Raw genomic sequence first — 72089 nt, 5'->3', positions numbered from 1 at the left:
GCAGCCCTTTATTGTTTCATATTATGATTAATGATATTTTCTCTAAGATAGGTACCGGGGTGGGTGAATCACTTTTTGCAAATAATGGAGCTTTATGGATGAGGAAAAAATTTCAATTTAACTGTATATAAGATGGAATTAGCAATTAATAAGGTTGAACAGTGAACAAATAGATGCAGTTTCAAGCTTTCAGTAGCTAAAACACGTTTTATTTTTTACCAAGAGGATCAATAGACCGGCACTTAATTTGAAATCATATAGTCTGTCATGTACCCCGTGATGGGAATAAAGAACCAGCAGAGATGGAAAACACTTTGGAGTCCAGTATTGCTATTAACTAATAATATTTATTAGTAACTATGCAATACAGTAACATAAATGTAGGTAAATCAAACAAGTTAGCAATGATTATATATATAAGTAAGTATATCAGTAAGTGTGGAAATATATGTATGAAAAAACCAAGCTTCTTTAAGTCTAGGGGTAAAAAGATACAGTCTTATGATGATGAGTGAAGTTCAGTTCAGTTCGTGGTATTGAGTTGAGTAGTGATGGGGAGAGAGAGAGGGAGAAATTTGAGTCTTCAGGTGAGCTGACACCGTTGATCTTCTGGTTGTCCTTCAAAATCCTTTAAAAATCACCGACTGTGACCTTAACAAAGGGGACCGGTTTTCTGTGGTGGAGCTATCACTCAGGCGAGGGTGAATACATGGACAACTCCCCACCAGTCAACCCCTTTCCTTTTCACTGCAAGAGCGACTGATCAATCCACTTGATTGATCCTCCCAAACCCATTTTTTCTGCGGGCACAACAATGCTCATTCAGTGTCCAAAACATGTGTCTGAGGTCTGTATCACCTGACCTCCTATTTTATCTTCCCGTGCTGAGCACCAACTGTCACTCACGTAACTCCTCCTTCCTCTCTCTGTGTAAGAAATGCAAGCTGGCAAAAGTCCTTGAGAAGTATCAACACGCTGCCGAAAAATCATAACATTGAGTGTCCATCAAATAACATCGCTTTCGGTCATCATAGCAACTTACGAGCTGCTCGGTGCCATCTCTCTCTCCAACTCAGCAGAAATCCAAAAGTTAGCCAGTTCTTCCTCGTGCCTTAAGGTGACAGTCCAACAGTTAGTCTTCGTCTCTCTCTCACTCTTCAAAACAAGATATCGATGTTAAATAACTCTTTCTCTCTTTTCAAAAGCACAGTTAATAGGAGTAAACGAGCACAGTTCATAGGGGTTATTCAAGATCCCGTCACGTCAAACTCTTAAAGTATCAGTGGTAAGAGTTCTTGGCATGTAGCTGGATAATAAGCTGACATGGAATCAGTGAGATAACTGACAAATGTAAAGGGGCATTAAATATCCTTGGCTGTCTCTGTGGGTACTCTAGGGCTGCTACACAAAAATCTCTGACTATATATATTTATGTAATTAGATCGGTGTGTAGCTTATACATCAGCTTCATCCTCAAATTTAAAATGTTTGGGTGTGATACAAACTCAGGCTTTAAGACTGTGCTGTGGTGCAGAAACGTCATCTCCTGCTTCAGATTTACTGGTTGAAATGGGACAATTATCCTTATAGTTGCAGAGGATGACGTTGTTAACATACTGGGTTAACTTGAGAGGACAGAGGAATGATCACCCTGTTAAAAATATGTTAGAAAACCGTTGGGAATATCACAAGAGTGCTTTTAGTTTTAAGTGGCTGGGTTCTCATCACACTAGGAATATGGATTTGCTGGTTTATGTAATTTGTCCCACTGTAGCTCTTTCAGTAACCCCACTATTGTTTTTTCCAATGGCTTTGGTTGATTTTAGGTTGCATAATTCAATGAAATCCAAGAATCCTAATACAATAGACAATAGACAATAGGTGCAGGAGTAGGCCATTCGGCCCTTTGAGCCAGCACTGCCATTCACTGTGATCATGGCTGATCATCCACAATCAGTACCCTGTTCCTGCCTTCTCCCCATATCCTTTGACTCCGCTATTATTAAGAGCTCTATCTCTTTCTTGAAAGCACCCAGAGAATTGGCCTCCACTGCCTTTTAAGGCAGGGCATTCCACAGATCCACAACTCTAGGGGTGAAAAAGTTTTTCCTCAACTCTGTTCTAAATGGCCTACCCCTTATTCTCAAATTGTGGCCTCTGGTTCTGGACTCCTCCAACATCAGAAACATGTTTCCTGCCTCTAGCCTGTCTAATCCCTTAATAATCTTATATGTCTCAATCAGATCCCCTCTCATCCTTCTAAATTCCAGTGTATACAAGCCCAGTTGCTCCAATCTTTCAACATATGACAGTCCCGCCATCCCGGGAATTAACCTTGTGAACCTCTGCTGCACTCCCCCAATAGAAAGAATGTCCTTTCTCAAATTTGGAGACCAAAACTGCACACAATACTCCAAGTGTGGTCTCACCAGGGCCCTGTACAACTGCAGAAGGACCTCTTTGCTCCTATACTCAACTCCCCTTGTTATGAAGGCCAACATGCCATTAGCTTTCTTCACTGCCTGCGAGAATATGCCTGAGAGTCTGTTGGTTCATCAGTATGTTAAGGAAAATTATTGTGATATGTCAACCATTTTTACTGATGGATCAAAAGATAATTTAACATGAATGTCGGTGTGGCTCTTTTTATGCCTGAATTACGAGTAACAATAAAGAAATGTCTTGCTAACTATTTACCAATGTATACTGTAGAACTGGTTGCCATCATTTTGGGCTTACAGTGGATGGGGGAAAGCTGCCCTTGCAAAGTTATAATTTGTTCAGACTCTTTTTGGTTTTGACTAATCTTAAAACGGGTCATTCTAGCAGTAGGTCAGATTTACTGCTGGAAGCTCTTCAAATTTTATTTCGCATTCAAAGTATTGGTCTACATGTCTTCTTCTAATGGGTTCCTGTACATAGAGGTGTTGAGGGGAATGAGCAGGTTGATTGTTTGGCCAAAAAAGCTGTTTATCTGTGGATACAGACCTTCCACTTAGCAAATCAGAAGCTAAGGGGTTGGTGGAGCTGAGAATTAGGGGATTATGGCAAGACTTGTGAGATAATAGGCATAAGAGGAGACCCCTTTACAGAATACATAAAACTGCTGGATTGATGGGAGAAGGGGGTAAGACAAGAAGGGAAGGAATTATATTGACTTGACTTGGACATCCTTGCATCTTGTTGGAAAACATCACCCTGGGGTGTGCAGGTGTTGTCATCAGTACGAAACAGTTGAACACATTCTTTTACAATGTGAAGCATATAAGGTTGAAATAAAGCAAATGCAGGCTGCACTACTAGCTTTGGGGTTGATAGTTTTTCATTTAAAAACTTTACTAAGTTATGAAAGTGATTTTAATTTAATTCACAATATTGTCTTTCATTATTTACAATCTATAGGACTTTTTGGGATAATTTAGCTTTTAGTTGATAAGGAACTAGTAGGGGTTTTATTTCCCAACTCTCGAACCACACTCCACTCCAGTTGCTGGCAGTAATGCACCTTTAAGTTGGACTGCCAACCACCATTAAAAGTCAGAAGGAGAAGAAGAAGAAGAAGGACGTCTGACTGCTGGCGAGTCAGTATCCTGGCAAAAAGTACACCATAAGAACACTCCAAGCAGCTCTGCAAAAAAGTGATTGAAAAGCACAAGTCAGAAGATACATACCAGACAATTTCCAAGTCACTCAATATCCCTTGGAATACAGTTAAGTCAATCATCAAGAAATGGAAAGAATATAGCACAGCTGTAAATCTGTCTGGAGCAGTTGTCCTCAAAAACTGAGTGACCGTGCAAGAAGGGGACTAGTGAGGGAGGCCACCAAGAGACCTGTGACAACTTTGGAGGAGTTGTAAGCTTCAGTGGCTGAGATGGGAGAGACTGCGCATACAACAACTGTTGCCTGGGTGCTTACTGGTCGCAGCTTTATGGGAGACTGACAAAGAGAAAGCCACTGTTGAAAAGAGCTCACATGAAATCTCAGCTAGAGTTTGCCGGGAGGCATGTGGGAGACTCTGAAGTCAGCTGAAAGAAGTTTCTAAGGTCCGATGAAAATAAAATTGAGCTTTTTTTGCCATCAGACTAAATGCTATGTTTGACGTAAGCCAAACACCACACATCATCAAAAACACACCACTCCTACCGTGAAGTATGGTGGTGGCTGCATTATGCTGTGGGGATGCTTCACTGCAGCAGGTCCTGGAAGGCTTGTGAAGGTTAGAGGGTAAATTGAATGCAGCAAAATACAGGGAATTCCTGGAGGAAAACCTGATGCAGGCTCTGCAAGAGAACTGCAACTTGGGAGAAGATTTCTTTTTCAGTAAGACAATGACCCTAAAGGCTGATTTATAAAGGCCGCAAACCCTACGCAGAGCCTATGCGGATCCCTATGCCGTAGCCTGATGCACACCTCTCCCAAAATGTAACTACGCGTCACAGCAACGCAGACCGCAACAACTGTGATTGGTCCACTTGGTAGCATCGCATTTCCTCCTACGCTGCAATAGCTTCCCATTGGGCAACTGAAGGGCAGGGAAGGAACTCTGGTTGCAATCCTTTCCATAAACCTTTACAGACCTCCAAAATTATGGAGGGCACATTTCGCTTTTATGAAAAAAGACGCTCGCTTTAAACTTGTTTACCCCGAGAAAGACTACCATGACCATGAAACCTTGCGCGGGCAGGTGTGTGCGCATGCGTGACGTGCCCAAATTGCAGAGCAATGCAGACACACCAACGCACAAGTATAAATGCTCACAACACACGTAGGCCACTTATAGGTTACGGCGTCCATTCGATGCAGAAGTATAAATCAGTCTTAAGCATAAAGCCAAACCTACACAGGAATGGCTTAAAAACAACAAAGTTAATATCCTGGAGTGGCCAAGTTAGAGTCCAGACCTCAATCCAACTGCGAATTTATGGCTGGACAGGAAAAGAGCTGTTCACTCATGATCCCCATGCAATCTGACAGAGCTTGAGCAGTTTTGTAAAGAAGAATGGGGGAAAAGAATTGCAGTGTCCAAATGTGCAAAGACCTACCCACACAGACTCAAGGCTGTAATTGCTGAAAAGATGCATCAACTAAATACTGGCTTGAAGGGGGTGAGCAATTATTGGGTTTAATAATTGTAATAAATTTAGACCAATTTGTAGAAATCTATTTTTATTTGACATGAAAGAGTCTTTTCTGTTGCTCAATGTCAAAAAAGCCAAATTAAATCCACTGTGATGCAATGTTGTAAAACAATAAAACATGAAAACTTCCGGGGGGGGGGGGAGCGCGGGTGAATACTTTTTATAGGCATTATATATCTAGTCCCTTAGAATACCTTCCAATAATTTATCCATTATTGATGTCAAGCTCACTGGCCTGTAAATTCCTGGCTTACTCTAGAGCCTTTCTTATACAACAGAACATTAACTATCCTCCAATCCTCTGGCACTCTGATTCACATCCACCTGCAACCCTAGTTCAAAACCCCCAGAAAAGCATCAGCAAAACTTTCTTCAAGGTTATTAATCTGCCTCCAGTTCATGTGCAAACCATTATGTCTGTACAGATCCCACCTTTCCTGGAAGAGAGCTCATTGATCCAAATACTTGAAGTCCTCCCTCCTGTATCATTTCCTTAGCCACGTATGTAACTGTATTATCTTCCTATTTTTGGCCTCACCAGCATATCGCATGGGTAGCAGTCCTGAGAAGACAACCCTGGAGTTCCTGTCCTTTAACCTAACACCTAACTCCCTGAACTCACTTTGCAGAACCCATGCCATTGGTACTGACGTAGACCACGATCTCTAGCTGTTCATCCTTCCACTTAAGAGTGCAATGGACTTGATCTAAGATGTACCTGACCCTGGCACCTGGGAGGCAACATGGCATCCAGAAATCTTTCTCATTCACAGAACCTCCTACTGTTCCCCTACAATGAATTCCCAACTCTACAGCTTGCCTCTTCTCCCATTTGTTTCTATTTGTGCCATAAATTCATCTGTCTTTTAATGAATACTACTGTACGTGAATTCAGAAAAGAGCATTAAGCATTTTTTGTAAACTATTTTTTAAGTTGGATTCACTTTTTGCCAGACAGCTTCAATTATATTTTATTTTGTTCCATGTCATGGTTTGATTTCCGATCTCCCTTTCTCTAATTTCTGCCAGTGCTCTCATTTTGGTAATTATGTAATTACTTTAAAAACAAACCATAACTGCTCAGGGACTAGTCACAAGGGGTTGACACTGCATGACACACTCCACTAACTCAGATACTAGACACGAGGGGTTGATGCTGTATGACACACTCCAATAACTCAGAGATTGGGCACAAGGGGTTGATGCTGTGTGACCTGCTCTAATAACAAAGTACATTATTAGAAGAAAGTACATTCAATCCTTTATTAAGAAACCAGCCAAGGTGAACAATCTTGTTGCGATAAATGTTACGTTGCCTTGTGGCGGATCAGGCACTCGACATTCTCGATTAACGCTCAACCCAGCACGGATTCGAACCGGGACTATTTGCCTTGAAGCCCACTGCTGATGCCACTACACCATTGGCCGGCTAAAGCGATTTTTTAAAAAACTAATGGAACTAAAACTAGCAATATAATGGAAAAAAACAGTCTAAGCATTTTCAAATGTACTTAGGCATTAGCAAATTTAAACGTATTAAGCCAAGTGTTCTTAAATGGTCAACAAAAAAAATATCATTTCCCAACTTACTTCCTAGTCTAAATAGACTAAAACCTGAATGAAAGACAAAGCATGAATACATAACTATACTCATTTGCTTCTACCATGTCTCAACCCATGTGACAAATTACCAATAATAAACACACAACAGAAAATACAATACAAACAGAAAAGACATACATCCTACAAATTAATTAAACTTCCCATCATTAAACACTCCCGCAACCCAGTCTCACTAACAATTCTGAAGACCTTTTCATAAGTTTATTTATGTGATATGCAAAGATGCTCATTCAGATGCAGCCTGTCTGATTGGAACAACTCCCTCCTCTCCAAAATCAGTACCAATGCCCCAAGGTCTGCAAACAACTATTCCCCACACCAACCTTCAAGCCATCATTGACCTCTCCAAATCCAGTTTACCCTCTGCCAGTTTACATATGGTTCAGGGAGATTATACCCCCGTGGTCCTTCTGTTCAAGTTTGCCTGTTGACTCTCAATCCCTCAGCCAACCCTCCTTCCCGCTCCTAACTATGCCGTTAGTGTTTAACAAACCATGGCAACTGGATCCTCTGCCTCCCACTCCAAGTTCTTTTCCGGCTTGCAGGAGATGTCCTTAATCCTAGTATTGGGTGGGAAACACAGCCTTCAGCACCCCCTCTCTTCGCTGCAGAGCACAGAATCTGTTCCCCTGAAACATGCAGAAAATGCTGGAGGCATTTAGCAGGTCAGGCAGCATCTATAGAGAGGTATAAACAATCAACATTTCAGGCTGAGACCCTGCATCAGGATTGGAAAGGAAGGGGTGGAAGTCCGAATAAGGGAGTGGCAGAGGAAGGAGTACAAGCTGGCAGGTGATAGATGAGACCAGGGGAGGGGGGGAATAAAGTAAGAAGCTGGGAGGTGATAGTGAAAGAGTACGGTGGACTGCAGAAGAAAGGGAAGGAGGTGGAGAATGATAGGGAGGTGATAGGCAGGTGAGGAGAAGAGGGGGTGAGAGAGTAACTAGGTGGGGAATGGAATATGAGAGAAGGAGGGAGGGAGGAGGAAGAAATTAACAGAATTTGGAGAAATCAATGTTCATGCCATCAAGCTGGGGGCCACTCAGACAAAATATGAAGTATTGCTCCTCCAGTCTGGCCTCATCATGGCAGAAGAGGAGGTCATGAACCAACATTTTGGAATGAGAATGAGAAGTCAAATTGAAATGGGTCACTCTCCTCTGCTATTAGATTTCTTCTTCTTTAGCCCTTTACCGCTTCCACCTATCACCTTCCAGCTCCTCACTTTGTCCCCATTCCCCCTCACCTAGTTTTATCTATCTACTGCCAGCTTGTACTCTTTCCCTTCCCCCTCCTTCTTATTCTGGCTTCTGCCTCCTTCCTTTCCAGTCCTGATGAAGAGACTCAGCCTGAACTGTTTATTCATTTCCATAGATGCTGCCTGATTTGCTGAGTTCCTCCAGCATTTTGTGTGTGTTGTTCAAGATTTCCGGCATCTGCAGAATCTCTTGGGTCTGTTCCCTATGCCTTATGACAACTGCATTTCTGTTTTCTCCCCCAACTTGAATACCTTTGTTAGCTCATCTTTCCTATAGTCCTCACCCCTGTCCAAGCATTGAATAAGAATCTTGCACCTATTAGACAAGGGTAAGGGCTGAGGTTCCTGCAGAACTACCCTCTGAATCCTTTTACCTGCCTCTTTTCCATCACTGACCCCTGATCAGATTTTTAAAAATTGACCTCAAAGGCATCACTGTCCAGGTCCCTGTGAACCCCTAGCAATACATACTCAACATCCCTCAGACATGCCACCCTTCATCCATCATTGCAGAATACATTCACCAAGTAGCAGCGTTCCCCTGTAGATGCCTTGAAATATAAAACATGAACTCACAACCACGTTCTTACAGTTAAAGGGAAGATCACAATCACTGTCAGCTTCCATTGATTTATATTACGTGTCACAGTTTGATGTTTGTTGGTGCATGGGGAGTTTACCCAAGCTCTATATTTGAGGAATCAGAATTTCAACTACTTTTCTAGCTATCCACAAGAAAAGCTCTGACTAGAATGAGATTTTTGCTAGCAGAATTACCAAAGTGCAAGCATTTAGAGAATGGACTCAGGTAGTTACTCCTTATAGAGACTTCCCTAGCTAAGTACCATGAGCTTGGCTGTCACTCAGGAGACCTCCAGAGCATATTCTGAAAGAGGGCAGCTCTCTGACATGCAAGCCTGTTCATGCCACTTCCTCAGCACTTTCCCTTGCCTTTGCCAACACTGGAGTGGTGATTCCTTACTGAGTAGCACCCTCGAGGGGCTGGATCCCTGAGATCATAGCTGTGAGGCTATGCTTGACAGTTGTGTGATCTTTCAACAGATCAATGCAAAGGTGCACAGTGAAACTGACATAGCATTCAGTTACACAAGGAGACGCACAGCAGCAGTTTGCAAATGCTGCACCCAAGACTGCAATGTTTTGGGCAATGATGGAAACAGTGTTAGCACAAGTAAAAACTAGGAAAGGGATTATTTTAGGCTGTTCCTTTGCTGCATGTAGTTAACAAATCGTGCTCTGTTTTTTAGATGGTAAACAGATTCTGTCTTATTTTTACACAGATCCTGTTCTATTTTCTTGCAGTAAATAGATCACGTTGTCGCTAAACAGAGATTCTCTCCCTTCTCTGTAAACAGATAATGCTCTTTTATCAACACACTGTGAACAGAGAAGCAGTGGTCTACTTGAAGAAAAAGTCTGAACATTTTGAAAACAATATTGATTCTGGAAAGGAAGATGAGGTGCTGTTCCTCAAGTTACTATAGAGCTTTACTAAAAATGTGAACCAGACAGGTCAGGTGACAGAAGTATGTGTAGGCGAACATTTTGAGTCGAGCGACCATAATGTCATTAGTTTCAAGTTAATTATGGATAAGGATAGGTTTGGTCCTCGAGTTAAGGTTCTAAATTGGAGGAGGGCCAATTTTGAGGAAATGAGAAAGGATCTAGGAAGAGTGGATTGAGATAAGTTGTTTTCTGGCAAGGATGTGTTCAGTATGTGAAGGCATTCAAAGGCAAAATATTGAGAGTGCAGAGTTTGCATGTTCCTGCCAGGATTAAAGGCAAAGTTAACAGGCATAGGGAACCTTGGTTTTCAAGGGATATTGGCGATCTGGTTAAGAGAGAGGTGTATAGCAGGTATAGGCAACAAGGAACAAATGAGGTACTTGAAGAGTATAGAAAATGTAAGAAAATACAAAGAAGGAAACCAGGAAGGCAAAAAGAAGACATGAGGTTGCTTTGGCAGATAATGCGAAGGTAAACCCGAAGGGTTTCTACAAGTATATTAAGAGTAAAAGGATAGTAAGGGACAAAATTGGTCCTCTAGAAGATCAAAGCGGTCGTCTATGTGTGGAGCCTCACGAGATGGGGGAGATCTTAAACAATTTTTCTTGCATCAGTATTTACTCAGGAAACTGGCATAGTGTATATGGAAGGAAGGGAAACAAGCAGCAGTGCCATGGAACATATAGAGATTAAAGAGGAGGAGGTGCTTGCTGCCTTACAGCGAATAAAGGTAGATAAATCTCCCGGGCCTGACATGATATTTCCTCGGACCTTGAGAGAGACTAGAGTAGAAATTGCAGAGGCCCTGGCAGAAATATTTAAAATGTCCTTAGCACCAGGTATGGTGCCAGAGTATTGGAGGGTAGTTCATGTTGTTCTGTTGTTTAAAAAAGGCTCCAAAAGTAAACTAGGTAATTACAGGCCAGTGAGCCTGACATCAGTAGTAGGTAAATTATTGGAAGGTGTTATGAGAGATTGGATATACAAGAACTTGGACAGCCAAGGGCTGATTAAGGATAGTCAGCATGGCTTTGTGTGTGGTAGATCGTGTTTAACAAATCTTGTAGAGTTTTTTGAGGAGGCTACTAAGAAAGTAGACAAAGGAAAGGCTGTGGATGTTGTCTACATAGACTTTAGTAAGGCCTTTGACAAGGTCCCGCATGGGAGGTTAGTTCAGAAGGTTCAGACGCTAGGTATCCATGGAGAGGTTGTAAACTGGATTCGAAATTGGTTGTGTGGGAGAAGACAGAGCGTGGTAGTGGATGATTGCTTCTCAGACTGGAAGCCTGTGACTAGTGGTGTGCCTCAAGGATCTGTGCTGGGACCATTGTTGTTTGTTGTCTATATCAATGATCCAGATAATAATGTGGTAAATTGGATCAGCAAGCATGCTGATGACACTAAGATTGGAGGTATTGTGGACAGCGAGGAAGGCTTTCAAAGCTTGCAGAGGGATCTGGACCAACTGGAAAAATGGGCCAGAAAATGGCAGATGGAATTTAATGCAGACAAGTGTGAGGTGTTGCATTTTGGAAGGACAAGTCAAGGTAGGACATACACAGTAAATGGTAGGGCACTGAGGAGTGTGGAGGAACAAAGAGATCTGGGAGCTCAGACACATAATTCCCTGAAAGTGGCGTCACAGGTAGACAGGGTTGAGGCTTTTGGCATCCTGACATTCATAAATCAAAGTATTGAGTATAGGAGTTGGGATGTTATGGGGAGGTTGTATAAGGCACTGGTGAGGCCAAATTTGGAGTACTGTGTACAGTTCTGGTCACCTAACTATAGGAAGGATATCAGTAAGATTGAAAGAGTGCAGAGAAGATTTACTAGGATGTTGCCGGGTCTTCAGGAGTTGAGTTACAGGGAAAGATTGAACAGGTTAGGACTTTATTCCTCAGAGTGTAGAAGAATGAGGGGGGATTTGATAGAGGTTTACAAAATTATGAGGGGTATAGACAGAGTAAATGTGAATAGGCTCTTTCCACTTAGATTAGGAGAGATAAATACGAGAGGATATGGCTTTAGGGTGAAAGTGGAAAGGTTTAAGGGGAACATTAGGGGGAACTTCTTCACTCAGAAAGTGGTGGGAGTGTGGAACGAGCTGCCATCTGACGTGGTAAATGTGGGCTCATTCTTAGGTTTTAAGAATAAATTGGATAGAAACATGGATGGGAGAGGTCTGGAGGGTTATGGACTGGATACAGGTCAATGGGACTAGCGGAATAATGTTTTGGCACAGACTGGAAGGGCCGAATGGCCTGTTTTCTGTGCTGTAGTGTTCTATGGTTCTATGTACAGTTGTAAAAATAAGAGGTTAGAGAAGAAGTGGAATGGACCATTAAAATGACTGGCACCTAGTAGCTTGAAGCCACAATTACAAAATGAGTTCTACAGTTAGCTGATCTACATTTGTTTTCTCCATTGAAGAGGTGACCACAACAGAATTCAGTACAGTACCTTGGAAAAAGCTCAAGTGAACCACTGCTTCAAATGGAAAATACATTTGGGTGCAAGAAGGGAAGAGTTAAAATGCCAGAAGTTATTTCTATTGGCAGGTGTTGGGTATTGGTGAAGATGAAAGACTGAAAGACTTATCCATAAGTTAAGGATTAAGATTATTATTATGATTACCAAGACATGTAGTCCTCTTTTATTGTCATTTAGTAATGCATGCATTAAGAAATGATACATTATTTCCTCTGGTGTGATATCACAAAACACAGGACAAACCAAGACTGAAAAAACTGACAAAACCACATAATTATAACATATAGTTACAAACAGTGTAACAATATCATAACTTGATGAAGAAGTCCATGAGCACAGTAAAGTTCAAAGTTTCTCAAATGTCCCACATCTCATGCAGACGGGAGAAGGAAGAAAAACTCTCCCTGCCATGCCGACCACAATCCGTCTCTGAGTCATCCGAAAACTTTGAGCTCTGATCAGCTCTCCGACACCGAGTACTGAGCACCATCTCTGTCCGAACGATTCGACCTCCTTCTCGGTCGCCAAAAGCAGGCAAGGCCGGGGATTTTGAGGCCTACCCTCCGAAAGATTCCCGACCACGCAGTAACGACAGCAGCGAACGGGCGTTTCAGAAATTTCTCCAGATGCTCCCCTGTGCTTTCACTTCCATTCTGCATCGAATCAGAGTTGTCTACGGCCCCTATTTAACAGATACAATATCATTTTTCACCGGAGGGCTGTGCACGCGCGGTGCGCTGCTCTCTTTTCTCCTGCCGAGATGCATAGAGTTGGAGGTGATGTATTAGCATGGTTAGAGGATTGGTTAACTAATAGAAAGCAGAAAGTTGGGATACTTGGGTGTTTCTCTGGTTGACAATCAGTGGTGAGCAGTGTGCCGCAGGTGTCGGCGCTGGGCCCACAAATGTTCACGATATACATTAACAATCTGGAAGAGGGGTCTGAGTGTAGTGTATCTAAGTTTGCTGATGATACTAAGTGGAGTGGAAAAGCAAATTGTGTAGAGGATACAGATAGTCTGCATAGAGATATAGACAGGTTAAGTCAGTAGGCAAGGATCTGGCAGATAGAGTACAATGTTGGTAAGTGCGAGGTCATCCACTTTGGAAGGGAAATTGAAAGAGCAGATAATTATTTAAATGGTAAAAAAAATGCAGGATGCTGCTGTGCAGAGGGACTTGGGAGAGATTGTGCATGAATCACAAAAGGTTGGTTTGCAAGTGCAGCAGGCTATCAAGAAGGCGAATGGAATGGTGGCCTTCATTGCTAGAGGGATTGAATTTAAGAGCGGGAGGTTATGCTGCAAATGTACAGGGTACTGTTGAGGCCACATCTGGAGTACTGTGTGCAGTTCTGGTCTTCTGACTTGAGGAAGGATATACTGGCTTTGGAGGTGGTACAGAGGAGGTTCACCAGGTTGATTCCAGAGATGAGATGGTTAGGCTGTGAGGACAGATTTAGTTGCCTGGGACTGTACTCACTGGAATTCAGAAGAATGAGAGAAGATCTTATAGAAACATATAAAATTATGAAAGGGATAGATAAGATAGAGGCAGAAAAGTTGTTTCCATTGGTAGGTGAGACTAGACTAGAATTAGGGGACATAGCCTCAAGATTTGGGGGAGTAGATTTAGGATGGAGATGAGGAGGAACTGCTTTTCCCAGAGAGTGGTGAACCTGTGGAATTCTCTACCCAATGAAGCAGTGGAGGCTACCTCAGTAAATACATTTAAGACAAGGTTGGATAGATTTTTGCATAGTTGGGGAATTAAGGGTTATGGGGAAAAGGCAGGTAGGAAGGAGATGAGTCTATGGCCAGATCAGCCATGACCTTATTGAATGGCGGAGCAGGCTTGACAAGCCAGATGGCCGACTCCTGTTTCTATTTCTTATGTTCTTATGAACCAGAGAATCCCAGAGGGAATGGTCACTTTAGAATAAAATAGGTACAATTTAGCCTCCCACTCCTTCCAAATGCCCTATCTTACCTATGTCTGCTTAGTCTATTGAACTGACTTAGTTTTCCTTCCATATTTGTCTGTAACTCCCTCACAACTGTACACTTAACATTACATAGACAACATAGAAAACCTACAGCACAATACAGGCCCTTTGGCCCACAAAGTTGTGCCGAACATGTCCCTACCTTAGAAATTATTAGGGTTACCCACAGCCCTCTTAAGCTCCATGTACCTATCCAAAAGTCTCTTAAAAGACCCTATCGTATCCGCCTCCACCACCGTTGCCAGCAGCCCGTTCCATGAACTCACCACACTCTGCATAAAAAACTTACCCGTGACATCTCCTCTGTACCTACTACCAAGCACCTTAAAACTGTGCCCTCTTGTGGCAGCCATTTCAGCCCTGGGAAAAAACCTCTGACTATCCACACGATCAATGCCTCTTATCATTTATACACCTCTATCAGGTCACCTCTCATCCTCCGTCGCTCCAAGGAGAAAAGGCCAAGTTCGCTCAACCTGCTTTCATAAGGCATGCTCCCCAATCCAGGCAACATCCTTCTAAATCTCCTCTGCAGCCTTTCTGACCAGGGTCCTATATAGCTGTAACATTACCTCTCGGCTCCTAAATTCAATTCAATGATTGATGAAGGCCAACACATCGTATGCCTTCTTAACCACAGGGTCAACCTGTGCAGCTACTTTGAGCATCCTATGGACTCGGACCGCAAGATCCCTCTGATTCTACACACTGCCAAGAGTCTTACTATTAATACTATATTCTGCCATCATATTTGACCTACCAAAATGAACCACTTCACACTTATCTGGGCTGAACTCCATCTGCCACTTCTCAGCCCAGTTTTGCATCCTATGAATGTCCCGCTGCAACTTTTGACAGCCCTCCACACTATCCACAACACCCCCAACCTTTGTGTCATCAGGAAACTTACTAACCCATCCCTCCACTTCCTCATCCAGGTCATTTATAAAAATCACGAAGAGTAAGGGTCCCAGATCAGATCCCTGAGGCACACCACTGGTCACCGACCTCCATGCAGAATATGACCCGTCTACAACCACTCTTTGCCTTCTGTGGGCATGCCAGTTCTGGATCCACAAAGCAATGTCCCCTTGGATCCCATGCCTCCTTACTTTCTCAATAAGCCTTGCATGGGGTACCTTATCAAATGCTTTGCTGAAATCCATATACACTACATTACTGCTCTTCCTTCTTCAATGTGTTTCGTCACATCCTCAAAAAATTCAATCAGGCTCGTAAGGCATGACCTGCCCTTGACAAAGCCATGCTGACTATTCCTAATCATATTATACTTCTCCAAATGTTCATAAATCCTGCCTCTCAGGATCTTCTCCATCAACATACCAACCACTGAAGTAAGACTCACTGGTCTATAATTTCCTGGACTATCTCTACTCCCTTTCTTAAATAAGGGAACAACATCCGCAACCCTCCAATCCTCCGATCCTCTCTCATCCTCATTGATGATGCAAAGATCATCGCCAGAGGCTCAGTAATCTCCTCCCACAGTAGCCTGGGGTACATCTCATCCAGTCCCGCGACTTATCCAACTTGATGTCTTCCAAAAGCTCCAGCACATCCTCCTTCTTTATGTCTATATACTCAAGCTTTTCAGTCCACTGCAAGTCATCACTACAATCACCAAGATCCTTTTCCATAGCGAATACTGAAGTAAAGTATTCATTAAGTACCTCTGCTATTTCCTCCGGTTCCATACACACTTTCCCACTATCACACTGGATAGGTCCTATTCTTTCATGTCTTACCCTCTTGCTCTTCATATACTTGTAGAATGCCTTGGGATTTTCCTTAATCTTGCCCACCAAGGCCTTCTCATGGCCCCTTCTGGCTCTCCTAATTTCTCTCTTTAGCTCCTTCCTGTTAGCCTTATAATCTTCTAGATCTCTAACATTACCTAGCTCTCTAAACCTTCCATAAGCTTGTGACCCATTCCCTTGCCAAAGTAGTTTAAACCCTTTCTATATCACTGGCAAACCACCCAACAATAGTATTTGTCCTGCTTCAATTTAGGTGCAATCCATTCAGCTGGTACATGCCATATGTTCCTCAGAAATAATTCCGGTGCTCCAGAAACCTAAAGACCTCTCCCCTACACCATCCCCTCATCTAACCTCTCTGCCTATTTCTATATTCACTAACATGAGCATCAGATGTAATCCTGAGATTACAACCTTAAAGACCCAGCTCTGTACTCTTCATGTAGCTCCCATTACAGGACTTCCTTCCTTTTTATACCTTTGACATTAGTACCAATGTGAATCATAACCTATGGTTGTTTATCCTTCCCACTTCGAAAACCCAACAATGTTCTTCCATTAGTGGAGAAGTGAAATGGGGATAATTCAGGAAACTATAGACCAGTGAGTCTCATGCCAGTGGTAGCAAAATTACCGGAGAGAATTCCTAGGGATAGGATTTATGAATATTTGTAAAACATGTCCATATTAGGGAGTGTTAACCTGTTTGTGCAGAGCAAGCTGTGTTACTAAGTGGATTGAGCTTTATGAGGACATGACGAAAGTGATTGATGACGGTAGATCTCCGGATGTTGTCTTCATGAATTTTAATCTAGTGTTCGACAAGGTCCCTCATGGGTAGCTCATCCAGAAGATTAAGGTGCATGTAATCCACTTTCAAGGACATGATGAAGGTAGGCCTCTGAATGTTGCCTTAATGAATTTTAGTCAGGTGTTTGACAAGGAAGCTCATCCAGAAGATTAAGATGCATGCAATCCATAGAGAAATGGCTATTTATATTAAGCATTGGCTTGTCCACAGACAACAGAGGGTAGTGGTCGATGGGATTTATTTTGGCTGAAAGTCTATGACTAGAGGTGTTCCACGGGGATCCATATTGGGACCTCTGGTATTTGTGGTGTGTGTGTGTGTGTGTGTGTGTGTGTGTGTATATAAACATAAAAACATTGCCGAACAGTATAAAAAGTGGTAATGTTGTGGATAGTGTAGAAGACTGGCAAGGATACAGGGGGATATAGATCAGTTGCAGATATGGGTGGAAAAATGGCAGATGAAGTTTCACCCGGCTAAATGTTAAGTGTTACAGTTTGGGAGATCAAATGCAAATGGATAATACACAGTTAATGGTAAAGTGTTGATATAGAAAGGGATGCTGAGTCCAAATCCACAGTGCCCTGAAAATGGCTGATTGGGGTTGATAGGGTGGTAAAGAAGCTAATGGCATGCTTGCCTATATTAGTTGAGGAACTGAGTTCAATGAATTATGTTGCAGCTTTATAATACAGGTCAGCCTTCACTAATCCAACAACCTGTGATCCGGTTCCTTAGATAATCCGCACTGATTTCAAATTTTCCACGCAACTGTAATTTCAAATTTTCCGGGCAACCGTACCAATCTGCTGCTCATTGTTTTGGTTGCGCTAGATCTGTTCACATATTGGTGCGCTCTTGTAAGCACAGACAGGCGATTCCTGCTTGTTTTCCTGCATTTATTAATATCGTTTGCGTGAGGCGCAGCCACCCAGCGCCCGCCCGTCTCACCCGCCAATGGCGGGAGAGCTGGCGCGCGCTGGGTCGGTCTGCCTTCTCCCGCGCCTGCCGGCAGTCGCGCACTGCCCTCCAGCATCGCCTGGGCGGCGCTCCGTTCTCTTCTGCCTACGACCTCAGATCAGACGTGGTGACCCGCTGAACTTAAGCATATTCCTAAGCGGAGGAAAAGAAACTAACGAGGATTCCCTCAGTAACTGTGAGTGCAATGTAGTCTTTGGGGTAACTGCAAGTCTGTGTCTTTGCTATTGCTTAGCTCACGCTTGAGTGCTGGTAGTGGGTGCACTTTATTTTTTGCTGGTGGGGAGGGGGGATTGTTGCTCGCTGCCGCTTACGTGCAAGAGGGAGGGAGGGGAGCAGGTGGGGATCTTAGGGGTTCTAACATTTAACTGTTGTTCATTCTTTGGGGCACTCCTCTGTTTTCATAGATGGTTGCGAAGAAAAAGCACTTCGGAATGTATATTGTATACATTTCTCTGCCATTAAATGAACCTTTGAATCCTTTCATATTTTAAAGGTATGATGAGGCAGTTAGCTATTGCTTAATGTGATCCTTCTGTAATTCGGCATTTTCACTAATCCGGCACTCCTCAGGTCCCAATGGTGCCAGATTATAGAATGTCGCCCTGTTCTCTAATTAGGCTGCAACTGGTATATTCCATTCAATTTTGGTCATCCAATTATAGGAAGGATGTCAAGGCTCTGGAAAGAGTGCACAAGAGGTTTTCCAGGATGCTGCCTGGCTTAGAGAGCATGTGCTATAAGGAGAGGTTAGACAAAGGGTAAGGGGAGATCTGATGAGAGGCATAGATAAAGTTGACTGCCAGTATCTTTTTCCCAGGGTTGAAATATCTAATACCAGAGGGCATGAGAGGTGGGAAGTTCAAAGATGAAGTGCAGGGCAAGTTTTATACTCAATGGAGGGTGGCTGAAATGTGGTGCCAAGAGTGGTGGTAGAGACAAATATGATAGAGGTGTTCAGGGTCTTAGATGAGTACAAGAAAGGCAGAATGGATTAGTCTGGTTGGTGATTACTTACTTAATTAGTTTAGCACAGCATTGTGGGCTGAAGGGCCTATTCCTGTGCTGTACTCTTCTATGTTCTAATTGCTCTGTGATATACTTGACCCTAGTACCAGGGAGGCAATACGCCATTCCGGATTCACAAAGGACTGTCTATTCCCCTCCCTAATGACTCTTATGCCACTATTGCCCTTGCACTCCCGCTCCTCCCTCTTGCCATCCATAGTGCTGTGATATTTGCTTCAGCTAGACTTCAAAGAGATAAATTTATCTCTACCATTTTCCAACCCAGAGAAATAGTTTTGGATTGAGATACATGGCAAGATTTCCCTAACAAAAAGTCTTCCTCTATTCTCCTTCCTGGTGATCACCCATTTCCCTTTCTCAAACACAATAGATTCTACAGGTGCTGAAAACCTTGAGCTACTCACACAAAATGCTGGAGGAACTCAGTAGGTCAGGCAACATCTATGGAGGGGAATAATCAGCTGATGTTTCGGACTGAGACTCTTTATCAGGACTTCATTATTCCCTTCCACAGAGCTTTCCCTTAAGCTGCAGTTTGACAATTGCCAAAAATGTGCTGTCAACTTAAATGTCAGCATTGTAGATACACCATAGTGGCTCCAGCCAGCACTCAAGCTCCAACACCCAATCTGGCCAAGCTGGAAGCATTTCTCACATATATGTTTTTTTAGAGCATCTCAGAATTCCCACATCTGCATTCCCTACAATGCATGGGTCTGAGCTCTCCTGCCATACATTTATTTATGAAGGGTCCCTGATATATGATTCAATCTCAGATCCTACTCTATAATTGGCCTACGAAAGTGAAAATATTCACCAACCACCTACCTGACTAAATGAACAACGTAACATTGATACCTAAGGCCAGTGTTGAGAAAGAGCCATAAGCACTCCTTGCTGAAGCCCCTGCTTACAAAGCCTCACTCTGAGCACTGCACTGGAAAAACCCTGGAATAAAAGTGTCACATCATGTTGGTGCCTGTGCCTGTCGGAATACTATTATCCATCAAGGAAATTTGACTTTTTCCCCTGTTCAGCACTTAATTACCTTCCCAGTTCATACAAATGGGATGAACAATTTACACTGACCTTACCAGTAGCAATTGCTCCTACAGATTTAATGTTTAAAAAAATAATGAACTATATTCTCTGGATGCCATAAAGGGATATAAATTTCGATTATAAGGACTACTGAAATGTAGTCATAGCACACTGCCTGTAAAGACTATTCAGCCCCCTTGGAAGTTTTCATGTTTTGTTGTTTCACAACTTTGAATCCCACTGGATTTAGTTTGGCTTTTTTGAGACTGATCAACAGAAAAAGACTCTTTCATGTCAAAGAAAAACCAGATCGCTACAAAGTGATCTAAATTAATTACAAATATAAAACAAAAATAATTGATTTCACAAGTATTCACCCCCCCGCCTTAATATAACACACCAAATCATCACTGATGCAACCAATTGGTTTTAGAAGTCACATAATTAGTTAAATGGAGATCTCCTGTCAAGATGTTTCAATTCACTGTAGTAAAAATACACCTGTATCTGGAAGGTTCAACTGCTGGTGAGCCAGTATCTTGGCAAAAACTACACCATGAAGACAAAAGAACACCCTAAGCAACTCCGTGAAAAGCACAAGTCAGGAGATGCATACCAGAAAATTTCCAAGTCACTGAATATCTCTTGCGGTACAGTTAAGTCAATCATCAAAAAATGGAAAGAATATGGCACAGCTGTAAATCTGCCTTGAGCAAAACTGAGTGACCATGCAAGAAGGGGACTAGTGAGGGGGACCACCAAGAGTCCTATGACAACTCTGGAGGAGTTACAAGCTTCAGTGGCTGAGATGGAAGAGACCGTGCATACAATAACTGTTGCCCAGGTGCTTCACCAGTCGCAGCTTTATGGGAGATTGACAAAAAGAAAGTCTCTGTTGAAAAAAAAACTCACATGAAATCTTGGTGAAAATTGCCAGAAAGCATTTGGCAGACTCTGAAGTCAGCTGGAAGAAGGTTCTATGGTCTGATGAAACCAAAATCGAGGTTTTTGGCCACCAAACTAAACGCTATGTTTGGTGCAAACTGAACACCATACATCATCAAAAACACACTATTCCTACAAAAAGCACAGTGGTGGCTGCATCATGCTTCACTACAGCAGGCCTTGTAAGGCTTGTGAAGGTAGAGGGTAAAATGAATGCAGCAAAATACAGGGAAACAACAGGAATTCTGCAGATGCTGGAAATTCAAGCAACACACATCAATACAGGGAAATCCTGCAGGAAAACCTGATGCAGTCTGCAAGAGAACTGCAACTTAGGAGAAGATTTGTTTTCCAGCAAGACAATGACCCCAAGCATAAAGCCTAAGCTACACAGGAATGGCTTGAGAATTTGTCATTGTACTTGAAAAGGGCTTTCACTCACAATCCCCATGCAATCTGGCAGGGCTTGAGCAGTTTTGTACAGAAGAATGGGGAAAAATTAGGGTGTCCAGATGTGGAAAGCTGATAGAGACCTACCCACACAGACTCAAGGCTGTAATTGCTGCGAAAGGTGCGTCTACTAAATACTAACTTGAAGGGGCTCAATACTTATGCAGTCAATTATTTGGTGCTTTATATCTGTAATTAATTTAGATCACTTTGTCAAGATCTGTTTTCACTTTGACACAAAAAGTCTTTTTCTGTTGATCAGTGTCAAAACAGCCAAATTAAATCCACTGTGATTCAATGTTGTAAAACATTAAAACTTCCAAGGGGGTCAATACTTTTTATAGGTACTGTATATATCAGTGACGTTTACTCGGCTCTGCGCTGAACTGAGCTGGTGGCCTGCTCTGTCTGTAGTGATGTCTGGCTTTGTGTCTGTAGACTTATTTTCATTCTGGTGCTGCTTGCTTGCTTTTGTTGTTGTGCAATCCATTTTTTTTTCTCTCTGCACATTGTGTGTTTGATGGTTTTTTTTATGTGTTTTTTTGGGTTTCTTTGTTTCATGGCTGCCTGACAGGAGACAGATCTCAAGGTTTCATAATGCATACATATTTTGATAATAAATGTACTTTAAACTTTGAAATTCTTAATCTTTCATCTTTCAACTCCCTTTGATCCTTGTTCCTTTGCCTATCCTATGCTTTTCCTCAATCTGTCTGATTCTTCTTCCTGCGAGTGTCTGATCCCCATGACAGTGTCTATCTGACTCTTTATGATCCCTGCCAAAATGTCCATCTTATCCCAATTACTCTGTCCCTTTTACTGTGGTATTCGAATCCTATCATTATTTTTTGTGTTCAAATCCTTTGTGTCTATTTAATCATCATCATCATAATGAGTGTTAGATACCCATCATAATGTGTACAAGATTCCTATCTCATTCTCTTGAAGTTCTTTACCAGAGTCTGTTTGATCTCTGTCCAAAGCCATGAGATCCCTGTCACAATGCTTGCCTGATCACTCTCATGGTACATCGCTGGAATGCAATGTTTTGGAGTCTGAAGATTCCCTCTGTTGTCATAAGGCAGGTATTCTGTTGTCCAGCCCTGTTATGGGCACTGAATTAAGTGGCTCATATGACGGCATTGATATTGATAACATTGCTGTTTCTAAAGGTTTCTGGCAGTGTTTAAATTAAATTTCCATGTTGAAATCATTCCAGCAGATCAGCCTATTTAAACATAACTAGTAAATGTGCAGCCTTCATCATGTTTCTGGGAAACCCAGCATCACCCTTAAGGGATTTTAATAATTCCTGAGTTTACCTGATTCTGACTGCTTTGAGATGTTCTGTCCACATTGTACATCTCCTTTTCCATGTGTATTTTTTGTTGCTGAATATATTCTGAGATTCTGCAAACTATCAGGAGAATAAAAAGTGGGTGTTTGATATTTGGTGTGGAGTTTTTTTGTGCTGCCTCCTCCGTTGCAGTTCTTTTCTGTATGAGTGGCTTTTAATAGCACTGTGACTTGACTCCTGTTCTACTCATAAATAGGCAACAAAGGGATCTCAGTAGGGTGTGTAGGAGCCATGTATCTATGTTCTGTCTGAATCATATTTTGTATTGCATCTTTTTAATATGGGTTTCAGTAATTTGTCATATGGGTTGGGGCGTGATAGAAGCAAATGAGTATAGTTACACTTAGTATTCACACTTTGTCCTTGTTCAGTTGGTTTGGTTTGGTTGAGAGGGAGTGAGCCAGGGTGATGTTTTTTGTTGACTGCTTAGTTATGCTTATTTACAATCTTAGCTTATTTACACTATTTTGAAGCTTAATTGCTCTTATTTTGTTATATTGCTAATTTTAGTTGCATTCATTTTTTGTTGCTATAAGATCGTTCATCTTTGCTGGTTTCATAATAAAAGGGTCAAACATACTTTATTTGACTTGGAACTCCGTTATTTGGAAGCAGGCCATACAGTGTTAACTCCTGTACTCTGTCTCTTAGCAGTTTTGGTATGTTTCCAAGTAACTGCTGCAGGATGAATTGGTGAACAAGCAGGAAATTACAATTACCATTGTACAAGCGCAACAAAAAACTTGAAGCAGCATCATTGGTGCACAAATTCAGAACATAAATTACACATACGTATACAAGATGGTTAAAAAAAAACTGCAAAACATGACAACAGTACAGATCAAACACCCCAGCCATGGTAGTGCAGGAGGTGATCTACAGCATTCCTTGCTGAAGTAGAGTTAGGGTTATGCAGGTAGTCATTCAGTTTGTGGTCATGAGTGCTGCAGTTATTTAAGTCATTGATGAGGCCACACTTGGAAGCAGTTTTGGTCACCCTATTATAGGAAAAGACATTGTCAAGCTGAAGAAGGCACAAAAGAAACTTAAATAGCTGTTGCCTGGACTAGAGGTTCTGGATTATATAGAGAACTTGGCCACGCTGGATCTTTATTCCCTGGGCCTAGAGCACAGGAGAATGAGGGGTGACTTCATAGAAGTTTATAAAATCATATGGGCCAAACATAAGGTGGACAGCCTTAGTCTTTTCCCCTAACATTGGGGAGTCCAAATCTAAAGGGCAAAGTTACAAGAGGGGAGAGATTTGAAAGAGACCTGAGAGGTAACTTCTTTTCACAAAGGGTAGTAAAAAACTTGGAATGAGCTGCCAGAGGAAGTGGTTGAGGCAAGTACAACTGCAACATTTCGGAGGCATTTTGATAGATACATGGAGGGGAGGAGCTTGCAGGTTTATAGGCTGAATGGAAGCAATGGGACTAGCAGGGAGGATATTGTGGTTGGTATGGACCAGTTGAGTCAAAGGGCCTGTTTCTGTGCCCTACTCTATGTCTTTATAATTCAAGGTTGGATGAGAAAAGCTGCTGTGAGATGGAGTCACATCAAGGCCAATATCTTCAGCACAGAGGCTCTGGTTATATACAGCTGGCTCCACCAGGCAGGGCCACGTGGTTTGCAAGCTAAGCACCAGACTCCTGAAGCAGATTCGCTTTACCAAGCTCCAACACAGGAATAAATTACTGGGTGGACAGAGGATAAGGCAATAAAGCTCAAGACCTCCTAGTGAAAATGTTTTGTCCCCTAGCTCCTAGGACCTCTGACCCACTACTGCTCAAAGTGAAGCAGGGTATCTGGATGACCTCCAAGCCAGTGCAAAGGGAACACACAGATGCACTGAATAAACAGCAGAAAGTTTGCACCACCTTACAAACTATCGACATATCCACCCTGGCAGACACTTTCTGTGCCATGTGTGCAAGCGTCTGTGGTTTCTATACTGGCCTCCACAGTCACCTCAGAATCCACAAAACTGGAAGGAAGGCAAGTCTTCCTCAGTATCAACAGACTACCCAAGGAGGCATCCTGGGAGACTGGGATCCTAACACTACAGGGATCTGGAAGGAGCAGGATTGAAGCATTTGAGCAGGACTTCCAAGCAGCCTATTTCTATGTCAATTAATGCAGAACCTCCTCCTTACAACCTATCGTCCAAAAATAGCTCTTCCTCTGTCTCTCTCTCATAGACTATAACCTCAAAAGGTGGTAAATAAACATAAACTCTGCTGAAAAGTCTGTAGCTATTTAAGAGCACTGAAGAATGGAATTTGCATAGGTGAAGCTTAAAAAAACAGAACTTTGAGATTATTTGTATCCATAAACTGATGTAGGTTTTATGTCAGTTTTAATATGGCGCTGGTGAAGCTCTGCGACTCTTTTGCTGCTGGCAATACAAAGAAAACAACTAAATATTTCATTAATCACACTTTTTCAGGTAAATGATCACTGCAAACAAAAGACTAACTTCCCTATCGTAGTTGAGCTTTTGAACTGCCTGTGTGACCTGGTGTTTTTGCTGTGTGAACTAGTCTTGAAGGTGCAGGATAGTTGTGGCGTGGTGTGGTCTGGGTCAGAGTGGGGAATAAGCCAATGTACGGCCATTGCTGATGCAGACTTGGAGCAATTCGATGTGGCAGAACTGAGGTGAGGCAGAGTCAAAGTGGATCCCGGGCCTGAGAGTGAGTTAAGACCATAGGTTTGATTGATTTAAACAGCAAGCTGAATTGGAAAGGTCAGGACAGGCTGATTCAGCTTGCTGCTCTGTGAGGCTTACCTGTCTCTGCACTGAACTGAGGCTGTGACCTACAAGTACCACAGTGTACTTCAAGTAATTCATGAACTTCAGTTCTGAATGCTATTTGCTTACAAAGCTATCTGGACTATTTCTCTTCTCACCATGTCTCTTGCAAAAATGCCATCCCCTTCTCGCAATTCCTCCGTCACTGCCGCATCTGTTCTCAGGATGGGGCTTTTCATTTTAGGACGAGGGAGATGTCCTTTTTTAAAGAAAGGGGTATCTCTTCCTCCACCATCAACTCTGTCCTCAAATGCATCTCCCCCATTTCACGCACATCTGCTCTCACTCCATCCTCCCGCCACCCCACTAGGAATAGGGTTCCCCTGGTCCTCACCTACCACCCCACCAGCCTCCGGATCCAACATATTATTCTCTGTAACTTCCGCCACCTCCAACGGGATCCCACCACTAAGCACATCTTTCCCTCCCCCCCCACCCCGTTTTCCGCAGGGATCACTCCCTACGTGACTCCCTTGTCCATTCGTCCACCCCATCCCTCCCCACTGATCTCCCTCCTGGCACTTATCCGTGTAAGCGGAACAAGTGCTACACATGCCCTTACACTTTCTCCCTCATCACCATTCAGGGCCCCGGACAGTCCCGCCAGGTGAGGCGACACTTCACCTGTGAGTCGGCTGGGGTGATATACTGCGTCCGGTGCTCCCGATGTGGCCTTCTATATATTGGTGAGACCCGATGCAGACTAGGAGATCATTTTGCTGAACACCTACGCTCTGTCCGCCAGAGAAAGCAGGATCTCCCAGTGGCCACACATTTTAATTCCACATCCCATTCCCATTCTGATATGTCTATCCACGGCCTTCTTTACTGTAAAGACGAAGCCACACTCAGGTTGGACGAACAACAGCTTATATTCCGCCTGGGTAGCCTCCAACCTGATGGCATGAACATTGACTTCTCAAACTTCCGCTAATGCCCCACTCCCCCTCGTACCCCATCCGTTATTTATTTATATACACACATTCTTTCTCTCTCTCTCCTTTTTCTCCCTCTGTCCTTCTGACTATACCCCTTGCCCAACCTCTGGGTTCCACCCCCCCTTTTCCTTCTCCCTGGGCCTCTTGTCCCATGATCCTCTCATATCCCTTTTGCCAATCACCTGTCCAGCTCTTGGCTCCATCCCTCCCCCTCCTGTCTTCTCCTAACATTTTGGATCTCCCCCTCCCCCTCCCACTTTCAAATCTCTTACTAGCTCTTCCTTCAGTTAGTCCTGACGAAGGGTCTCGGCTCGAAACGTCGAGTGTACCTCTTCCTAGAGATGCTGCCTCGCCTGCTGCGTTCACCAGCAACTTTTATGTGTGTTGCTTACCTTTATTGTTTGCATGATTGTGTATTCTCTCTGCACAATGGGTGCTCGACGGTTTTCTTTTGTTTTAATGGGTTCCATCGGGCTGCTTTGTTTTGTGGCTGCCTGTAAAGAGACGAATCTCAAGGTTGTATCAAGTTTACATACTTTGAACATTGTACAGTACTAATTTTTTTATGTCAGACATGCATTACTTTGAAATACCTTGTACTTTTTCCAAAACTCAACACTCTGGAGTTACTGGAACCAAAATTCAGAAGCAGAGTACTGCCAACACAATGAAGAAATATGTCCCATTATTGCAAACACGACGAAATCTGCAGATGCTGGTCAGATTCAGATTCAGACTCAGTTCGTCAGGACTAACTGAAGGAAGAGCCAGTAAGAGATTCTCTTACTAGCTCTTCTTTCAGTTAGTCCTGACGAAGGGTCTCGGCACGAAACGTCGAACGTACCTCTTCCTAGAGATGCTGCCTGGCCTGCTGCGTTCACCAGCAACTTTTATATGTGTTGCTCCCATTATTGCTGTGCTTTTATCTCAATGTGAAAAGTGGGTACACTTCTATCTTATTTATGAAGAAATCTAGCAACTAAGCTTAAACGGGAAGTGGTTCAGCATGTAATGGATTAGGAAATGAGAGCTTTGCACTCAATATTTAACACCCTATGAATAAATCAGATTATTGTGTTGAGAGGAACTGCTTTCTGGTGTGTCCAGCCCAATTTATCTGTGAAATACATGTCCAATGTTCTGCACAACTGTGAACATCTAATGGGGATTAATTCTTCACCAAATATTGAGGAAAACACTACTAGGGTGCTTGAAAAAAAATTTTTAAAAACCCACTGCAGATGCTGAAGATCCAAGATTAAAACAAATGAAGCTCGAAATACTGAGCAGGTCAGGCCATATCAGTAGGAAGACAGAATAAATGTATCAGGTTGATAACATTTCATCAGAATTGGGAAGGATAAAAGGCATTTCAGCTGCAGGAAGTGTGGGAAAGGGGTAATACCTTTGTTTCCATTCAGATCCATGGACCAGATAAACTTGATTTCTGTTTATCCTGATGGTCACCAACAACCACTGCCTCTGCTCACTACAGTTAAACAAGCTTCTGAAGAGTTAGCACTGTTTCTCTTCCCACAAATGTGGCCTAACCTACTGAGTATTTCCATTGTTTTCTGTTGTTATATGAGAATCCATAGCCTGAAGCAAGTTTCAACCTTTACAACCAAACCTTGTACTTTAAAACCACCATGGGTGGGGCCAACACAAGGCCCACTTGTAACATTGTCTGGTCTTCACTTCCCGCCCACTCCTCCATTTTGGTTTGTTGGTGTACTTATCATTTTGAGCCTCCCTTGATGACCAGAGTGCTGGGTAGAGGGAGCTAAGGAGATAACCTCACAAACCAGGATAGAAACCTTAAAATCGTTCCCTGAATACCTGAAAAATGGACACAACATTTCACCCTTTCCCTATTTACTCCTCTTAGTCTTCCCATCCATAATTCACAGAGACCTACCACCTGCCCTTTGATTTTATCACCACAGTTCTCTGAAGTGGAATTTTAAAGTAGGAAGTTTATGCTGGAAAGGGGTTTATGGATATTTTTGCCCTTCAGAGGGAAGGTAGGATGTTGAGAAGTTTGAGGACACTGAGGGTGGTGCAGAGAGGGCAGGGGATAAGGAAGATGCCTGTATTTATCCTCTGATTTTACTCTCCGGTTAATAGCGAGTCCAGTTGTTTCAGTCTACACATTTCTCCTTTAATTTTTCCTTCCTCTGTTTTTCTTAGCCTCTTCCCACTTACATCAATAACTAGGCCAGAGTTCAGGAACATGACCTTCAGCCACCTATACCCTCTCCTATTACAAGCCATTCTATGCCTTGATTATTCAAGTGGAAATCAAATACTGTTTTTTGAATGTTGTGAAAATATTGGTGAGGCCTAATTTGGGAGTATTGTGTGCAGTTTTGGTCACCTGTCTACAGGAAAGATGTAAATCAGGTTGAAAGAGCACAGAGAAAATTTATAAGGATGTTGCTGGGTCTGAGGACCTAAGTTATAAGGAACCACTGAACAGGCTAGGGATTTATTCCTTGAAATGTATAAGATTGAGGGGAGATTTGATAGAAGTATATAAAATTATGAGGGGTATAGATAGGGTAAATGCAAGCAGGCTTTTCCCACTGAGGCTGGGAGGGTTTACAACTAGACGTCATGGGTTAAGGGTGAAACTTTTAAAGGGAACATGAGGTGAAACTTAGAGGGTCATGAGAGCAAGGAACCAGCCGACAATGCAAACAGTGCATGTGAGCTCAATTTCAATGTTTAAGAGAAGTTTGGATAGGTACAGGGGTGGTAGTGGTATGGAGGGCTTTGATCTCTGTGCAGGTTGCCGGGACTAGGCAGTTTAAATGGTTTGGCACAGATGGGCCAAAAGGCCTGTTTCTGTGTTGTACTTTTCTGTGACTTCCCTCTGCCATGTTCTCAAGCAATGCATTCCAAAATGCAACCACCTTTGAGGTGAATAAAGTTTGCTTTAGAACGCATCTAATCATGTTACTCCTCACCTGCCATCTGTATCCTCGGCTTTCATTTATTTGTGCATGCATGTATTTTTGTATGTGCACAGAAGGTCTTCTTTTGCACACTGGGTGGGCTTCAGTCTTTCTGTGTAGTTTTTCATTGATCCTACTGTATTTCTTTGTTCTTCTGTGAATCCCTGCAAGAAAATGAATCTCAAGGTAGTATTTAAAAACGCAAACACGAGAAAATCTGCAGATGCTGGAAATTCAAGCAACACACACAAAATGCTGGTGGAACGCAGCGGGCCAGGCAGCATCTATAGGAAGAAGTAGAGTTGACGTTTTGGGTCAGGACGAAGGGTCTCGACCCGAAGCGACGACTGTACTTCTTCCTATAGATGCTGCTTGGCCTGCTGCGTTCCACCAGCATTTTGTATGTGTTTCTTAAGGTCCTATATTGAGTTGTATATGTACTTTGATAATAAATTCACTTTGAACTAGTTTCTCTCCATTAAGGGGAGAGGTTTCTCACTATACAACCCATCTAGGCCCCTCATTATTTTATATAATGATACCCCCTCTGCTTCCTCCACTGTAATCATGTTCTTTTTAATAGCACAGCCTAAGCACAGTTTTATAAAGTTGTACCATGATACCCATATCTATCTCATGACTAATAAAGATCAGTACTCCATATACCTTCTTCATCATCCCATCCACCTGTGCTGCCATCTTTAGGGATCTTTGGGCTTGTAAACCCAGGTCCTTCCATGCCTTAGCACTCCAAAGCACCCTAAATTTCATGGCATTTGTCCTCCACTTACTAAACATCCCAAAATATATCACCTCATATTCTGTGTCATTCAATTCCATAATTGCTCTGTTCAATTTACTAGATGATCAATATCCCTGAATCCCCTCCTCACTGTCAACACCACTCACTTCTAAGTCATCTGAAAAAATACTAATCAGACCTTCTAAAATCATATGCATATCTGTTAAAATATATGACAAACAGTACAAGTGCAATTTAAAATTTTCTCCCACTCTAAGCCTTTCACACTAATACCAGGAAAGCAGAAATCCCTACTTGTTTTCCTCTTTTTACTGATATCATTAGTACCAATGTGGACCACAACCTCTGAATGTTTAGTGTCTCTTCTAGAATAACTGTGACATCACTGATCCTGGCATGAGAGAAGCAACATACTATTCCAAAATTTTGCACGTGGCCACAGAAGTCATCTACTCCCTTTACAGCTGAATTTCCTATCACCAGAACTCTCCATCCATTGCAGCAATGCAGACAGTTGCCTTTGTTGAGCACCTCCATGCCACCCGCCATGAGTGGGACTTCCCGGTAGCCAAACATTTTAATTCCGATTCCCATTCTTGTTCCGAAGTGTTGGTCCATGGCCTCCTCTTGTGCCAAGATGATGCCACCCTCAGGGAGGAGGAGCAACACCTTATATTCTGACTGGGTATCCTCCAATATCAATTTCTCCTTCCAGTAAACAAATTCCACCCCCCCATCTCTATTTCCCACTCTTAGTTTTACTTCTTCTTACTTGCCTATAACTTCCCTCTAGGACCCCTCCACTTTCCCTTTCTCCTGTGGTCCACTCTCCTCTCTTAAGAGGGGTCTAAGCCCAAAACGTTGACGATCTATTCACCTCCATAGTTGCTGCCTGGCCTGCTGAGTTCCTCCAGCATTCTGTGTGTGTTGCCTCTTTCCCCTGGGAGGCCATCACCATCCCCAAGGTGAGCGCTCTGACAGTCAGAGTTGACCATGGATATTGCAGCCTTCTGTCTAGATACACAAGCCTGGGCAGTACGATATGGAGAGCAAGCTGTTTCCCGTGTAGCAGGCTCCCCCTCTCCACATACCTGATGAACTCAAAGGAACAGGAGAGACCGATACAATTTGGCACTAGCAGTGTCGCAGGAGTTGCCAGTCAGCATTGAACTCAATGTAGGACTGCCTTAAAGACTCCAGGTTTGGGTTTTCCCCCTCGGGGTTCACTCCTGAAGCCTTCCCCATAAGTAGAAATAGCCACAAGGCAGCAGAGGTTTGAGATCAGTTTTCCTTCTTCTAGATGAGCTGCTAACCAGGGCTGTCAAACCCCATCTGCCTGAAGTGACTGGTTTTAAGGCACCACTAACCCACCTCTGCATTTTCTCCTGTCAGTAGAAACAGTTCCACCAGACTTAGTACCTAACCCACATGTGGAGACCAAGAGATGGACTTGGTTGTCAGAGCCTATTTGAGACGCACACCATTGGAAGCATTCAATAGGTAGTGGGAGCTTGTCCCCAACTATAACAACCTTAATGAACCACCCCCCACACCCTACAAAAATATCCAATAAGCCTCTGCTGCACATAAAATTCTCATTAGGGTGGCCATTTTCTCAGCCTCTTACATTTGCTATGACACACAACAGAGAAGATAGCCACACTTTCATCCCTGCCACATGACATGGTAGTGACAGATTTTGAGTATCAGTGACTCAGGTTCAATTCCCGATGCTGTTTGTAAGGAGCTCTCCTCGTGACTACCTGGGTTTCCTCAGAGAAGTACCGGTTGGTGGGTTAACGAGAGAAACTCTGCAGATGCTGTAAATCCAAGCAATATGCACAAAATACTGGAGGAACTCAGCAGCCCAGGCAGCATCTATGGAAAATAGTAAACAGACAATGTTTTGGGCCTAGAACCTTCTTCAGGACTGGGGAAAAAAAGATGAGAAGTGAGAGCAAGAAGGTGGGGTGGGGGAAGGGAGGAGGAAGAAGTACAAGACAGGTGAAACCAGAGAGGGAGGGGATGAAGTAAACTTGATAGGTAAAAGAGATAAAGGGTTGGAGAAGGGGGGAATCTGATAGGAGAGGGAAGAAAGGGAAAGGGGAAGAGCACCAAAAGGAGGAAGTGTGCAGGTAAAGAGCTGAGGTGCGAGAGGGAAATGGGAATTCTGAAGGGGAAGGGAAAGGGGTTGGTTACCAGAAGCTCAAGAAATTAATGTCAGTTATTAGGTTAATTGGTCATTATAAATTGTCCTGTGATAAGGATGGGGTTAAAAAGGTGAGTTGCTGGGCAGTGTGGCTCAAAGGGCTGGAAAGGCCTACTCCACCCTGTATCTCAATCAATAAATAAATAAACTGCATACATTTGAGACGAATTAACTGAGGTGACTGACTCCTGGACACCTGTCTACACTTACTGATCCACGTGGTGGTGACTCATTACCATTTTTTTTACCTGTGCAAGACAATAATTATGGGACAATCACCTCACTAAGTGTAATTTACCTTTAATTTTTACCACTCTTCTTCCTGGCCCAGATGAAACTGATCTTACAAGGAACAACTTCTTCCTCATCATCACTCATTTTTCCATCACATATGTCGTTATGAAACCTATGCCTTGCCTGGCTCTTTGTCCATGTTTCAGGCCTACTCCCTCATTTTTGTTTCATTTTGTTCTAACTGCGGGATTTTGAAGCAATTTGTTACAGGCACTCCTTGTGAATCTCTTAATATTCCCCTCTCTGCGACTTTAAACACGCTTTTTCCCCTCATTTTTCCCGTTCTGATGAATTCTTTGCTCGGGACACCAGCTCCTGTTCTCTCTCCAATCATCTGCTGAGAATTTCTAGCATGTTTTTTCTATATTTGTCGGGTTAAAATATCGCGGATAAGGACACCACTGTGTCGTGGGGCATTCAAGTTAAGACGCAACTGAGGCGGAAGTGTCCATGGGATAAGGGAAGCTCAATTAAAACAAAAAAGTTCACGCGTTTTCCTCAGAAGTTAAACTACAAATCCCAGCGTGCATTGTACGGCACGGCGCCTGCGCACAAAGATCACATGAGGTGGGGAAGATGGAGGAGGTCGGGTTCGGATCACTACAGCTGTTATTGAAGGTAATGTACGAAGGGTTTGTGCCCTTTACTGTCGGTGCAGGTATGGTAGGAGGGAGAACTGCTATCGAGTGTATTTATGCTGGAGCAAATTCAAAATTGTGTACAGCTCCCCGGTGGGGAGGGAACCTGAGTGGTCCGAGAGCCTCCAACAGGACCAACTGATGGTTTCTTCTAAGGAAGAGAGGGTGAGGTGGGTGGCGTGAAGAGAGGGAATATTAATGAGGAGGTGGATAAAGACCAGCGTTGTCATGGTAATAATTTGCATGACGGGGAGAGAGAAAAGGGGATAAATAACAGTATCTCTATCTAAAGATTGTTAAACTGAGTATTAATTATTGAGAAGTACAGTGTGCCTAGATGGAACTTGAGGTGCTGTTCTTTCAGTTTAGATTAAGCATAGAACACACAGTACAGCTCTTTAACCCATTGTGTTGACCCAAGTTAATTAATCAAAAGCCTAACTAAACTAATTCTTTCTGTCTACCCAAGGTCCAGATGTCTCAAATTCCTGCACATTCATGTGTCTATCTAAGAGCCTCTGGAACAACTCAGTCATACTTGGCTCTACCACTGCCCTTGGCAGTGCATTCCATGTACCCACCATTCTCTGTGTAAAACAAAAATTTGCCCTGCATATCATCATTGAACTTTTACCTTAAATGAATGCCCCCTGGTATTAGACATTTCAACCTATCTACTCTATGCCTTGCACGTTCTTATAAGCTTCAGTCAGATCTCCATGTTGCTTCAGAGAAAACAGCCCATGTTTGCCTAACCTCTCCTTATAACAAATGCCCTTGTTGTAACTTCAAGGTAACTTATTTCTGCAATCTCTCCAAAGCCTTGACATCAATTTTCTAATGCAGCATCTGAGCTTAATGCAATGTTCCAGGTGTGGCTTGACTAGAGTTTTGTAAAGCTGCAAGATGTCCTCCCAATCCTTGAACTCATTGTCTTCTCTAATTGAGACAAGTATGCCATATCCCTTCATTGCCACCTTATCAACCTGTGTAGCCATTTCCTAGGAGTGATGGGCTGGGATCCCAAGATGCCTCTGTATATCAACACGTCACATTTGACCGGATTAAACCCCATTTGTCATTTCTTATTTCTGCAACTGGTCTATATCTTACTGTATCCTTTGGTCTTCTTCCATAAAGCAATCTTTGTATGGTCTGCAAACTTACTAATGTACCCATCCATATTGTCATACAGGTCATGTATATGAGTCAGACCAACTCCTATTCACCACTATCCTCTACCTTCCATCTGGGCAAGCTAATTCAGGATCAAAACAGCCAATTCTCTGAGGATCCCACACACCTTAATCTGGATGTTTCCCAAGAGGAACTTTGTCAAACACCTTAAGAAAATCCAAGTAGATGATATCCACAGCTCTACCTTCATCAATCACCCTTGCCACCTACTCAAAATCAAATCAAAGTAAGGCACAACTTCTAATTAGGCCATGGTTTTCCAAATTCTGATGTATCCTATCCCTAAGAATTTTCTCCAGTAGCTTTCTTACCACTGATTTGAGACTTGTGGTCTATAATTTCCAGAATAATTGCTATTTCCCTCCTTGAATAATGAAACAGCATTAGCTGCTGTTTGCCAGTCCTCCTGGTGAATATCTCTGGTTAGAGAACGCACAAAGATATTGGTCAAGGGCTCAGCCATCTCATCTGAGATTGTTAGTGGAGCCATGGAATAAGGGAAAATGGTGTTAAGGTAGAAGATCAGCCATGATCTTGTTGTTTGATGGGGTAGGCTTGAGGGTGTGAATGATCCACTCCTGATCTTACTTGTGTTCCAAGCTAAGGAATTGCTAGGGAATAATGTTTACTATCAGTACATGTGAGTCACCAAAATTGAAACACCGTAACCTCTTAGGCAAATAATAAAAAATCTACATTTTGTTGGCACATCAGTGTATATATTCGTTTGTATTTCTTTACATTACAATATCTACCAGTTGGTGAGTGTTATAAGCACTTGTGTGTCATGATAATGGGAAAGGTGTATAAATTCAAGTTCTTTTTTCCCTTGTCATTCCATTAATAATTCCAGGATTTTTGTCTCCATGGCTTTATATTGAAAGGTGGCCCAGTGTTTTATGCTAAATAGGACTGTATAGTCATCAAAGATCTCACCGTTAAAGGAGTGGATGTCATCATCGGATTTCGATGGACATCCGAAGAAGAAGAAAGACATTAAACTGATACTGTTGAGAACTCTCTTACTTTGCCTAATTTATGCTTTGAAATCAATGATTTACAGAAACACAAAAACCTTTTCAAAGGCATAGCCCCCAACAATTATTAATAATCCTGAATGCAGTGGTACCTAGTGAAATAAAAGATGCTGTCTCTCTGGATGTGTTCATTCCTTAGATCTCTGGTTTTGTGCACCACTTGGCTGGCACTTGACAATTGCATTTAAGTCATGTACATTCTAGTTTCAAGGAACTTCTGCTATTTCATGTTCTTTAACCATGAAATCAAATAATTTGATCTTTTGCTTCTCAGTAAACATATAGGAGCCTTGTTTGCTAGATAAAAGGAGCAACAAGCTATTGCTTCAGGTTTGGTTTACTCTTTATTGCTTTCATTTGGAATGTAATATAAAGTGCAGTTCCCAGAGCATGATGGCACAATTTTTTTCAGTGAGAAGTTGTGTAGCATCTCGTATATAGTGGATCCATTTCGATGTTTGTTCTCCCTTGAATAATCTTCACTCTCCAGCCACAAACTTGCATCTAACCCACTTTTTGTGCAAAATTACAGCTTCACTCTTGCTTAAGTTTGTTATTGCTGGGGGTGGTAATGGGGACAAGCTCCCACTACCTATTAAATGCTCCCAATGGTGCGTGCCTCAAATAGTCTCTGACAACCAAATCCAGCTTCATCTGCGGCTTAGCTACTAAGCCTGACGGAACAGTTCCTACTGACAGGAGAAGGGATGAAGGTGGGTTACTGGCACTTTAAAAATAGTCGCTTCGGGCAGGTGAAGCTCGTCAGCCGTGGTTGGCAGCTCATCTAGGGGAAGGAAAGCTCTGATCTCAAACTTCCGCTGCCTTGCAGCTATACCCACTCATGGAGAATGCTTCAGGTGTAAACCCCGAGGGAAAAATGTGGAGCTGGAGTCCCTAAGGCAGTCCTACATTGAGTTCAATGCAGAGTTGCATCTCCTGCGACACTGCTAGTACCAAACTGTATCCTTCTCTGCTGTTCGTTTGTGTTCATCAGATGCATGGAGAGGGGGAGCTTGCTACATGGGCAACAGCTTGTTCTCCATTGCCTAGGCTTGTGTATCTAGACGGCTAGGATGTAACATCCATGGTCACCTCTGACTGACAGTGGCCCACTCACTCTTGCAACATCTTTGGATCCTGCTTTCTACCTTGGTAATCTGTGCCTTAACCTTAGGTCTGCTTGCTCAGATGTAAACCCAGTTGAAACCTGTTTGACCTGCAATTGGGTTTTGAACTGAATGATGTGACTAAAAAGTTTTTTTTTTCCAATTGGAGCATTTTTCAACTTCCCACTCCTGCTGAAGCAAATATATTTTTAATTTACCTAGATTCAGGTTTCTAGTGATTTCTGATCACAGCTTGCCCATTAGTGTAGCAAATTTTTTTCCCTTTGACTGCAGTCTTGTAGATGTACTCTGGTGCACTGTAAGAGCGTAAAATCTGTGTTTAACCATGTAAAATTGTCTAATGCTACCCCTGAACCTTGTGTTAATGACATTTGATATAAATGAAGGTTCTTGGTGATTGAGCTGCTGTCTTTCAGGCTCCCTCAAAGGATGTGGTGAGGCATTTATGTCAGGAAAGTTTTTCCTCTGCGGCCACTACTTCATCTAAGTTGGTTGACAACACCGTCAGTAGTTTATCGGTGACTCCTGAGGAGGCCAGGCAGGTAAGAGAAAACTTGGTTGAGCACAGTATGTTTTACTTGTATGTTTAATATACCTTTATCATTGTATTTAAAAATGTAAGTCTTAGAGAGTAACGTAAATTGAGAATGTAATCAGTGTTTTGAGCCAGAGTGCTTGGACCTCAACAGTGAGTTTCCCAGGAGATAGAGTAGGGTGATAATTTTAAACAAAGTCCCCGAGTTGGGGAAATGAGGGAGTGCTGGAGCCAAGAGAAGTTGTTGAGTTGTTAGGAGGTCACTGGAATTGGGGGAAGGTAAATGAGGTGGTTCTTGAGAATGGTTCTGATTACAAATAATTGGTGTAGATGAGCAAAAAAGACAGCATGGATGTGGTGAGCGGAAGGACCATTTTATGGCTGTACCACTCTGAGATGGTGGAGGATTGGAGAAACAAAAAAAATGATTAAGGATACAGGAAATGGAGGTCGATTAGAAATTATTATTTGGTTTGGGGGTGGTAAGCAGATGGAAGGTTGGTCTCTGTGGAGTTCAAACTCTCTTCTTCTCTCCCCCCCCCCCCCCCCCGCCATTTATAATGTAAATTGAAGGTGATATTAGTATAGCAAAGATCTGTCAATGAAGTTATTTGGTCATAGAAAAAGTGATTTTTGTGCTCTAGAATAATCCCAAAGTTGACGAAGTCCTGATGAAGGGTCTTGGCCTGAAACGTCGACTACACCTCTTCCTAGAGATGCTGCCTGGCCTGCTGCGTTCACCAGCAACTTTTATGTGTGTTGCTTGAATTTCCAGCATCTGCAGAATTCCTGTTGTTCCCAAAGTTGTGCCTAGTTTTAGCAGAGGTGAATGAACATACTTAGGAGAGTATTGACATGTTAAATTATAAAAAGGGTTGAGTGCACAAGCAGAGTTATCTTGCTTTTTCATAAATACCCATGGTGAGACTATCTTTTAATGGTATGTACTAATCTGATCTCCCTACCCAAGGAAGGAAATATTTGCACAACCAAGATTAATCACATTGATTCTTAGTGGGCTATCCATTTCTTTTGGTATCCTACTATCAGTAACTTAATAGATTTACCACATTTGCTCCTGTTGATGTATTTCTAATGATGTACGAAGCGATCCAAGTCTACACCTGCTCTCGGAGCAGTGGCACGTACAAGGACATGGTTCCACTCAATGTCAGTGTTTTCGTTTTTTAAAAAAAACATTCCACAATATGAGTAATCTGTTTTCACATGTACTTTCATTTACACATTCACTTGCCCTATATTTATTCTCCTGAAGCTTCTCTATGTTCCCTTCCCAGTCCACATTGGCATCCTACTCAATGTTAATGAGTAGGATTATTCCATATGACTTTTCCATATGGAAGAACGAGTAGGATTATTCCATATGCATCGATTATTCCATATGACTTTTACAATGAGCAGCTCTCCATTTGTCATAGCCATCTGTCCTAATATTTATCTATTTACTCCTACTCTCTGTCCTGTCCATTAACCAGTCCCTGACCACTCAATGTATTAGTTATTTGTGAGCCAGCCCCTCAAAAGGGCAGCATCTGTCATGAAGGACCCTCACCATCTGCAATATGTTCTCTCATTACTACCATCAGGGAGGAGGTACAGGTGCCTAAAGACCCACACTTGATTCAGCAACAGATTCTGGCCCTCTGCCATCAGTATTGGCCCTCTGTTTGATATCTGATCCTCAGGTTCTGCCTGGAGGCAAGATTGGCGAGCTGTCTTATTCCTTAACGATTGTTTATTTTAAAGTGCAAACATACAGATACTAAGTAAACGAAATAAAGAGCTGAGAAATGAAGCTAAGGTGAATGAAAAGCTAAGACGATGAAGATAAAAGATGGCACCTCTGGAAAAATCCCATCACTTTTATAATCGAGATGAGAGAAATTCCTTGAACTACGCCAATCAATGATTGCATAATTACATCACATGGCTAATGAATTAATATTTAGCCAGTGAAAAAATGAAGAAGACAAGAAAGGTGATAAAACATTAGTTTAACTGCTATACTACTTTCTGCCAGTAAGTGGGAACGAACCACCACCACACTCTGGAAAAATACATGAGTTTGTTATAAAGTACTTGCACTACAACTTTAGTAAAAGTACAAATGATTAAGCTCCAACGATGGTTTACATTATCTAATATTTTATAAAAGTAAATATTTTTCAAAAAATGGTTTCCTACATCAGATTTCTGAGCGGACTATGAACCCTACTAGATTATTCCTTTTGTCCTACTATTTATTATATTTTATTGTAATTTTATCTTTACACTCTGCTGCTGGAAAACAACGATTTTCATGTCATATAACTGATAATAAAACTGATTTCATTCCGTGAAAAATATCTGTAGAACTTTGGAAGATAATAACCAGTGCATCTACTGTCTCCAAAACACTTTCAAAACCTTGACATGTAGGAAATCTGTTCTTGAAGATTTTATGAACTTTCAATATCGTTTAATTTCACTAAACTTTTTTTTTAAACCAATGTCAATCTCTTTTCAACTCACATGTTCTATGCAGTGCTCCTCTATTTTATAAAATAGTACAGCACAGTACAGGCCCTTCAGCCCACAATGTTGTGCCAACCCTCAAACCCTGCCTCCCATATAAGCCCCCACCTTAGATTCCTCCATATACCTGTCTAGTGTATCTGCCTCCACCACTGACTCAGGCAGTGCATTCCACGCACCAACCACTCTCTGAGTAAAAAACCTTCCTCTAATATCCCCCTTGAACTTCCCACCCCTTACCTTAAAACCAGGTCCTCTTGTATTGAGCAGTGGTGCCCTGGGGAAGAGGCGCTGGCTATCCACTCTATCTATTCCTCTTATTAACTTGTACACCTCTATCATGTCTCCTCTCATCCTCCTGCTCTCCAAAGAGTAAAGTCCTAGCTCCCTTAATCTCTGAAAACCCTTTTCAGGGTTTTTTGAGTATCTTCTATGGAAACTGACACAGCACTTGTTGCTGCCATTTCCTAATATAATTTTTCCTACCTGTCTCAGTCTGTAAGGGAACCACAGTAATATTATCTTTTTTTGAATGTCTACAGATGCTTTGACAATGTTTTTATTTCTCACTAGATTCTACATTACCTTTACAATTCCTTGGTCTGCCCTTAAATTCTGAAATTTTGGCAATTGTCAGGCTTGCTACACTTTTTAACAACATCATGTGCCTTTTCATCTGGTGTTATTCCCTTTATTAGCCACGGCTGGATCACGCTTCCTGCTTTTTGCCTGAAGATAATACATATTTGTTGTGAATTGAACTAGGTCACTTTTTTAACTTTTTTCTTGAGTTACCTTACATACTGTGTACTCTGAAGGCAACTTAACTTTGAGATTGTTAATTAATCATTTCTCATTACAAAATCTAAACGAGCCTGTCACCTCACTGACTTCTTTACAATCTTGAAACCTTCTTTGATACACTTGCGAATTTGTTCTCCACACTATTCCTGCTGATTTGGTTTTTCAAGTCTATTTGTAGTTTTTTTGTAATGTAATTTTTGAGTTTTCAAAAAGAATACCTGAAAAGATAAAATCTACCCTCCCCCCATATATATGGTCCTACCTAAAAAGAAAGAAAGAGAGAAAAAAGAAAAGAACTTCCTGGGTGTTGGAAGGTTTCCACATGCTCCATGGGATTCAAAATAAATTTGGTATAATTATTCGTTACTTTCCCCAAGGGACCAAGGTCTTTATCAGAGCACTTAAATATGCCATCCTATCTTTTGTAAATAAGGGCGCCAAATATTCAAAAATGTTACATATTTATCTCTTAAATTATAAGTAATTTTTTCGAGTGGAATAGAACTAGCCATTTCATTATTCCAACGATCCATACTTAAATACGAATCAGATTTCCAAGTAACTGCTGTAGTCTTCTTAGCTACTGCCAATGCAATTTTTATAAATTCTTTCTGATATTTATTCAATTTAAGGTTCAGTTTTATCCCTTCAATATCACCTAATAGAAATAATACAGGGTTATGTGGAAGTTGAGTTCCAGTAATTTGTTCCAATAAGACTCTTAAATTTATCCAAAAGGGTTGAATTTTAAAACAAGACCAAGTAGAATGTAAAAAAGTACCAATTTCTTGATTACACCAAAAGCATTTATCAGATAGATTTGAATTTAATCTATTTATTTTTTGTGGTGTAATATATAATTGGTGTAAAAAATTATATTGTACTAATCTAAGTCGAACATTTATTGTATTTGTCATACTGTCAAGACAGAGTCTTGACCAATTTGTTTCATCAATATTAATATTCAAATCTGTTTCCCATTTTTGCTTTGACTTATGGGTTCCTTGTTTAATTGTCTGTTCTTGAATCAAATTATACATACAAGAAATAAATTTTTTAATTTTCCCTTTTTGAATTAAAATTTCAATTTCATTAGGTTTTGGCAAAAACATTGTTTGACCCAGCTTACCTTTTAAGTAAGCCCTTAATTGAAAGTAACAAAAGAAAGTATTATTAGATATTTTATATTTATCCTTTAATTGTTCAAATGACATCAATATACCTCGTTCAGAACAATCTCCTATAAATTTAATCCCTTTTTGGTACCAATTATATAAAAGTTGATTGTCCATTGTAAAAGGAATAAGTCTGTTTTGAAACAGAGGTCTCCTTGCTAATAGAGATTTCTGTGTTTCATTATCAACCTTTATCTTATTCCATAAATTAATCAAATGTGTTAATGTAGGAGATTCTTTCTTTTCCCGTATCCATTTAGATTCCCATTTATATATAAAATCTTCAGGTCTATTTTCTCCCATTTTATCCAGTTCTATTTTAATCCATGCTGGTTTTTGATCATCGAAGAAAGATGCAATAAATCTAAGTTGATTTGCTTTATAATAGTTTTTAAAGTTTGGAAGTTATAACCCTCCTAACCCAAATTTACATGTCAATTTTTCCAATGATATTCTTGACATTTTACCTTTCCAAAGAAATTTTCTCACATTTGTTTAACTCTTGAAAAAATTTCTGTGGCAATTGTATTGGTAATGTTTGAAACAAATACTGTAATCTAGGAAATATATTCATTTTTACAACATTGACTCTACCTACTAATGTTATTGGTAGTATCATCCATTTGTCAAAATCTTCTTGAATTTTTTTCAACAGTGGTAAATAATTAAATTTATATAAATTCTTTACATCATTATCAAGTCTTATACCTAAATACTTTATACCATTTACCGGCCATCTAAATTGGGTTACTAATCGACATTGACTATAGTCTCCTTTAGTAAGAGGTAAAATTTCACTTTTATCCCAATTTATTTTGTAACCTGATACCTTCCCATATTCATCCAATCTAGAAGATAATTTATGTAACGAATGTTGTGGGTTTGTTAAATAGATCAAAACATCATCGGCAAAAAGATTAATTTTATATTCCTCCTGATTAACTCTAAAACCCATAATATCTGGATCAATTCTGATTAGTTCTGCTATTGGCTCTATCGCCAGTACAAATAAAGCAGGTGATAATGGACAACCTTGTCTAGTTGACCTTTTTAACTGGAATGGTGTTGAAATTTGAGAATTTGTCACTACTTTAGCTTTAGGGTTAGAATTTAAAGTTTTAATCCAATTTATAAAAGATGTTCCTAACCCATATTTTTCTAATACTTTAAATAAAAAATCCCATTCTAATCTATCAAATGCTTTTTCTGCATCCAAAGCTACTACTATACTCTTCTCATCCCTTTTTTGTGCCAAATGAATTATACTGAGTAGCCGGGTTACATTATCTGCCAATTGTCTATTTTTAATAAATCCTGTTTGATCCATATGTGTTAATTTTGGTAAATATTTAGATAATCTATTCGATAAAATTTTTGCTATTTTATAATCCATATTCAATAAAGAAATAGGCCTGTATGATGTTGGTTTCATAGGGTCTCTGTCTTTTTTTGGCAATACTATTACAATCGCTGTTGAAAAAGATTCTGGAAGTTTATTTTTTCTGCTTGACGTATTAGTTCCATAAAAAGAGGAAATAATAAATCTTTAAATTTTTTATAAAATTCAGGTGGAAAACCATCTTCTCCTGGAGATTTATTACTTTGGAGTTATCCTAAAGCTTCTTCAACTTTTAATGTAAAAGGCATATCTAATCCCTTCTGTTCTTCCAAATTCAATTTTGGAAGAGAAATTTGTGATTTAAAAACCTTTCTATTGCATTAACATCATTTTGGGATTCTGATTGATATAATTCAGAATAGAAATTTTTAAAAGTTTCATTTATTTCAAGAGGTTTATAAGATATTTTATTTGCCCTTGTTCTAATTGCATTTATTGTGTTGGAAGCTTGTTCTGTTTTCAACTTCCAGGCAAGAATTTTATGTGCTCTCTCTCCTAACTCATAATACCTTTGTTTATTTCTTATAATTGCTTTTTCCGTTCTATATGTCTGAAGCGTATTATATTGTAACTTATTGACAAGTTGTCTTCGTTTTTCTTCTGACATATATCTTTGAGATTCTTTTTCTATTTTTGTAATCTCTTTTTCCAATTGATCTAGTTCTGCCATATATTCTTTCTTAATTTTAGATGTATAACTTATTATCTGGCCCCTAAGGTATGCTTTCATCGCATTCCATGATATAAATTTATCATCCACTGAATGAAAATTTGTATCCAAAAAAAATTGAATCTGCTTTTTCATAAAATCACAGAAATCTTGACGTTTTAATAATGTTGAATTAAATCTCCATCTATAAGCCAGTTCTTCCTTATCAGCCATTATTATTGTCATTAATAAAGGGGAATGATCTGATAATGTTCTTGCTTTATATTCCATATTTTTCACTCTGTGTTGAATATGCATTGATAATAGAAACAAATCTATCCTTGAGTAAGTCTTATGTCTATGGGAATAGAACGAATAGTCTTTCTTTAGGATTGATTCTTCTCCATATATCAATCAAATTTAAATCCTTCATCAATGATAAAGTTAAATTTACTACCTTCGATTTTATAACAGCCTTGGTTGATCTATCTAAGACTGGGTCTAAGCAAAAATTAAAGTCTCCTCCAATTAATATTTTTTCATGTGCATCTGCCAAATTCAGAAAAGCTTCTTGTATGAATTTTGCATCATTTTCGTTTGGTGCATAAGTATTCATAAAAGTCCATAATTCAGAAAAAAGTTGACAATGTATAATCACATATCTCCCTGCAGAATCAGTTATTACATTTTGTATTCTAATTGGTAACGTTTTATTGATCAAAATTGCTACTCCCCTCGCTTTTGAATTAAATGAAGCCGCAACAACACTTCCCACCCAATCTCTCTTTAGTTTCTGATGTTCTGTTTCTGTTAGGTGCGTTTCCTGTAAAAAAAAAGCTAAATCTATCTTCATTTTTTTAATATGTGTTAAGATTCTTTTTCTTTTCACTGGTCCATTAAGCCCATTAACATTAAAACTCAAAAAATTCAATAAATTAGTCATTATTTTTAACAAAGTTACTCCTATCTAAAACATTACTTATCTTCTCAACTCTCATAGTTCCTTGGGGAATCTCTTTAAACTTCACCATGCTGCTATGTGTTTCCCTCCCAACCTTCCAGGCAAAAAGAAAAGAAAAGATAGAAAGAATACAAAAAAAGAAAAAAACAAAATACCCCCTCACTAATGTTGTGAATGAAAAGATACACAACACTACCCCCCTCCATTTTACGGGTCGTGGCAAAAGCCACGCTTGCACACATGATTAGCGTAGCAATCGATCAGTGCTTCTTCCAGCTCCCCCGCAACAAAAAAAATTTTTTATATATATTATATACACAAAATTAATGTTACTATTCCCAACTAATATTCCTCCAGTTTTAACCTTTCTTACCCCCCTCGTATAATTAATGATATATTTATACATTCATCCAGCTTCAAAAATCCAACAAGTCCATTCTTTAACCCAATCTTCATCTTCAATCTATCTCGCTCCCCTGGATTTGTTCTTGTATCTGGTGAATATTCAGAGAATCTCGCACAAACTGCTCTGCTTTCTGGTAGTCATCAAAAAATCTCTTTTCTCCACCAGGCAAAAAAATCTACAAGGTTGCAGGATAACGCAGTATAAATTGATAACCATGATCCTATAGGGTTTTTTTCACTGGATTAAATTTCTTCCTTCTCTTCAAAAGTTCATAACTTATATCAGGGTAGAAAAAAACTTGTTCCCTTTAATTATCAATGGCCCTTTTCTATCCTTGGCAGCTCGAGCAGCTGCCTGTAGAATCCTTTCCTTGTCTTGAAATCTTAAGAATTTTATTAAAATCGATCGTGGATATTGGTCATCTTTTGGTTTTGGTCTTAGAGCTCTATGTGCCCGCTCAATTTCAATTGGTCGAACCTCCTCTTCCATTTGCAAAACATCCAGGATCCATTTTTGAAAAAATTCTATTGGTTTTTCTCCCTCCGTACCTTCTTTAAGACCAACAATTTTAATATTATTACGTCTACTGAAATGTTCCAACATGTCCACTTTCTCCAAGTCCATTTCTTTCCGAGTCCCAGACAAGCAAATCATTTTCTGTTTTTTCCACTCTATCATTCATATGCCCCATTGCTCTTTCCATCTTTTGAAGCTTCTTATCCATTTTGTCCTGTCTTTCCATAACTTTATTATAGCACATCTTCGTATCTCTAAGCTTTTCTCTTACTTTTCTTAGTTCAGCCGTTAATTGCAATATAGCCTCTCTTATGTCTCTATCATCTCCTTTACTTCCAATCGCTTCCAATTCTTCCTCCTCCTCTTCATCTGTGTTCTCTGCAGAATCCAATTCTGACTGAGTCATTTTCAATTGCAGTGGCTGTCGGTTCTTGTAGTTTGTGTTGTGTCGATTTGCGCATGCGCATTTCCGGTGTCGTCTTCGAAGAACCCGTTACCACCACCATTGCTCCCTGTTCTACTGAAGGAGATCCAACCTGAGTCCGAGGCTCCATCGTTGCAGTAGGCCCTTTTTTTCTTCCCCTCTCGCGGCTGCTTCGCAACAGCAGACTTCTTTTGTTGCAGTTTAGGAGGCATATCGTAAAGTAGTCTTACAAAGTTTATAAATAGTTTTCAGAAAATATTTATTAACTTTGTTTTGTTTAAACGGTACTTTACTGATTTGTTGCGGGAGAGCTGGATTTACACGTCTCAATCCCACGTCATCACGTGACGCCCCCCAAGTCTATTTATAGTTTAAAACTTTCTGTGATTATTGTACCCACTTTGATTTGTACTTTTCACTACATTACCACTATTGTCTCCAAGTCTCCAAGTCACCAAACATCTACTGCGCCCAAATTTTATTCTATTCTACTAGATTTCCTGAATTGAGATCCTTTCTCACTATGCTTCCTTTTTCTTGTACTTTATTATCAGGACTATCCTTTTTTCCCCTACTTTATCTGTTCTAAGGTTATGTAACCAGGTTGTTTAATTCCTAGTCTTGGTTACTGTACTTTGCTATATCTCGGTAATGTCCACTTATTTTTATTTGTACAACTAACCTAGCTATGTTGTGGAAGTTGATGTTGCTTACATTGTTTTTTCAGAAGGCAGTTTATAGAATCGCATAGAAGGCTGGTCAGCTAAATTAACATCATGAAATTAAGGGGTCAGTAGCAACACAAAGTGTCCTAAAGTTAGAAAGCAGAGTCATCGTAAATGGATGTTCTTTCAGACTGGAAGCTGGTAGGCAGGTGTTCCCTGTGGATTGGTGCTGAGATCATTGGGCATTGATAACTTAAACATTAGTGTGCAAGGCAAAGTTTTAGAATTTATGGATGAAGCAGAACTTCGAAGTGTTGCAGACAGAAAAGAGGATAGCGTTACTGGGAAATAGGATGGCTGACTGGGCAGACAAGTGACACTTGAAAATTAATATTAAGATGGATGAATATACTTTGTCAGAAAGAATGAGACAAATACAGGCTAAATGACATGCTTCTCAAGGGTCTGCAGGGGCAGAGGATTGGTGCATATGTGTAAAAATCATTCAGTGTGATGTGTCATGTTGAGAGAATGGTTAGATCATATGGGATCTTGGGATTCATTTGTAGAGGAAAAGAGTACAAAAATGGAGAGCTTTGCTGAACCTCTTATATTTTTAAAAAAAATAAAAAAAATAAAAAAAACACAAGATTGGGATATTGTGTCTGATCCTAATCACCTAACTTTAAGAAAGATTATGATGGTCCTAGAGAGGATGCAGAAAAGATTTATTGGAATGGTCCCTGGGTGAGGGATTCCAGCTATAATTTTAGATTGAAGAAGCTGGAGGTGTTCCTCGTGGAAAAAATTTAGCGGAGACTTCATGATGTGTAGGCTCATTGATTGGTTCAGATAGAAGGAAGCTGTTCCCATTTGTAGCTGCTTAAGGGGCAGATTTCCAAGTTGGGATAAAAGCTACAAAGAAGATATAGGGATGAACCTTTATGCAGTAAGTAACTGTGATCTACAACTGACTGCCTACAGAAGTGGTGGAAGTATTTGGAAGGGATTTCGGCAGGGGATTTTGTCCCCTTTTCCAGTGTTTGGACCATATCCTTTTAAACCTTTACAATCCAGAATCAGATTTATTATCACCAGCATATGTCGTAAAATTTGTTAGCAGCAGTACAATGCAATGCATAATATAGAAAAAGAAGAAATAATAAAAAAAATAAGTATATCAATTACAGTATATGTATTTTTGAATAGATTAAAAATCATGCAAAAACAGAAATTTATACAGTATTTAAAAAAAAAAGTGAGGTAGTATTCACGGGTTCAATGTCCATTTAGAAATTGGATGGCAGAGGGGAAGAAGCTGTTCCTGAGTCGCTGAGTGTGTGCCTTCAGGCTTCTATACCTGCCACCTGATGGTAGCAGTGAGAAAAGGGCATGCCCTGGGTGCTGGGGGTCCTTAATAATGGACACTGCCTTTCTGACACACTGCTCCTTGAAGATGTCCTGACTAAAGTTACGACCTTCTGCAGCTTCTTTTGGTCCTGCACAGTAGCCCCCCACCATACCAGACAGTGATGCAGCCTTTCAGCATGTTCTCCATGGTGCATCTATAGAAGTTTTTGAGTGTTTTTGTTGATGTACCGGATCTCTTCAAACTAATGAAGTATAGACACTGTCTTGCCTTCTTTATACCTGCATTGATATGTTGGGACCAGGTTAGCTTCTCAGAGATCTTGACACCCAGGAACTTGAAACTGCTCACTCTCTCCACTTCTGATCTCTCTGAGGGTTGGTATGTGTTCCTTCATCTTACACTTCCTGAAGTCCACAATCAGCTCTTCTGTCTTATTGACATTCAGTGCCAGGCTGTTGCTGCAATGCCACTCCACTAGTTGGCATATCTTGCTCCTGTACACCCTCTCATCACCATCTGAGATTCTATCAACAATGGCTGTATCATCGACAAATTTATAGATGGTATTTGAGCTATGCCTAGCCACACAGTCATGGGTATAGAGAGAGTAGACCAGTGGGCTAAGCACATACACCTGAGGTGCATCAGTGTTGATCGTCAACGAGGAGGGGATATTGTCACCAATCCACACAGATTGTGGTCTTCCCGTTAGGAAGTTGAGGATCTAATTACAGAAGGAGGAACAGAGGCACAGGTTCTGTAACTTATCACTCAGGACTGTGGGAATAATGGGGTTAAATGCTGAGCTATAGTCAAAACAGCATCCTGACAGGTGTTTGAGTTGTCCAGATGGTCTAAGGCCGTGTGAAGAGCCATTGAGATTGCGTCTGCTGTTGACCTATCGTGGTGGTAGGCAAATTGTGAGGAAGCACTTCAGTCTAGTCATGACCAACCTCTCAAAGCATTTCACAACTGTTGTGGAATCTGGTGATTTTCTGATTCACAGGTTCTTTTAGGAGTCTGAGAATGAGTGAAAACTTGTTGATTGTTTATTTTAAAGTCTAAACAAACGAGCAGATACAGAGTATATGAAACTAAGAAGAAACCTAAGACAAAGACAAGAAGGTGGTTTTTGCAGAGACTGACACTTTTATACTGAGTTAAGGCAAATTCCTGAGATAAACAAAGGGCCAATTAAAAGATAGAGTCACAGCATGTTTGTCGTGTGCTCACACTTAGCCAATGAAAAGGTGATAAACTGTTATAGAAACATAGAAAGTAGGTGCAGGAGTAGGCCATTCGGCCCTTCGAGCCTGCACCGCCATTCAGTATGATCATGGCTGATCTTCCAACTCAGAACCCTGTACCAGCCTCCCCCCCCCCCCCCATACCCCCTGATCCCTTTAGCCACAAGGGCCATATCTAACTCCCTCTTAAATATAGCCAATGAAATGGCCTCAACTGTTTCCTATGGCAGAGAATTCCACAGATTCACCACTCTCTGTGTGAAGAAGTTTTTCCTAATCTCGGTCCTATAAGGCTTCCCCTTTATCCTCAAACTGTGACCCCTTGTTCTGGACTTCCCCAACATCGGGAACAATCTTCCTGCATCTAGCCTGTTCAATCCCTTTAGGATTTTATATGTTTCAATCAGATCCCCCCTTAATCTTCTAAATTCCAATGAGTATAAGCCTAGTTCATCCAGTGTTTAATCAGATGAAAGTCCTGCCATCCCAGGAATCAATCTGGTGAACCTTCTTTGTACTCCCTCTATGGCAAGGATGTCTTTCCTCCGATTAGGGGACCAAAACTGCACACAATACTCCAGGTGTGGTCTCACCAAGGCCTTGTGGAATCGATATGGGTAGAGCTGCATAACACTAATGGGCAGAAAACGCTGGTGGGAGTTGTGTACAGGCCACCTAACAGTAGTAGTGAGATTGGGGATGGTATTAAACAGGAAATTAGAAATGTGTGCAATTAAGGAACAGCAGTTATAATGGCTAATTTGTATGCTTCTTCTTTGGAATTGATACTATCCCTAATCAACTTCAATCTACATGTAGATGGGGTGAACCAAATTGGTAAAGGTGCTGAGGAAGAGGATTTCTTGGAATGTATGTGGGATGGTTTTTTGAACCAACATGTCGAGGAACCAATTAGAGAGCAGGCTATTCTAGACTTGGTATTGAGCAATGAGGAAGGGTTAATTAGCAATCTTGTCATGAGAGGCCCCTTGGGTAAGAGTGACCATAATATGGTGGAATTCTTCATTAAGATGGAGACCGACATAGTTAATTCAGAAACAAAGGTTCTGAACTTAAGGGTGACTTTGAAGGTATGAGACGTGAATTAGCTAAGATCGACTGGAAAATGACACTTAAAGGGTTGACGGTGGATATGCAATGGCAAGCATTTAAAGATCGCACAGATGAACTACAACAATTGTTCATCCCAGTTTGGCAAAAGAATAAATCAGGGAAGGTAGTGCACCCGTGGCTGACGAGGGAAATTAGGGATAGTATCAATTCCAAAGAAGAAGCATACAAATTAGCCAGAAAAAGTGGCTCACCTGAGAACTGGGAGAAATTCAGAGTTCAGCAGAGGAGGACAAAGGGCTTAATTAGGAAGGGAAAAAAGATTATGAGAGAAAACTGGCAGGGAACATAAAAACTGACTGTAAAAGCTTTTATAGATATGTGAAAAGAAAAAGATTGGTTAAGACAAATGTAGGTCCCCTACAGACAGAAACAGGTGAATTGATTATGGGAGCAAGGACATGGCAGACCAATTGAATAATTACTTTGGTTCTGTCGTCACTAAGGAGGACATAAATAATCTTCCGGAAGTAGTAGGGGACAGAGGGTCCAGTGAGATGGAGGAACTGAGGGAAATGCATGTTAGTAGAGAAGTGGTGTTAGGTGAACTGAAGGGTTAAAGGCAGATAAATCCCCAGGGCCAGATGGTCTGCATCCCAGAGTGCTTAAGGAAGTAGCCCAAGAAATAGTGGATGCATTAGTGATAATTTTTCAAAACTTGTCAGATTCTGGACTAGTTCCTGAGGATTGGAGGGTGGCTAAAAGGAGAGAGAAAGAAACCAGGGAATTATAGACCGGTTAGCCTAACATTGGTGATGGGGAAACTGCTAGAGTCAGTTATCAAAGATGTGATAACCGCACATTTGGAAAGCGGTGAAATCATCGGACAAAGTCAGCATGGATTTGTGAAAGGAAAATCATGTCTGACGAATCTCATAGAATTTTTTGAGGATATAACTAGTAGAGTGGATAGGGGAGAACCAGTGGAAGTGGTATGTTTGGATTTTCAAAAGGCTTTTGACAAGGTCCTACACAGGAGATTAGTGTGCAAACTTAAAGCACACGGTATTGGGGGTAAGGTATTGATGTGGATAGAGAATTGGTTAGCAGACAGGAAGCAAAGAGTGGGAATAAACGGGACCTTTTCAGAATGGCAGGCAGTGACTAGTGGGGTACCGTGCTGGGACCCCAGTTGTTTACAATATATAATAATGACTTGGATGAGGGAATTAAATGCAGCATCTCCAAGTTTGCGAATGACACGAAGCTGGGCGGCAGTGTTAGCTGTGAGGAGGATGCTAAGAGGATGCAGGGTGACTTGGATAGGTGAGTGGGCAAATTCATGGCAGATGCAATTTAATGTGGATAAATGTGAAGTTATCCACTTTGGTGGCAAAAACAGGAAAACAGATTATTATCTGAATGGTGGCTGATTAGGAAAAGGGGAGGTGCAACGAGACCTGGGTCTCATTATACACCAGTCATTGAAAGTGGGCATGCAGGTACAGCAGGCGGTGAAAAAGGCGAATGGTATGCTGGCATTCATAGCGAGAGGATTCGAGTACAGGAGCAGGGAGGTACTACTGCAGTTGTGGAATGCTATATTGCTTTGCCACCAGTAGGCGGAGACAAGCACCACATACTATGAACATGTACAAGTTAAAATGTTATTAACCATAATTTTTGTCTTGCTAAAAACGTTAACCTTATTAATTCAACTAATTAAAAACTCCAAAAAAAAAAACACTGATTCTAACAGTGTCCAAACATCTTTCAAATTTGTTATTGTACCTGCCCCATCTGCATCCTCTGGCAGCTGATTCCACGTAGCTGTGTAGTTCTACAAGGTAGTACTAGGGAAATGAAACGCTTGCAATTGCTTTTCTGGGACAATGACTTCCTTCCTGATGTGCCTCTTCCAGGTGTCCAGACACAGCAGCAAATAATTGTGTCCATTTAAGGTGGCAGCATATCAGCCAGTCCAGCTTACCCAGTTATGAGGGTAGAAAGGAAAATGATTATTTTTAGAAAAAGGGTAACTGGGTAAGTTTTTGTTCTCTGAAGGACTTGACTGTCCTTTTCTAAGTCTTTAAAAAAAACAATAATTATGGACATTAAAGTGGACACCACCCATTTGTGAGTAATTAGGAAAGCAAGAAGTTAATTGTGGAGGCATTGGAGTGTAAGAGCTGAAGGAGTTTCATGTGCTTAGAGGGTCTTTGTGAGACCACACTAAGAGTTCTATGTCTATGTTCTATGTCCATTTATCGTCTTCACTAAACTGATTTCTGATGTGAAGGGATTTTCACGTGATTAGGTGTATTTACCTGGAGTATAGACAAATGAAAGATGATCATATACTAAATTCATAAATGTGGTGATTAAAGAATGAGTGCTGGGAGGATGTTTTCTCTAACTGAAGTCTCTCTCTCAGTAGGTCGGATGTTTTGGACTAAAATTAAAACTTTTCTGAAAAAGATTGTGCATCTTTGAAGTTCACTGCCCCTTCTGTCAAACTGAGAGATGTGAATGCTTAGTAATTAAATATTCAACAGTGATAGACTTCTGATTACTCATGTGAATTGAGAGAGATGATTATGAGAGAAGGCAATGTTGGAGTAGATTAGCTGTTATCCTGCTGAAAGATGGCGTAGGTTTCTATTTCTTTGTATTGCATTGCATGCTTGGTCATATTTGTGAGGTCCATAGCCAAGTATAGTCCGTTCACAAGATTGATCACAAGATTGGGTGGTCTATAGAATAGAAAAATCTGGTAGGAAGAATGGTTGTTAGTTTTGTTCAAGTGAAATACAAATAACTTTGCTGATATCTGATGTGAAGAATATCTGGCTTATGTTTTCTGTAGAGTGAAGAAAAAAAATCAAAGCAGAAAACCACTACTGCTTTTATTTATCCTTTCTCTCCATAGTTGATCTCTTCCCTTCACCATTTCACACGTCAAGTTGTGTTCCAAGGACTAGCTTCAGCCGAAGAGATTTTCCCACTCTTTCCAGATAATTTCCATCAGAACCTAAAAAATCTGTTAACTAAAATAATTCTTGAAAATGTGTAAGTCCTTTATTCTCTACGTTTGGGGGAGGGCATTGCTGTTGGTTTTGCTGCGATTGGAAACCGAACATTTAAGTTAAAGGATGTATATGTATTGAAACTGATAATTCAAATTCTGCATTAGTTTAGTTTCCATGACTTTTGTGCTCTTTCTCAAATCAATATATTTATTTTGTAGAAGGAACTGGAACTGTGTGTGCAATGTGTGTTTTTAATGTTAAAAACATTTAAAAAGCTTAATGAACATGTCAGTTTCTGAATTAAAAACAAGCTAAAACTGATGTCTTGAAGGCTCAAATTCTTCCTTGTATTGTCTGAACAGAATGTCAGATCTCTTGTGAAAGTTTTTGAAATTTGAATAATGAGCTGTTAAATTAACGCGATTGGTTAGCAAATGGAGACTGAAGAAGTCATTAATCTATTTAAGTAAGCATTGTTTAGGGATGTTGGGACTTCAAACTGGCAAGTGAGTTTCTACTTAATAATCCAGCTCGTATAAATGCAGTTTTCTCTTATTATAATGTATCTTACAATTAACTCTTATTTAACATAGAAACATAGAAAATAGGTGCAGGAGTAGGCCATTCGGCCCTTCGAGCCTGCACCGCCATTTATTATGATCATGGCTGATCATCCAACTCAGAACCCTGCACCAGCCTTCCCTCCATACCTCCTGACCCCCGTAGCCACAAGGGCCATATCTAACTCCCTCTTAAATATAGCCAATGAACTGGCCTCAACTGTTTCCTGTGGCAGAGAATTCCACAGATTCACCACTCTCTGTGTGAAGAAGTTTTTCCTAATCTCAGTCCTAAAAGGCTTCCCCTTTATCCTCAAACTGTGACCCCTCGTTCTGGACTTCCCCAACATCGGGAACAATCTTCCTGCATCTAGCCTGTCCAATCCCTTTAGGATTTTATACGTTTCAATCAGATCCCCCCTCAATCTTCTAAATTCCAACGAGTACAAGCCTAGTTCATCCAGTCTTTCATCATATGAAAGTCCTGCCATCCCAGGAATCAATCTGGTGAACTTTCTCTGTACTCCCTCTATGGCAAGGATGTCTTTCCTCTGATTAGGGGACCAAAACTGCACACAATACTCCAGGTGTGGTCTCACCAAGGCCTTGTACAACTGCAGTAGTACCTCCCTGCTCCTGTACTCGAATCCTCTTGCTATAAATGCCAGCATACCATTCGCCTTTTTCACCACCTGCTGTACCTGCATGCCCACTTTCAATGACTGGTGTATAATGAGACCCAGGTCTCGTTGCACCTCCCCTTTTCCTAATCGGCCGCTGTTCAGATAATAATCTGTTTTCCTATTTTTGCCACCAAAGTGGATAACTTCACATTTATCCATATTAAATTGCATCTGCCATGAATTTGCCCACTCACCCAACCTATCCAAGTCACCCTGCATCCTCTTAGCATCCTCCTCACAGCTAACACTGCCGCCCAGCTTCGTGTCATCCGCAAACTTGGAGATGCTGCATTTAATTCCCTCATCCAAGTCACTAATATATATTGTAAACAACTGGGGTCCCAGCACGGTACCCCACTAGTCACTGCCTGCCATTCTGAAAAGGTCCCGTTTATTCCCACTCTTTGCTTCCTGTCTGCTAACCAATTCTCTATCCACATCAATACCTTACCCCCAATACCGTGTGCTTTAAGTTTGCACACTAATCTCCTGTGTGGGACCTTGTCAAAAGCCTTTTGAAAATCCAAATATACCACATCCACTGGTTCTCCCCTATCCACTCTACTAGTTACATCCTCAAAAAATTCTATGAGATTCGTCAGACATGATTTTCCTTTCACAAATCCATGCTGACTTTGTCCGATGATTTCACCGCTTTCCAAATGTGCTGTTATCACATCTTTGATAACTGACTCCAGCAGTTTCCCCACCACTGACATTAGGCTAACTGGTCTATAATTCCCTGGTTTCTCTCTCCCTTTTTTAAAAAGTGGGGTTACATTAGCCACCCTCCAATCCTCAGGAACTAGTCCAGAATCTAACGGGTTTTGAAAAATTATCACTAATGCATCCACTATTTCTTGGGCTACTTCCTTAAGCACTCTGGGATGCAGACCATCTGGCCCTGGGGATTTATCTGCCTTTAATCCTTCAATTTACCTAACACCACTTCCCTACTAATATGTATTTCGCTCAGTTCCTCCATCTCACTGGACCCTCTGTCCCCTACTATTTCTGGAAGATTATTTATGTCCTCAGTGAAGACAGAACCAAAGTAATTATTCAATTGGTCTGCCATGTCCTTGCTCCCCATAATCAATTCACCTGTTTCTGTCTGTAGGGGACGTACATTTGTCTTTACCAGTCTTTTCCTTTTTACATATCTATAAGAGTTTTTACAGTCAGTTTTTATGTTCCCTGCCAGTTTTCTCTCATAATCTTTTTTCCCCTTCCTAATTAAGCCCTTTGTCCTCCTCTGCTGAACTCTGAATTTCTCCCAGTTCTCAGGTGAGCCACTTTTTCTGGCTAATTTGTATGCTTCTTCTTTGGAATTGATACTATCCCTAATCTCTCTTGTCAGCCACGGGTGCACTATCTTCCTTGATTTATTCTTTTGCCAAACTGGGATGAACCATTGTTGTAGTTCATCCATGCAATCGTTAAATGCTTGCCATTGCATATCCACTGTCAATCCTTTAAGTGTCATTTGCCAGTCTATCTTAGCTAATTCATGTCTCATACCTTCAAAGTTACCCCTCTTTAAGTTCAGAACCTTTGTTTCTGAATTAACTATGTCACTCTCCATCTTAATGAAGAATTCCACCATATTATGGTCACTCTTACCCAAGGGGCCTCTCACGACAAGATTGCTAATTAACCCTTCCTCATTGCTCAAAACCCAGTCTGGAATAGCCTGCTCTCTAGTTGGTTCCTCGACATGTTGGTTCAAAAAACCATCCTGCATACATTCCAAGAAATCCTCTTCCTCAGCACCTTTACCAATTTGGTTCACCCAATCTACATGTAGATTGAAGTCACCCATTATAACTGCTGTTCCTTTATTGCACGCATTTCTAATTTCCTGTTTAATACCATCTCCGACCTCACTACTACTGTTAGGTGGCCTGTACACAACTCCCACCAGCGTTTTCTGCCCCTTAGTGTTACACAGCTCTACCCATATCGATTCCACATCCTCCCGGCTAATGTCCTTCCTTTCTATTGCGTTAATCTCATTTTTAACCAGCAATGCCACCCCACCTCCTTTTCTTTCATGTCTATCCCTCCTGAATATTGAATATCCCTGAACGTTGAGCTCCCATCCTTGGTCACCCTGGAGCCATGTCTCTGTGATCCCAACTATTTCATAATCATTAATAACAATCTGCACTTTCAATTCATCCACCTTGTTACGAATGCTCTTTGCATTGACACACAAAGCCTTCAGGTGCTCTTTTACAACTCTCTTAGCCCTTATACAATTATGTTGAAAAGTGACCCTTTTTGATGCTTGCCCTGGATTTGTCGGCCTGCCACTTTTACTTTTCTCCTTACTACTTTTTGCTTCTACCCTCACTTTACACCCCTCTGTCTCTCTGCACTGGTTCCCATCCCCCTGTTGTGAACTAACCTCCTGTCGCCTAGCCTCTTTAATTTGATTCCCACCCCCCAACCATTCTAGTTTAAAGTCACCTGAGTAGCCCGCACTAATCTCCCTGCCAGGATATTGGTCCCCCTAGGATTCAAGTGTAACCCGTCCTTTTTGTACAGGTCACGCCTGCGCCAAAAGAGGTCCCAATGATCCAAAAACTTGAATCCCCTGCCCCCTGCGCCAATCCCTCAGCCACGCATTTATCCTCCACCTCATTGCATTCCTACTCTCACTGTCGCGTGGCACAGGCAGTAATCCCGAGATTACTACCTTTGCAGTCCTTTTTCTCAACTCCCTTCCTAGCTCCCTATATTCTCCTTTCAGGACCTCATCCCTTTTCCTACCTATGTCATTGGTACCTATATGTACCACGACCTCTGGCTCCTCACCCTCCCACTTCAGGATATCTTGAACGCGATCAGAAATATCCCGGACCCTGGCACCAGGGAGGCAAACTACCATCCGGGTCTCTGGACTGCATCCACAGAATCGCCTACCTGACCCCCTTGCTATCGAGTCCCCTATCACAACTGCCCTCCTCTTCCTTTCCCTACCCTTCTGAGCTACAGGGCCGGACTCTGTGCCAGAGGCACGGCCACTGTCGCTTCCCCCAGGTAAGCTGTCCCCCCCAACAGTACTCAAACAGGAGTACCTATTGTCAAGGGGCACAGCCACCAGGGTACTCTCTATTACCTGACTCTTCCCCTTCCCCCTCCTAACCGTGACCCACTTGTCTGCCTCCCGTGGCCCCGGTGTGACCACCTGCCTGTAACTCCTCTCTATCAACTCCTCACTCTCCCTGACCAGACAAAGGTCATCGAGCTGCAGCTCCAGTTCTGTAATGCTGTCCCTTAGGAGCTGCATCTCGATGCACTTGATGCAGATGTAGACGTCCCGGAGGCTTGGAGACTCCAGGGCCTCCCACATCCGACACCGAGAACAACAAACTGCCCTGATACTCATGTTGCCTCTTGATTTGACATTTCCTGCACTCCTTTAACTCTCTCATTCTGCCTCCTGAAAATTTGAGCTTGTATTCCAACCTAGCACTAAGTGCTTTCTAGATTTTAAAATTCTCATCCTCAGTTCAGATCCTTTCTGGACCTTGCAGTGCTCATTGTCTGAGACCTTCAACTTCTGTAGTGGAGATTATTAAACTCCTCTGACATCTTGGTCATCTCTTAATTACTCTGTGGGTGAACCTTCGCCTTTGCTGTCAGCTATTGTAGTTTTGCCGCCATAATGTTATATAGCACAGAGAAAGGCCCCTTGGCCCACCACATGCTGACCTTTTTGCCCGTGTACACTATTCACACTTAGCAGCTCCAAGGTGTAGAACTTCCTCTCTGTACTTTGCTGTTTGTCTTAAGACTGTCTTTGAAACATTCTTTTAGTGTTTAAGTGGCTTTTAGATAATCAGAAATATGGAGGGAATGGTGGAATGTGAATGATGTGCTGGCAGAAGTGATTTAGTTTAATTTGACATCGTTTTCGGCACAGGCAACATAGGACAATAAGTATATTCCTGTGCTGTACTATTCTGTCTTTAGTCACCTAATATCACTTGTAGCACCAAACAAAACAATTGCAACTAGCCCGCGACCCTACGGATTTATTATACTTGCACGACACACCCTCAGCTCAATGATTAGTCCAAAGTCGAGTCCTTTATTCGACCCTTTATTAGCAATTAGCAGACATACAATCTTGAAGTGATGAAACTTAAGCATACCCAAAGTAAGCTAAGCCCTATTCAGCGATATTAAGCGTTATCTCAGAAGTCAGCAAAAGATACAACCTCCGACAATCCCAAGCTACAAACTGCCACAAAATGAACAAAAATCTGTAACTTGATCCCTTTTGCTTACACCTCACCTCCCACTCATGAGACTGGTTACCATAAGAAACATAATAAATGTGCAACACAGAATACAAAGCAAATTTTTAAAAAAGCATACCTAGTTCCTCATTGCTTTTTGTGGTTTGGTCTCAAATTTTGTTTAACAGGACTGCAAAAGCCTTAGGATATTTTACTAAGTTAAATTGAACACCTCCCATTGTATTAGTAAGAGTTGATTCAATATTGATGTATGCAGGATCACAAGGTTTGGTCTCCCTGTCACACTGCCCAGCTGAAAGAAATTGAGCCATAAAGGATGATGCACTGCCGTGACTGTTTTCTCGTGTGCCAAAAATGACTTGAAATGCTGCTCACGGGTAATGTACTAGCATAAGGGACTTATTCTCGGAAAATTAATTCTTGATATCTATTTCAGAGCCAGCTGGAGGAATGAGGCACTTGCAAATCAAAGTAAGGGAAATTGTTTGCTTTGATCCATATTGTTATTGTATGAGTTGGATCCACTGCATGCAGTTAGATTCTTAAGACGTTAATTCGCAATGCTGGTTCTTTATTGTGTGGTGGTACACTTTACTTTGTTCTTTCTCTGCCCTAGTTTCCTTGCCTCGCCTCATCAACATGGATTGGAGAGTAGATATCAAAACCTCCTCTGATAACATCAACAGGATGGCAGTGCCTACATGCCTACTCCAAATGAAGGTATTACTGAGTAATAGTATTTTGCAAATGCAGAGTTATTTGCATCTTTTATTGAATACTTTTGGAATATAACTTTGAAGTCATAGTTGGGCCAAATGGCCAACAGCTTTCCTATGGGAAATGGCTTAAATTTTATTTCTGTTTAGGATTGTCAGCACAATTGACTTTAACCTGCAATCTTTGTATTGTAATCTGTATTTCATACCAAATTTGCTCACCTCTGTCATATTGTTTGGGGCCCTATGTGTACAAAAATAAATTGTGATCTTTTTGGGACTGGAAATTTTAACCTTTCTCCCTGGAGTATCACTGGACCATTATACATGGGTGCTGCAGGACTGCAACTCGAACATAAAACTGTAAAGCACAGTGCAGGTCCTTTAGTTTACGATGTGCCAGAACAAGTCTTTCTGCAGAACAGCACTGTTCACCCACCTTCAGGCAGAATATGTTTGATCCACTACCACCCTCTGCCTTCTGTGGGCAAGCCAATTCTGTATCCACACAGCCAAGTTTCCCTGAATCCCATGCCTCCTGACTTTCTGAATGAGCCTACCATGGGGAACCTTATCTGATGCCACCTTAAAAATCCATGTATACCACATGTATTGCCCTACCTTCATCAATTTGCTATGTCACGTAGTTGAATTCAATCGGACTCCTGAGGCGTGGCCTGCCCCTCACAACATCATGCGGGCGATCCCTAATCGGACTATGCTTCTCCAAATGATTTGTAAACCCTGTCTCTAAGAATCCTCTCCAACAATTTGCCCACCACTGACGCAAGATTCATTGGTCTGTAGATCCCAGGTTTATCCCTATTGCCTTTCTTGAACAAAGGAATAACATTTGCCACCCTGAACCTTCTGGTACTACTCCTGCATCCAGTGAGGACACAAAGATCATTGCCAAAGGTGCAGCATCTTCTTCCCTCACTTCCCATAGTAGGTAACCTGAAGTACACACCGCCTGGCCCCAGAAACTTATCTGTCCTAACCTTCTTCATAAGTTCCATCACATCGTCTCTCTTTAGGTCGGTGAATACTCAGGAAAAGTATTCATTAAGGATCTTCCCCTATTTCCTTATCTGAAATGCTTGTGGCCAGAAGTATTTTGGATTTCAGATTTTTTTTTTGGTTTTTGGAATATATAATATCATAGCTTGGGACTGCCATTATTTCCGACTCTGAGTTTACGAGCTGCTGGTAAGCAGTCTTTGTTTTGGACTTGTTCATCGTGCATATGTACTGATGCAGCAGTTCAGTGTTAGATTTTCATCAGCGACAGTCATGGCAAACTCAATGAATTTCTCTGCTTTATCACCACAAATCTTTAAAAATTTATGCCGTGCCTTTTCTTAAATTTCTGCAACCAACCAGCTGAGTATTCACAATTTCTTTTGGTTTGCAATAGATCTTTGTTTATTTCATGATCAGCATACCGTTAAGTGGCATACTGTATATCCACTCCGCTGATGGATCTATTCTTTCAATACATGATCACGAAGATTCTGCAGGGAGCGCTCATGGAGTGAGGTCGTCTCTCTGGCTTCGCTCCATTCCCGTTATCCTTTTTAACCTATGATCTCCTTGATCTAATCAACTTTAAGTACACCAGAAGACTTACTTTATCTCTCTGAATTATCGATTAATTGACTTCCTTTTGTCAATTGCAACTTTTGAGCTTAAAGAAATGAGTACGAGATCTAAAACCAAAGATGGGAAAGACGCTGATGGGAACGGAGGAAAGAAGAAAGGTGACTCTAAACCAACGGAATTAACTTACGAAGTTATGGTGAAGTGTTTGGAGGAAATGTTTGAGCAGCATCGGATAAAATTATCTGAAAGTTTAACTGCTCAATACATGATCACGATCTTTACTTTTCACTTTATGCAGTGTTTTTCTATTTTTCAATAACTTCTGTTCATTACATCTGTGAGGTCACTTCTCAGATCCGTCTGCGGTGTGCATCACCTGGGGAAACTTCACAGTGTCTTGCGGAATTTTCCATGTCAGCACTCAAAAAAAATTTAGGATTTCAGAGTCTAGATTTTGGAAGTTCGGATAAGGGGTACTCAACCTGTAATAGGCTTAATACCTGGTCTGAACAGAGTTTCTAGAAAATTGTTTATATTATTTTGGGCCAGGGAAATACACATTAGTCATAAATTCTCTCCTTGATATCCCGGGAAACTCAGAGTTTCGGCATTATGCTGCAAAAGGTCCGGGTCTGCATTTCCCACGGCCCACTATCCTTGTTGCTCTCAGCCTTGTCTCGTACATGAACCTATTTTTATCTATTAAAGACCCAATGGATTGAATATTTGCTGAAGAGAACAGGGAGAAATATAAAAGAGGTGGCCTTGACTGTTAGTGACATAAGTTCTTAGGAGAAGGCAGAAATTGTTGACATTTATGAAAATATGTAATACATTATGAAAATATTCCTGGGTTTGACCTGTTTGTTGTGAATAACAGATTCCGAGGAGAAAGTATTCTTTGTAATGAAAGGAGTTAGTGTTCGAGGTCAGTGAACATTTTAAAATAGGAATGAGTAGGCAATTCAATTGTTGGTGTGGGTACTTTTTATTTTGGCTGTTTTAGAAAGGATTCTTTATCGTTGTATTATTCAGAATAAAGTACTTTGAGCCAACTACTGTCAATCTATTGAATAGTAATTGTTTACTGGGAAATCTTGTACCCAGCATGTTTTCCAAGTTTCTACATGAGGCGAACAAAATGTTTCTAGGTATAATGAAATTCAGTACTCGTACTAGACAGCTTAAACTGCCAGTTAATGTTGCCTCATGATTAAATTTATAACACAGTTATAGAATGAGCTTCCCAATACTATGTTTTTAAGGATGCAATACATGGCAGGAATACCTGTGTCACTGAGTCAGTTATAGTCAGTGCTAAATAGCTGTAGCTGAATCCCAATGAAATAAATTATTTCCTATATCTTTCTAGTGAACTGAATTTGATACAACTTTCAATTCCTAATGGTTTAAATTTATAATTTATTTCCTCCGTGTCCTTATTTGTTACAAGCTGGTTAATGTGACTGATTTTGGGTGTAAATTAAATCAGTGTGTTCAAATTGATTAGTTGATCTGTGTCTAATCTCTTGAAACTTGAGTTACAGCCTGGTAAGGATTCAGCTGTACTGCAGTAAGGTCCCTCAATTCTAATTAATCTCTACTCTTTCTACACTATGTGTGGATAAAATGGAGCTGAAAATAACATTTAATTGGTTATGATTTTGTAGAATTTGCATTAGCAAAGAACTGTATTTACATATTTATAATGTTCGTTTTCTCTCTCAGATTCAGGATGATGCTACTGTTTGCCAACATAAGTCCACTATTTCCACAGTCTCTCTTGAACTAAGTAAAGAAAAATTGGACACAATGTTGGATGGACTTGGTCGGATACGGGATCAGCTTTCAGCTGTGGCAAATAAATAGTTTAGGAGCTGTCTCAATGCACAAGTATGACACTTCTAAGACATCGTATTTGGATCAGGTGGAATGTTGTCCTACTGTCCTGTGTGTGCCTTTGAGGCATGAACCTTCCATTTTGTGCTATCTTATTTCAATCATCAAAGATGTGATTGCTGTAAATTTCTCCAATTTTTTTTCTCTCTTTTGGAATTAAATGTCTTATTTTTCCATTGTATCTTGATACTTGTCTCTTCTGTGTACAGTGAACCTTGCATTAATATTTCAATTAAAAGCAATGCCAAAATATTTTTGATTAGTCTTTGCAAGGACGTGGATGTTGGAAACTGGGTAGTTTGGAGGACAGGTGAATCAGGAGTCCTGCCTTGCTGTAACCTTTTTTTTAAACTTTGTTTCCAACAGCTGATTTCCTTCCCTGAAAAATACTAATGGCCAATCTGATTAGTTTCATGATTATACTTTTTGATAAAAGCGTTCTTAAACATTTAGTTACTTGAATCTGTAAAACCCAGCTATATAAAGGGGATTTAAATTTGTCTCTAATCCTATAGTCCAGTAGCTGCATATTATATGGAATATTTTATATTGAAGCCCTTGAGCAAACAGGAAAATACAAGATGAACAAGCATTGTACTGATGGGAGGTCTCTGATCTGAAACATGAACTCTCTTTCCACAATGGCAAGGTGGACAGAAGGATAAGACACTCTCAAAATGTGTGCTGGGCAGCACAGTGGCACAGCTAGTAAGTGTTGATTCACAGTTTCAAAGACATGAGTTCAATCGTGACTTCTGGTGCTATCTTTGTGGTGTTCGCAATCTCTCCTTATGACGGCATTGGTTTCCTCTGTATGCTCTGGTTTTCTACCATAACCCAAAGACATGTGGTTCCGTAGGTCAATTAGCCAGTGTAAATTACCTCGTGTAGATGAGTTGTAGAATTCAGGAAGAACTGATAATAGAAAATGATTTGACATAGATTGTAAAACTAAGTGGTTGGTTTGTACATGCTTGATGGGTTAAAGAGCCTGTTCTATGCTGTTCTCTGTCTCTGATCACTGCTCCACCAAGATGACACTGGTGATATACAGTGACATTTTGTGGGCAGCTCATAAACCCAGATATTTTACTGGATATACTTCTGAACAACAATTGATGCAATCCATGGACTGTAATTTCCCTTTTAAAAATGTGTACTTTTGAACCATCTAAACGAACTAGCTATTTTTACAAGCTGAAGGATTCAGTGAACGTAACTCTCAGGAATGTAGGTATAACACCTTGAAGTAGATGGAAGTTCGCCATTGCTGGAAGAGAGGGCACCAGAGCAGATTTCAAGCTAGATTAAAGCATTGGCCCAAGAGCAGAAAGCAAGGTGGTATTTAGCTCCATCAATATGCCTACCAAGATCCCCAAATTAACCCTGTCCCATTTGCCTATGTTTGACCTGTCTCCCTCTCTTACTAATACCATCTGTCAGGAGGTGCAAGAGTCTTGTGTCCCATGCCAGCAGGTTCAGGAATAGTTGTTGCCGACAACCATTGGGCTCCTTGACTTGTGTGGATAGCTTCATTCGTTTGTTCCAGCCCTGAACTGACTCCACAGCCTGTAGACTCAATTTCAGGGACTCTGCCTTTGCTATGTATGGCCTTTCATAGATTCTAGTGTACTGTGTTTATTTTCCTATGGGTGCCTGCATTGATAATAAATGTACTTTGAACTTTGAGTATCTCCATATGTTATGTTCTTTCAGATTTCAACAACTTCAGCGTTTTGATTTTTCAATTTTTTGTACATTGGTAGTAATTTCAGCCACAGTAGGTATGGTGGTACAGATCTTTCCCTCCTTCATGTTCCTGTTATATGTATATATTTTAACTTCATAAATGTTTCAGATAGAATTGTTGTACTAGTTATTCCGCAAAATTTAAGAAGTTAAATTCTGCTTGTGAGTTCACTATCTATTTACTAAATTTCATTTTGTGTAAAATACCTGTTTAGCTAACTCTCTTTCAGAACTGATCTATTTTTGTGTCCTGTGTACAAGTTAGCAAAATCTGCTGCTTCATACTCTTGTCCCCAAGCTTTTTGTGTATTTTTTTAATATTTCTCTGACAAACATGATTTATGCATGATCGCAGTTTGAAGAGGAATCACAAAGACTGATTCTATTTTTTGATGAATAAATGGAGGTAGAGTTGTCCGTGAACCAGTCCTCATCAGGGGATCAGAGGATCTGTACTGGGTCCAGCATTTAAGTGCCATTAAAAAGAAGGCTAGGCAGGCCTCTGCTTTCTGAGAAATTGCGAAGATTTGGCATGTCGTCCATAACTTTGACAAACTTCTTCAGATATGTGTTGGAGAATAACCGGACTGATTGCATAATGGCTTAGTATGAAAACGCCAATGCTCTTGAATAGAAAAGCCTACAAGAATTAGTGGATACAGCCCATTCTGTCACAGGTAAATTGCTCCCCACAGTTGAGCACATCTACAAGAGGTGTTGTTGCAGGAAAGCTGCATCCATCATCAAGGACTCCCACCATCCAGACCATGTTCTGTTCTCACTGCTGCCATCAAGAAGAGGGTAACACCACAACAACAACAACCTCTTCCTCAATGTAAGCAAGACTGAAGAGCTAATTATTGACCAGGAGGAAGAAACCAGAGGTCCATGAGCCAGTCCTCACAGGAGGTCAGAGGTGGAGAAGGTCAGCAACTTCAAATTTTTCCGTGTTATTTTTTCAGAGGGGATAATATCACTTAACTTGCCCCAGCATTGAGATGTTTCCACAACCTATGGACTTACTTGCAAGGAATCTTCATCCCATATTTTCTATATTTATTGCTTATTTATTTTTTTTATTTCTTTTGTGTTTGCAGTTTGTTGTCTTTTGCACAGAGATTGCCTGCCCTATTAGTGCAGTTTTTCATTGATTCTATTGTGGTTATTGGATTTATTGAGTATGCCTGCAAGAAAATGAATCTTGGGGTTGTTTATGGAGATGTATGTACCTTGATAATTTTTCTGTGAACTTTTGATCTTTGAAAATCAGGTTGGTGCTAGATCCCAGGGGAGAATTTGTAAAATGCCTACAAGGTGACTTTTTAGAACAGCTTTTGATTGAGTCCACGAGGGGAAGGCTATTCTTGATTGGGCGTTGTGTAATGACTGGATTTGGTTAGGGAGCTTGAGGTAAAGGAGACACTCTTGATAATATGATGGACTTCACCCTGCAATTTGTGAGGGAGAAGCTGAAGTCAGATGTATCAGTATTACAGTGGGATAAAGGGAATTGCAGAGGCATGAGAGAGGAGTTAGCCAGACCTGATTGGAAGGGGACACTAGCAGGGATGACAGCAAACCAACAATGGCTTGAGTTTCCGGAAGCAATTTGGAAGGTGCAGGATGGATACACCCTAAATAAAAAGAAGTATTCTAATGGCAGGGTGACACGATCATGGCTGAAAAGGGAAGTCAAAAACTACATTAAAGCAAAAGAGAAGGCATATAATAGAGCAAAAATTAGTGAGAAACTTAAAAAAAAAAACAACGGAAGGCAACAAAAAAGCCATAAGGGGGAAATGATGAAATATGAAGGTAAGCTAGCGAATAATATCAAAATGGATACCAAAAGATTGTTTTCGATATATAAAGTGTAAAAGAGGCAAAAGTAGAATTTGGACTGCTGGAAAATGATACTGGAGAGGTAGAAATGGAGGATAAGGAATTGACTGATGAACTGAACAGGTATTTGCATCAGTCTTAACTGTGGAAGAGACTAATAGTATGCCAGATGTTTGAGAGTGTCAGGGCAGAAGTGGGTGCAATTGCCATTACTAGGGAGAAGGTGTTTGAGAAACTGAAAGGTCCGAAGGTAGATAATTCACTGTGACCAGATGGACAATATCCCAGGGTTCTGAAAGAGGTGGCTGAGGAGATTGGGGAGCCATTGGTAATGATCTTTCAGGCATAAATTGATTCTAACAGGTTCCGGAGGACTGGAAAATTCCAAATGTCACTCCAATTTTCAACAAGGGAGGGAGGAAGAAGAAAGGAAATTATAGGCCAGTTAGCCTGACCTCGTTGGTTGGGAAGATGTTGCTGTTAAGTGTTAAGGATGAGGTCTCAGGATACTTGAAGGCACATGATAAAATAGGCCGAAGTCAGCATGGTTTTCTTAAGGGAAACTCTGTTGGAATTCTTTGAGAAAATAACACCGTAGGATAGACAAAGGAGAATCAGTGGATATTGTGTACTTGGATTTTCAGAATGGCTTTGACAAGGTGCCACACATGCGGCTGTTTAACACATTAAGAGCCCATGGTATTACAGGAAAGATACTAGCATGGATAGAAGATTGGCTGATTGTCATGAGGCAAAGAGTAGGAAGAAAGGGGACCTTTTCTGGTTGGCTGCTGGTGACCAGTGTTCTTCAGAGGTTGTTGTTGAGACCACTTTTTACATTTGTCTGTCAATAATTAGGACGATGCAACTGATGGCTTCTTGGCCAAGTTTGTAGCTGAAGATGTGTGGAGGGGCATGTTGTATTGAGGAAGCAGGGTGGCTGTCAAAAGACTTGGACAGATTGGGAGAATGGGCAAAGAAGTGGCAGATGGAATACAGTGTTGGGAAGTGCATGTTCATGAACTTTGGCAGAAGGAACAAAAGTGTAGACTATTTTCTAAATGGCAGAAAATTTAAAAATCCAAAGCACAAAGGGAATTGGGAGTTCTCATGCAGGATTCTCTAAATATTAACTTGCAGGTTGAGTCAGTGGTAAGGAAGGCAAATGCAATGTTAGCTTCCATTTCAGAGGACTAGAATGTAAAAACAAGTGTATAAAGCTGAAGCTTTGTAAAGCACTGGTGAGGCCGCATATGGAGTATAGTGAGCAGTTTTGGGCCCCTTATCTAAGAGGATGTGCTAGTATTGGAGAGATTTCAGAGGATGTTCATGAGAATGATTCCAGGAATGAAAAGGTTATTGTATGAAGAGAGTTTGATGGCTCTGCTCCTCTACTCACTGGAATTTAGAAGAATAAGCGGGGAATCTCATTAAAACCTATCGAATATTGAAAGGTCTAGATAGATAGGATGTGGTGAGGATGTTTCCTATAATGGGGGAGTCTAGGGCCAGAGAGCACAGCCTCTGACTAGAGGGATGTTGTCACAGACAGCTGTGGAGGCCAGGTCATTTGGTGTATTTAAGGTGGAGGTAAATAAGTTCTTGATTAGTCAGGGCGTAAAAAGTTCTCGAGAGAAGGCAGAAGAATGGGGTTGAGAGGGAAAATGGATCAGCCTATCAAATGTTTGGATGTGGCCCAAGAAAGACACTGAAGTGGGCTGATCGTTCACTGACTTTAATGAGAACTGTTGCAGAATTTGAAGGAAAAGAAAGACAATGAACGCTAGGCCAGCAGGGCTATTATCGAAAACACTCAAACTGAAAGTTAAACACCAGCCTCGTGGCTGGAAGAAATACCTAAATACTAAATGAATACCACTCCTTTACAGAGTCGGTTGAAACAGTGGTCCTCTTTCCTGGGCAAGGGTGAGGGTAAGCAGCGAGCATAATGTCGCTGTGCTTTTGGTCAAGTCTTGACAAGACTACAATGGAAAGGGAGTTAAATACTGCCATAGTGAAACAGTAATTAGCTGGAATGTGCGTATTCACGAGTGCAATTGCTGATCCTGTTGTGCAGCCCACCTGCATGGATGTGTAAACCCTGCGGTGGAGCCTGTGGTTCTGACTTTAGCAGTGTGCCAGACGTCCGTGAGTGCCATTGCTAATACAAAGAAAAAGTGCCAGGCAAACTGAAAAGTCAAGGTGGATAACTCACCTGGACCAGATGGACTACATCCCAGAGTCCTGAGAGAGGTTGCTGAAGAGATAATGGATGCATTCATCATGATATCACTTGATTCTGGCATGTCCCGGAGGACCAGAAAATTGCGAATGTCATCCATTCTTTAAGAAGGGAGGAAGTCAAAAGAAAGGAAATTTTAGGCCAGTTAGCCTAACCTCAGTGGTTGGGAAAGTATTGGAGTCTATTATTACGGATGAAGTTTTGCGTACTTAGAGACCAATGAATAAATAAGTCAAAGTCAGCATGGTTTCTGTAAAGGGAAATTTTGCCTGACAAATCTGTTAGAGTTCTTCGAGGAAATAACAAGCAGGGTGGATAAAGGAGAGGCAGTGGATGCCTTTTACTTGGATTTTCAGAAGGCATTTGATAAGATGCCACATATGAGGCTGCTTAATAAGATAAAAATCCTATGGTATTACAGGAAAAATACTGACATGGATAAAGGAATGGCTGACAGGCAGGAATCAGCAAGTGGTCTTTTCTGGATAGCTGCCAGTGACTAGTGGTGTTCCTTGGGTCAGTATTGGGACTGCTACTTTTCACATTGTTTGTCAATGATTTTAGATAATGGAATTGATGGCTTTGTGGCAAAGTTTGCAGATGATATGAAGATAGGTTGAGGGGAAGGTAATGCTGAGGAAGCAATGTAGTTGCAGCAGGGCTTGTACAAATGGGCAAAAATTGGCAGATGGAATACAATGTTGGGAAATGTATGATAATGCTTTTTGGTAAAAGGAGCAATAGTGCAGACTATTTTCTAAATGGGGAGAAAATTCAAACATCAGAGGTGCAGAGGGACTTTGGAGACCTTGTGGAAGACTCCCAGAGTGTTAATTTACAGGTTGAAACTGTGGCATTTATTTCTAGGGGAATAGAATACAAGAGCAAGGAGAAAATGCTGAGGCTTTATAAGACTAGTCAGGCTGCACTTGGAGTATTGTCAACAGTTTTGGGCCCCATCTCTCAAAAAGAATGCGTTGTCATTGTAGAGGGTCCAGAGGAGGTTCACAGGGATGATTCTGGGAATGAAGGGGTTAACAGGTGAGGAGTGTTTGACAATTTTGGGCCTGTACTCACTGGAATTTAGAAGAATGTGGGGGGATCTCATTGAAACTTATTGAATATTGAAAGGACTAACAAGGTGAATGTGGAGAGGATGTTTCCTATGGTGGGGGTATCCAGAACCAGAGGGCACAGCCTCCAAATTGAGGAGCGACAAGTCCATGGGTATATTTAAAGCAGAAGTTGATAGTTTCCTGAGTGGTCAGGGCATCAAAGGATATGGCAGGAAGGCAGTTGAACGGGATCCGGGTTCAGCCATGATGGAATGGCAGAGCAGACTCTGGGCTGAATGGCCTAATTCTGCTCTATGATGGACAAAGCCAAGATGAAACGGCAGAGCACACTAGATGGGCTGAATGGCCTATCTCTTATGGTCTCACCTGGAGATCGCAAGCTTCCTGATTTATGTCATCAGACTATGACATCTCTTCTTGTATTGTTTCAGCTTTGTTTATTGTGGAGTCTATTGATGGATATTTGGAATCTCTGCTGAGTGGCATATTCTTGAGGTGCAAAGCTTCACTGAATTCAGTTGGCTCTTGTTCTTCTCAATTCCTTGTAATTCTGACATAATTTTTATAATTTAGACCATGCAGGGCAATTTTTGTAAAATGCCAGAAACTGTTAGGTTAATATTACCACAAACAAGAGAGAATCTGCAGATGTTGGAAATTCAAGCAACACACACAAAATGCTGGTGGAATGCAGCAGGCCAGGCAGCATCTATAGGAAGAGGTACAGTCGACATTTCGGGCCGAGACCCTTCATCAGGACTAACTGAAAGGAGAGATGGTAAGAGATTTGAGAGGGGGAGAGAGAGATCCGAAATGATAGGAGAAGACGGGAGGTGAGGGGGGGGGGGGGATAGAGCTAAGAGCTGGACAGTTGATTGGCAAAAGGGATACAAGGCTGGAGAAGGGGGAGGATCATGGGATGGGAGGCCTAGGGAGAAAGAAAAGGGGGGAGGAAGGACCCCAGAGGAAGATGGAGAGCAGGCAAGGGGTGATTGTGAGAGGGACAGAGAGAGAAAAAGGGGGGGAAATAATAAAGGATGGGGTAAGAAGGGGAGGAGAGGCATTGATGGAAGGTAGAGAAATCAATGTTCATGCCATCAGGTTGGAGGCTACCTAGATGGAGTACAAGGTGTTCCTCCAATCTGCGTGTGGCTTCATCTTTACAGTAGAGGAGGCCATGGATTGACATATCAGAATGGGACATGGAATTAAAATGTGGCCACTGGGAGTTCTTGCTTTCTCTGGCGGACAGAGCGTAAGTGTTCAGCGAAACTGTCTCCCAGTCTGCGTCGGGTCTCACTAATATATAGAAGGCCGCATCGGGAGCACTGGACGCAGTATATTACCCCAGCCGACTCACAGGTGAAGTGCTGTCTCAGCTGGAAGGACTGTCTGGGGCCCTGAATGGTGGTGAAGGAGGAAGTGTAAGGGCAGGTGTAGCACTTGTTCCACTTACAAGGATAAGTGCTGGGAGGGAGATTGGTGGAAAGGGATGGGGACGAATGGACAAGGGAGTCGCGTAGTGAGCGATCCCTGCGGAAAGCAGAAGTGGGTGGGGGGGGAGGGAAAGATCCAATGGTTTCTGTTTTTTTTCTATTGTGTAGTCAACATCTTTGAGATGCAAGTAACCACCACTAGAGGGCACATACACACTTTGGAAAGGTCCAGATTTAGCTGAATCTATGATTTAAAGTGCAGCAGTAAAACTTCATGACTTAATAGCTGTTTTGTTTCCTTTACCAGTAATGTGAAGAATGGGTATTTGTGCATTGTATTTCACTCAATATCTTCCTTTATGTATTAGCTGGGATGGTGGATATAAGGAGGCCACTATGTTGCAGAACGATGATTGAACGTCATTAGAAGACAAATTTGTGTCATTAGGAAGGGAAAGCATTGTAGATTTCCAGCTCCCTAATTTAGGAAAGACTCAATCAGTAGTGTAACCCCTATCCTATTTGAGAATTAACTCTACAAAGACCTGTGTTTCAACTTGTAATATGCCATCACCTCTAAATACTAAAGAAATTTGGCATGTGACCCTGATGAGTTTTTATCAATGCACCATAGAAAGCATCCTATCTGGATGCCTATGGGCTTAGTATAGCAACTGCTCTACCCATGACCACAAGCAACTGCAGAGAGTTGTGGCCACACCCAACACATTGCAGAAATCTCCTTCACCTCCATCAACTCCGTCCATACTACTTGCTGCCTCAGTGAAGCTGTCAGCATAATCAAAGACCCTGAGCAT

General features: G+C 41.2%; 1 protein-coding gene across 1 annotated transcript; it reads left to right on the top strand.

The window, feature by feature from the left end:
* Positions 1-32939: 32939 nt before the first annotated feature.
* On the top strand, positions 32940-63107 carry commd9 (COMM domain containing 9). The gene is made up of 6 exons (XM_072272204.1): positions 32940-33026; positions 36824-36949; positions 53096-53235; positions 59146-59180; positions 59326-59429; positions 62756-63107. Exons 1-6 carry the CDS (start codon positions 32985-32987, stop codon positions 62894-62896), a joined length of 588 nt encoding a protein of 195 aa, XP_072128305.1. The 5' UTR covers positions 32940-32984; the 3' UTR covers positions 62897-63107.
* The last annotated feature ends 8982 nt before the right edge of the window (positions 63108-72089 follow it).

This window comes from Mobula birostris, chromosome 11 (genome assembly GCF_030028105.1).
Source record: "Mobula birostris isolate sMobBir1 chromosome 11, sMobBir1.hap1, whole genome shotgun sequence".
NCBI classification, from domain to species: Eukaryota; Metazoa; Chordata; class Chondrichthyes; order Myliobatiformes; family Myliobatidae; genus Mobula; species Mobula birostris.
The sequence above is the reverse complement of the archived record's forward strand: the minus strand, read 5'-3'. Positions and strand labels throughout refer to the sequence as shown.

Coding starts and splice junctions, on each gene's coding strand:
- commd9 (XM_072272204.1), top strand. CDS start 32,985: ATGGAGGAGGTCGGGTTCGGATCACTACAGCTGTTATTGAAG. Junction 33,027..36,823: donor CACTACAGCTGTTATTGAAG/GTAATGTACGAA, acceptor GCTGTCTTTCAG/GCTCCCTCAAAGGATGTGGT. Junction 59,181..59,325: donor TGAGGCACTTGCAAATCAAA/GTAAGGGAAATT, acceptor TCTCTGCCCTAG/TTTCCTTGCCTCGCCTCATC.